Source organism: Adiantum capillus-veneris, chromosome 27, assembly GCF_014529385.1.
Source record: "Adiantum capillus-veneris isolate H3 chromosome 27, ASM1452938v2, whole genome shotgun sequence".
Taxonomy (NCBI): domain Eukaryota; kingdom Viridiplantae; phylum Streptophyta; class Polypodiopsida; order Polypodiales; family Pteridaceae; genus Adiantum; species Adiantum capillus-veneris.
Window position 1 is genome coordinate 22,249,058 of NC_140957.1, and position 72,089 is coordinate 22,321,146.

Consider the following 72,089-nt stretch of genomic DNA (forward strand, 5'->3'; position numbering starts at 1 on the left):
GGTCTTTGGATTCTCTATTATTGTTACTGGAGTTTGATTGGTTAAACTGTAGGGGATAGTTTTTATTGAAGAGTTATTAGTGTTTGAAACCTCAGTTACTGTTACTGTTATTGTTACTGGAGATTGATCTGTTTAAACAGTTATTGGTGTTTGAAACCTCAGTTACTAAAGATAGCGTTGTAGAGTCTATATCCCGTATCTCCGAAATACCCAATAGATCATGATGTCCCTGTATCTCTTCAAATGAATCCTCGCTTAATGACATAGCTTCATTATAGAAATTGGTGCATTCTCCCTAAGACATTTTCTATATTATATGCTTGATGAAAGGAATCTTCAGTTTGGGTAGATATTGAATCTCCAGTTTGGGTTGATATTGAATTTTCAGTTTGAGTTGATATTGAATTTGTAGTAGATATATTTGAATTAAACAAAAGTGTCCTTTCATTAGAAAGAACTGAATTTACATTAGGTGTTAAATTGTGATTAAATATCCATTTTAAACTAATAAGGTAAACTATACCTTTCATTAAAACTATTATCCTATCAATATTATTATGCACTTGGTTGTAGTTAGGTTCAATACCTATTTTTTCTAGTTGTACCCGGGCTGCATTTCCTACTGTTGCAATATCAGATAGCATTTCATCTGAAGTTCTACCGTAAAACTTCTAATTGCATTTGACCTGTTGCAATATTAAATAGTACTTTTGTAGAATTTCTACCTAATTGTTCTAATTGTATTCGGGCTACATCTCCTGTAGCTACAATATCAGATAATATTTCCTCTGACGTTCTATTTATTATTTCTAATTGAAATTCATTAGAATTTACCCTTTCCGATATTATTTCACCTAATGATACTTGTGAAGAGTTAACATTTTCAAGAACTTGAGATTCTGTGTAACTTGAAATATCTTGAGATACTGTTGAACTGGGATCAATTCCATTAAAATAGTAAACAACTGCTACTACAGCTACTGCTAGTACTATTCCTAACAAAACAATAACTTTTGGGTTTTTATACCATACTGATGATTCGTCTAGCTTTATTGTAGAAGTTTCAGGCTCATCTATACGATACGGTATTGATTCAATCTTATTAAAAAAGTTTATATTGTAGTAATCAAAAACAAAATATACAAAAACAAAAGTTATTAACACTTGAAGTAAAAATTTTAATAGTAACTTCTTATTTGCCATTGTTTTATAATTTAATATGTATGATACTATTAATGCTATTACTATACTACAAATAATAGGTATATTAATTGTAATTAAATCACTATTAAAATTGTTAATTAAACTAAGTTCATTTATTGAACTTAAATAACTATTTAGTATATGAAATATTAATGAAAATAAACTTACTACTTTTAATAACAATAGTTTTAGGCTTGATAAATTAGTACTTATTACGTCATTTACTATAGGAGGAGTACTTTGTATACTCAACGAAGAAGCTGTAGAAGAAAAACAAGAAGCAATTGGCAAAGAAGCAATTGGTTTCGATGCTTGGGGCTTTGACGAAGAAGCAATTGGTTTCGATGCGTGGGGTAAAGATGAAGAAAATTGAAATGTATTTGTTTTTAGGGCTGAGGATTTCTCTTTTGATCGATCCTCAGCTGCAAATAAAGAATTGGCTGATGATAATGGTTTAGGTACAGGCAATAAACTATCTAACGTAGACGATATAGGATCGGATACGTTAGATATAGGAATGGAAACGTTAGATACAGAATCCGGCACAAGTGATACAGGATTAGGGTTACCACAGGATTTGATCATGCCGTGTTGATCGACACCGCGGCGATCGATAGTAATTGGTTTGACTACACCTTGTAAATGGAACTAATAGATAACTTCACATATCACCGTGTCTGGTTCAGGAACCAGTTTCTTCAAACCCGTACTTACCATAATACTACTACTACCTGCACTGGAGCCTCCGTCACCTTCATCTTTGTCTTTTTTTCTTCTTTTTTGTGTGTATTGTATTATCTATCTGCCTCTCCGGACACAGTATCTTGAGTACCGATGATGACGACCAAATCTACTGGCATGTGATTTTTGAACATAAAATCGAGTCCTTGTAAATGAGCAAAGCTGGATGCATGCCATAGGTAGAGAGAATGTAGATATTATGTTTCATGGTACTCAATATAAGGGGAGCCCTTTGATGTGCAGATGAGAATGTATGCTCGGTAGATATACTTCATGGTACTCAATATAAGGGGAAGCCTTAGATGTGCACATCATAATGTATGTTAGGTAGATATACTTCATGGTAGTCAATATGTGTGTGTGTGTGTGTGTGGGTGTTTGTCTTAACATGAGGATATATATACTAATATATATATTTATATATAAATGTTACATGTATACACATTTATGTTTTCATCGTTTTCATTTACACATAGGTTGAATGGAAATATCTAACTGCTTTACATTTCTCAAATTGATCCTTTTTCTATTGCCAAGCATAAGAGCTCATAGAATCAAGAGACAAAAAATAGATCCAGAGTGTTCATTTGGGCACCAGTATGCAACGGCCTCTTCCCCGTAGTTGTTAAAAGGTTCAATGAAGACTTCACTGAGCCTTTGGAGATTCTTGGTATGGTAGCAAAGGAGCTCGCCATGAGCTCAGGTGTGGATGTTGAAGAGGAAAAGTCAAAACCTTTTGCAACTCAGGAGGATACTGCACCCCCCAAGGTTCATGTGCTCAACTCACAAAAGAGGAATGTGGATTTTTCAATTGTTGCCTATGGTCCACCTACAAAGAGCAGCACAAAAGAGTAGAGGAAGAAAGAGACAGTTATTGTAGAAGACCCTGCATTCATTAATGAAAGGATTTTCAATTTTTTAGTACCTTCAGGAATTGCTGATAAATTTAAGGGATGTGGCATCTTTAATGCCATCTTTAGTCTTGATGTTCATACAAAAAATACCAGCAATTGCCACTATCATGCAGACCCTGTGGTGCTCTATGCACAAAAAGGAGTGCAAGCTAGTGCAAGAATCATTTGGCTTTCTTTTATATCTAAATTTCTTATTTTCTAGTCTTATGAAGAACCCAGAGAAAATAATGGAGGAACAAGATCTACCATCAAATGAAAAAGAGGATGAGGAGAATGACTACAATGAAGTGGATGAGAGGAGTCTATTAACCTTGAGGAAGAAGCAAAGGAGGTTGAACAATACAAAATGTTGTTTGTGAAAACATTAAAAATCAAGATACCATTGGATGTGTCTAGATTCAATGAGAAACAAGCTAAATTGATGCTTCTTGGTGTGCCATAATTTAGACTTGGCAACATGACATGCATTTTCCTCCATGACATTCAGAGTATTTTCTATCTGAGGGAAGACTTTGCACTAGGCACCATCTCAAAATTTCATGAGGAGAGGAGTGGCTTTGTTTGAAGATAGCAGTGATGACAAGGCAATGGAAACCTCCAGTAACCCACTAGAGTGCCTTAAACTCTATTTTCAGAAGGCATAAAAGTATAAGGAGACACTCCCTGATGAGGTCATTTTTCATGAGGTCATTTTTCAAGTAATTAACAATAACTTGAAGCCCTCAATGAGCAATCAAGAAGTATAGAATTGGTATAAGCACCCAACATAGGGATCAAGCGAGTCGGTGGACCTATGGAAGGATGAACTTTGGATGCAAGATGAGAGTTTCATGGTAAGAAACCCCCCCCCCCCTACCCCCTACCCCCTTTCTTCTATGTCTCTCTCTTACAGTTCTTTCTATCTGCAATCTTGGATTGTTGAAAAGGGTGAATTTCTCCATCATCAGACTAGAGAGTATTGTGAAAGGGATGCAACTCTTCCACAATATCTTGGCATACTCTATGAGGCACCATTTTTGGTCTTTCACAACGGAATGTTGCAAGAGGGGACTATGGAAACGTTTGCCTTGAAAACAATCTCATGCTTCCTGAGTGGAGCAATACTGCAACAGAACGCGGACAAAGTCATTCTTGTCAATAATTTTTTTGTGAGAGGGTGTTACAGAGATAGGCCTGGGTATAAAGGTGGCCGTGCCACAAATTACTACACATACACAACAATGGTGCTATCCTTAAGAAAAAAAATCCAAATGAACTCCTAGAGTATGGAAAACACTTGTTCATGATGATATACAATGGCAATGTACCAAAAAATATATTTAAATTCTCAACAAGTTGAAACACAACTTGTGGCTTGTACATGTTGTTTCAAACACAATACCATTTGTCTAATTTTTTGAAAATATATCCAAATCCTCAACAAGTAGAATAGAACTTGTGACTATTAAATATTGTGTTAAATGCTCACAGTCTCTTGGTCCACCTATGGTTCACATATTCCATTGTCTCTCTCCACTTTCTTTGTTCTTCATGAGAAATGGAGTTGTCAAAATCCTTTGAGCTTTTTTTTTTTTTTTTTTTGTAAATGCGTGATTGACTATGCTATTGCTGAAGACACTTATACTTGCTTTTGCTGCATGCGGTAAGGATTCTATAATGGAATCATTGGAATAACTCGTTTAAACTATTTTCCTTGTCTTGAGAGCCATCATGCTGAGTGTGCTCACAGTCTCTTGGTCCACCTATGGTTCACATATTCCATTGTCTCTCTCCACTTTCTTTGTTCTTCATGAGAAATGGAGTTGTCGAAATCCTTTGAGCTTTTTTTTTTTTTTTGTAATTGCGTGATTGACTATGCTATTGCTGAAGACACTTATACTTGCTTTTGCTGCATGCGGTAAGGATTCTATAATGGAATCATTGGAATAGCTCGTTTAAACTATTTGCCTTGTCTTGAGAGCCATCATGCTGAGTGTGTCTAAAGTAGGCATTCCTTGCCATCATTTAATGAGACTTTTCTAAGCCCTGGGTATTCCATATGCCTAGGTTTTCGTACTTTTGAATAAAGTATAGTAAATGGTTGAAAATGATGTGTTGCAAATGAAGCAAAGTTGTTAAGCAAACATAACACCGACATAGTTATAAGAATGGTTTTGATAGTACCCTGTTATGAGTAATCTGAGTGTTGGTCCATGCTATTTTGAATGATTTCTTTTGTAGTTGAAGGTTCTCCTTAAACTTGTCGAGATCCTCTTGTGACAAATCATCTTTGTCATACATCAAAAATAGCACATCTATGGAAATCCGGCCATCAACCTTGGCATTGTGAGTAGCTGGCTCCTGATCCTTCACAGCCATTTGTAGTTTTTTCCATTGGAGATACTCAACTTTTCTAACATAGGTGGAGTGATATATCCTCCCATGCTTTATTAGCTTCACATCTTTTATGCCTACTGGTTTAGATAACTTTTGTCATGGATTATATCTTAAGGGCTTGAACTACTTCCCTACATTAGCTGCGGGATTAATGTTTTTATTGTTCAGATAGATAGCATGTCTACAAAGAAAGCAATACATATATCAAAGAAACCAACTAGTCTAGTTAAAATAGTTAAGAAAAAATTGAACTCATGTACAAATTCAAGCACAAAGCCATGTAAAAATCCAAACCATCAATTTCATAGCTATTCACAAAACCATGTACCGCAAGAACAATGGCAAGATGGTTTAAGTTTACAACAATAGTATAGAACGGTACTACCTACCACTAGGTAGATCATTTATCAAGGATTACACATTGAGAGACATATTGAAGGGGATAGAAGATTTTTTAAATGTGGGTCTCAAGATGATCCTTGAGTGGCCCCAAAATGTAAATACAACAACTTTCATACAAAATATTTGCACAAAGCACACATTATCACCTTTTTTTTCCTCTATAAGCACATAGGCAATATTCTGGACTCCATAGCCTCAAGACTAAGTACAAGTACATTTATTAAAGGGGGTGAAGGTATCCACGACTCAAAAGTCCACACAGAAAATCCGGGGCAACCATAGCCGCTGAAAACTAAACTTGAACACTAATTAAACCCCAAAAGCTCGAGTAGTGCATGGTGGCTCACAATATAGTATTATAAAAATAGGGAAGGGTACATGATGTGCACGTGGGTGAGGTGGTTAGCCCATGTGACACAAAACCTAGGGCACGAGGTCCGGGTTCAAATCTGGTCATGAAGGGGTGGTGAAGTCTCCGTATTGCCTTTTTTTTTTGGGATGCTCGAGTTAACTGTTTGCCTCAGATACTGCTCATCAACTTGGACCGTTGATCCCTTCACTCCCCCTCATCAAATTGCACAGTGTCGAGGACCCCATAGGAACATTTTGATATTAGAGATTATTAGGCACAAGAATCGGTAGGAAGAGAATTGTGGCACAATTTACACCCTTTATACAATAAGGGAGGAGTATAGCTTATCTCTTGTAATAGCAATGTAACAGAAATGGACTATGAACATTGAGAAAAGAGGAATTAAGAAAATTGTAGTGAGCATTTTTATGAGGATACTTTAAGAAAATAGAGAGAGAACTTGATTAGAGGTAGCAACGTAGCCATTGTACCTAATTAACTTGGCACAAATAATACTTTTCAAGAGAGATAATTAGAAACTTGACAACAGTTGAGGACCAGATTTATGTGGAGCGGGACCCCCCTCCAAAAGGATTTTGTATTATAGCTTCTTCCATAAAGAGAGACTTAATACAATACAAGCTTTGTGTTCCTTGAGACCTTGATGGTGCAATGAAGAAAGAAAGCTTCATGCATCAAAATTATGTCCGTAACTTAGCTAAATGAAAGCACTAACTTGTCCCCGGCCTCAGTCCCAAGACCTCAAACACCTTCGAAGGTGAAGAGACCTAGTAGGGAATGAAGGTAGGGAAGAGGAATAAGAAGTATTCTTACGAGAAAGAAGTAGTGTCCTCTCATACCATTACGCCTAGCATAGCAATGGAGATGAAAAAAATGGCTATCATAGCATTGAAGCATGGCTCTTGGTTGGATTTGCATTCCATAGCCAAGAGTTGTTGGTGTAGGCTCTCAACTTCTCAAGCTTGGAGAAGGAGATGGAGTTCTTGCATCTACACAAAAGTGAGAATGAGAGCATGTGTGTGTGTGTGTGTGTGTGTGTGTGTGTGTGTGTGTGTGTGTGTGTGTGTGTGTGTGTGAGTATACCCTAGGCACACCCCCAGCTTTCTTTGGTCAACCCCTCCTTGAATTTGATTGGACCCCTGCAAGCCTAGCCAATCACATGCTTAGTGCATATCAAGCAACGTGGGTAGTCTTGGACAAGTGTCCTCCTTACCCCTTTGAGAGAGAGGGCTTGATAATGCCTAGATAATTATTTAATTAAACTAAATGCTCATTGGACCTCTCTCAAAGTCCACCAATAGGCTTTAGGCACACTAGGGGCAACCTAGCTAGGAGCTTGACATGTGTCCCATATGCCTCTTTGAGCAAGGGGTGTCCCTTGAGAGAGGGGGAGGTCATTCTCTCTCATCTCCTACTTGCATGACTTGCCCCCCTCATTGTAGGCCTTGGTTTAACTGCAAGTTTCTCAAGCACCTTGTCCCATAAGCATGACAAGCACCTCAAGCACCTTAGTCAGCTCAAGCACGACAAGCACCTCAAGCACAGGCTTAGCTTGTCTAAGGTCTAACATACTCTAAGGTATTGGGTCTAAGGACTTTTAACACTAGCCTTTGGTGGAGGTCTTTAATGAAGATAACCCTAAGGTCTTTGAAGCTTCATTAGTTGGCATTACTCTTTGCTAGACCATCTCCCATTTGGACCCATTGACTTTGGCCCCCTCTGCTGAGATAGATCCGTAAGCACATGTCTATATTTTAACTCCTGTTCCCATTTATTCTCCCACATTAAATTATCAATTTAATATGAGAAAATCATTTGGGTTAGTTAGATATTAGATTTTATGACATTACCTCTCTTGAAATCATAGTCGTCCTCGACTATGAGGTAGAGGAGATAAGGCCTTAGTTTTTAGTCTATGTTTCTTAGCGGGGTAGAGGATCCCTTTTTACCCTACGACATCATTCCAAGATGGATGACTAATCCATTTGGGGATTAAGGACTTAGATGTCACAAGCATGTATGCTCTTGAGTCCATATCATTCTCTCAAAGTAAAGTGACAAATTCTACTTTATGTTTGAGAGACGTGGTCATCACAAACATGATTCTAAGCATGCATACTACTTAAATTTTTGCACCAAAGAGAACTAGTATTATAAGGCAAAAAACATTTTTCATTTAAAAAGTATTTACATTTGCTTACGTTAATGTAGCATTGTAAGCATTGACAAGGTTCATACTATCCTTAAGCTGTGTTCCTTGCATCCATCTATCATCTTCAAAAGGATAATTTTAGAACTTAATAAGATACCATCGGATAATCTTACCATGTCTTAGTACCTTGTCTTCATGTCAAAGAATTGATTAGCATTGTAAGCATTGACAAAGTTCATACTATCCTTAAGCTGTGTTCCTCCATCCATCTATCATCTTCAAAAGGATAATTTTAGAACTTAATAAGATACCGTTGGATAATCTTACCATGTCTTAGTACCTTGTCTTCATGTCAAAGAATCGATTCAGGCTGAAGCACCTCTTCTTGATCTTCGATCTCAGGCGGGTCCTCAATGATTGGTTCTTGTGGTGGCTCTCCTTTGTAAGACTTAAGTAGGCTCACATAAAAAGCATTGTGAATGAGCCAATGGTTGGGGAACTTGAGTTGATAGGCCATTTCATTGATTGTTTTTAGGATTTTAAAGGACCGTAGTATCTTTTTGCTAGTTTAGCATAATACTTTTGGTGGCCCGTAGGATTTTTTCCCTAGTTTGCCTCAATAGAGCCTTGGGAAATTTGAGTAGGCTTGAAAGATAAGGCCCTTTTGTGCTTGTTAGAAGCAGCCTTTTGCCTTTGTCGTGAAATGGATATAGCCTTCTTAATCTTTTGGAAATATTCTTATAGGTGTCAGCTATACTCATTGACAACGAAGATCTTCCTATGTACCTTAAGTAGCAAGGGAATTTTGGGTCTTCCTTCAATGATTTTGAAAGGTGCCTTCCCCGTAGTAGTATGGATAACGTTATTATACACATACTCCACAAGAAGTAGGTACTTTTCCCATTGGTAACATTGATCTACTTTGGTAACATAGGTCTTAAGTAGATCTAGAATCATAAGGTTGGCTATTTCACTTGGCTATCTGTTTGTAGGTATTAGGCCGAAGAGAAATTAAGCCTAGTACCTAGATTTTCAAAGAGACTTTTCCAGAAATTACTGGTCATTTGGGGATCTCTATTCGACACTATTGATGTTGGCAAGCCATGGTGTTTAAAAATTTGGGATACGAAGAGGGTTGCCATTTGGTGTGCCTTAATAGTATTTGTGATAGGTATAAAGTGTGCTTGTTTACTAAACCTGTCTACTATTGTCCATATTCTCGTATTCCCATGGATGGACTTGGGAAGTTCAAAGATAAAATCCATGAATTTGTCTTCCATGGTGAATTAGGGATTGGTAAAGGCTGGAGCAATCTAGGTTGCTTCCCTCTATCATACTTTGTCTTTTGGCATACCACACATTTTGACACATAGTCTTGTATGTCCATCTTCATGGTAGGTCAATAGAAATATGTCTCTACTCCGCAAAGGGTAGGTTGAATCCCTAGATTCCCCGCATAGGGAGGAGCATGGAATTTATACATCACTTTCTCACAAAGAGAGTGAGTAACACATAGCTTATTGCCATAGAGAAGATAATCATCCTGCAAGGTGAATGGTTCTTCTTTCTTTCCTAAGACAAGGGCTGAAATTACATCTTTAAAATTGGGTTCAGTGGCATACTCACATATCCTAGAAGATAGATCATTGTGAGTTGATATGGACACCGCATTGGCTCTTGGACGTCGTGATAGTGCATCAGCTACTTGATTGTTCTTGCCAGCAATGTGAGCAGTATGAAAATTGAATTGCAAAAGAAACTTTTCCCACCTCATTTGTTTGTCGAAGAGCTTGATTTGCATCATGAAGCACTTAAGAATTTTTTTATCCGTGCGTAGGATGAATGCAATCCCCAAAAGATAGTGCTTAGGATGAATGCAATCCCCAAAAGATAGTGCTTCCATGTGTCGAGGGTATGTAGGACAGCTAGTAGCTCCTTCTCGTAGATGCCTAATACTCGCTCATCGAAATTGAGTCTTTGACTGTCATATGCTATGGCATGCCCTTCTTGAAGAAAAACTGCTCCAAGACAATCTCCACAAGCATCACATTGGACCTCAAATGGTTTTGAGAGATCTGGTAGTGTAAGCACGGGTTGAGAGGTAAACTTTTCTTTAAGCTTGTCAAAAGCACTTTGCTCTTGAGCAGTCCATATGTACTTAACATTTTCCTTTGTCAAATCATGTAATGGTCCTGCTATTTGGGAGAATTTAGCTATGAAGCATCTATAGTATATACACACATACCAATAAAGCTTTGTAGCTTATGTAGATTCCTTGGATTATGCCATCCTTTTATTACCTCAAGCTTGGCTAGATCTATACGGATACCATCTTAAGAGATTATATGACCTAACTATTGAATCTCTTGGAGGAAAAATTCACTCTTCTTTTGGTTAATGAAAAGTTTATTCTCCCTCATAGCTTGAAAAACTACCTAAAGGTGTTGCTTATGCTCCTTAAAGATTTGGAGTAGATGATAATGTCATCAAAAAACACTGCAGCAAACTTTCGGTAGGGTCTAAAGATTTTCTCCAATAGGCGATTGAACATGGGTGGAGCATTTTTCAAACCAAAAGGCATGACAAGAGACGCATAAAGACCAAATGTTGTACAGAATGTGGTCTTTAGCATCATTTAGAGACTCTTTGACAAAAATCATGTACGAGGAAACCACCAATGGAGCATAAGACCTTAGGGTTAGATTCATTGAAGACCTCCATAGTTAGTGTAAAAGTCCTTTGACCTTAGGTAAGATAGGGCTGAGCTTGAGGTGGGAACCCGGCCCAAGCTTAAGGTGCTTGGGGTGCTTGAGATGATTGAGGTGCTTGATGATTGAGATGCTTGAGGTGCTTGAGATGCTAGACTGTACTTGAGGTGAGAACCCAGTCCAAGCTTGAAGTGCTTAAGGGCTAAGCTTGTGGTGGGAATTGAACCTATGCATGAGGGGCTTAAGGTGTCAAAAGGTCAAATCCAATTCCTACAAGGAGGGGGCGAGTTCTACAAGAGGGGGGATGAGAGAGAACACCCACACATACACACAAGCCATGCTTGGTACAAAGAAAGCAAAGGGGACAGTTGTCAAGTTGCTCCTCATGTTGCCCTCATGGTGTGCCTGAAGCTTACTGGCTGGCCACCCAAGGGGTCCAATGATAATTTAGGAGAATTAATTAATTGTCTTTGCATTTATCAAGTCCTCTCTCTCAAAGGGGAAAGGGGGGCACTTGTCCCAAGGCTACCCTTGTTGCTTGTAATGCCTCTTGCTTGTGATTGGCTAGGCCTAGAGGGGTCCAATGAGCTTCAAGCATGAAGGGGGGGTCGACCAAAGCAAGCTAGGGGGTTTCTTAGGGGGTATACTCTCCCACACACACTCACACACACTCTCATTATGCAATGTGAAAAGTGCAAGAGCTCCCTCTCCTTCTCCAAGCAAGTAGAGGTTGAGAGCCTACACCAACACTCTTGGCTATGGAGTGCAAATCCAACCAAGAGCCATGCTTCAATGCTTAAGCTTGCCATTTTCTCCATCTTCATTACTATGCTATTATGTATGCTAGCAAGAAGAGTATGATAAGTGAGGAACTAATTCTTTCTCTTATGAAATGTTTCTTCTTCCTCTTCCTTACCCTTATTCCCTGCTAGCTCTCTCCACCTTCGAAGGTGTTTTAAGGTCTTGGGAATGAGGCTTGGGATAGTTAAAGCTTTCTTCAAAGTTTATGTTATGCTTGTGATGCATGAAGCTTTCCATCTTCATCGCATCACCTAGGTCACAAGGAGCACAAAAATTGTATTGTAATAAGTCTCTCTTAATGGGAGAAATCATAATACAAATGCCTATTGGAGGGGGGACCCCGGGGAGGTCACCTAATAAAAATGTAACCTATCACGTGAGTTCAACAAAAGGGTATTTAGAGTTCTTGAAACTTACAAAAATTTATAAACAGAAGGGAATTATTTTTTTAAATTTGAAAAAAAATTACACATTTTAAAAGAAAAGGGTACATTATATTCTTAACAAAATTCACAAATAAGGGGTTTTACAAACATATCTTGAACGCACGTGATATGGTAGTTTTACACATAGTGAACTCCCCGAGGGGGGGACCGGCTCCACATAAATCCGGTCCTCAACTGTTGTCATGTTCACTAAATTCTCTCTCTTGCAAAAGTATTGTTCATGCCAAGTTAACTAATTGCTATGCCTATGTTGTTATCTTCAATTATGTTCACCTGCTATGCTCACAAAGTAATTTTCCAAAACTACTCTCATTAATTTCCGCTACTCTCAAGTTAATAGGCCAATCCCATCACAAGGCCTCTTGTTGAGACTTCCAAAAGAAGACTCTCTCCGATAAGACAAGAGGAGGAATCCAATAAACAAGAAAGAAGTGAATCTCCGAATTCATCTAAAGATGTGGCTCCACGAAGACGGCAGTCTCAACGATCTCCAACTCCTCTTAAGAGGAAAAGATCATCCTACAGTCCTTCTCCTCATCACTCCAAAAGGGAAGAGAGGAAACAAACGAAGAAAAAGGCAAGGAAGAAATCACCCTCTTGTCCTTCTTCTTTACCTTCCTCCTTCGACGAAAGCAGCGGTTATTCTCCTAGAGAATACAAGAGGAGAGGACATCGCAAATCCTATCCTGCTTGAAAAAGGTCCCACAAGCTTAAGAATCTCAAAGAGTGAGGAAAAAGTATCTCTTTTGTCACCTATGATGGCACCTTTGGTGCTACTGACAAAGTATTGGCCTTCATCCAACAATTTGATGAGGCCTTTGGAGACAAGGGCTTCACTAAATCCTCCAAGCTACATCATGTAACTATGCACTTTTAGAAATATGCTCCTCAATGGTGGGCTAGCCTTTGTGGATGAGGAGGCTCCAAAGACATGGAAAACTCTACGTGTTTCCATCAGGAAGAAATTCCTTGCAAGCGATGCCAAGGATAAAGTGCTCACCAAATGGCAGAGTTTGAAGTTACTTTCCAACGAGTCTATCCACAAATATGTAGACAATTTTTGGGACTTACATCTCAAAGCTACAGTCTTTTAGAAGATAGATTTCACCGAGCAAAAGCAACAATTTTGTGTAGGATTACCTGAAGAAATGGCCGAGTATGTCAACTCCCAAGGACCTGGTTTTATCACCAACTTGTCATCCACCACACTATGGTTGCATCTCGTTTCGATTTCCAACAAGGGGCTAAAAGGAATGCCAAGCACATGGAAAACAAAGATCGTAATGATGCAAAGGGGAAGAACAATGCTCAAAATTCTTCCCAAGGAAATTCCAACAACAACAACAATAACAACAAGACCAAGGAGAAAGGAGTTTACAAAGGTAAAAACAAACTTGCTACTGAAGAGCTAGAGGTTTTTCGTAAAGATCACAAATGGTTTAAGTGTGGGGAGCAAGGACATGGTTATCGTTATTGCCCCAAAAGAAATGCTTGCAATGAGGTTCTATAGCTTCCACGGTCGAAGCTCGAAAAGAGGATGCTCATTGCAAAGGATAATCTCTTTCATATGCTTGGGGGAAGGTGAGGAAATCATGATTCCTTCATCCTATTTGATCTTGGCTCTACTCACAACGTCATATTGACGGAGTTGGCCACAAAGCTGGGCATATAAGCTTTTGAGATGGGAGATACTGTAACTGCCAATGGTGCTTTCAAGGGATAGCAAGCCTCTGTTACTCTCTTGATTGGGAAGTTGAGGCTTCATGTCCAAAGCTACGTCAACAAAGAAGACTTTTTCATCTCTCCTCTCCAACATGAGGATGTTATCCTAGGGGCACCATGGTTCAACTGCATGGCTTCCAACATGAAGTTCCCTGAAAGGAAAATCTACTTTCACCTACACGGAAAAAAGCATGTATATAGATGCTACTGATTATGATCGTACTATACCACTTGTAAATTCACCTGCTTTTGATAGTCGATGAAAAGCTCTTGCTCTTTGATAGACCATCTCTCATTTTGGCCCCTTTACCGTTGGCCCCGTGTTGAGATAGATCTATAAGCACATGTCTATATCTTAACCTTGTTCTTGTTTATTCTCTCCCACATTTAGTGATCACTTTAATATGAGAAAATCATTTGGGTTGGTTAGATATTAGATTTTATGACATTACCTCTCTTGAAATCATAATCGTCATTGACTATGAGGTAGAAGAGATAAAGCCTTAGTCATTAGTCAATCTTACTTAGCGGGTAGATGATCCCTTTTTACCCTACGACATCTTTCCAAGATGGATGACTAATCCATTTGGTGCTTGGATACATAGCTGCCGCAAGCATGTCTGCTCTTTAGTCCATTTCATTCTCCCAAAGTAGAGTGACTAATTCTACTTGGTGTTTGAGAGACGTCGTCATCATAAACATGATTCTAAGCATGCATACTATTTAAATTTGTGCACAATTAAAAAGAGAACTAGTCTTATAAGACAAAAACATGGGTCATTTAAAAGAAATTTGTACATTTGCTTACTCTGATGTAGCATTGTAAGCATTGACAAGGTTCATACTATCCTTAAGCTGTCTTCCTTGCATCCATCTAGCATCTTCAAAAAGGATAATTTTTGAACTTAATAAGATTCTGTCGGATAATTTTGCCATGTCGTAATACCTTGTCTTCATGTAGAAGGATAGCTTCTGGTTGTAGCACCTCTTCTTGGTCTTCAACTTCAGGAGGGTCTTCAATAATTGGTTCACTTGGTGGCTCTCCTTTGTAGGGCTTAAGTAGGCTCACATGAAAGGAATTGTGTAAGAGCCAATGGTTGGGCAACTTGAGTTGGTAAGCCATCTCATTGATGGGCTTCAAGATTTGGAAAGGACCATATTATCTTTTTGCTAGCTTAGCATAATACTTTTGATGGTCCGTAGGATTTTTTCCCGTGGTTTGCCTTAATCGAGCTTAGGAAACTTAAGCAAGACCCAATCATTTTCTTTGAATGTTAAGGCCCTTTTGTGTTTATCAGCAAAAACAGATTTTTGCCTTTGTTGAGATATAGCTATAGACTCCTTAATCTTTTGAAAGATTCTTGTAGGTCATGGCTATACTCATCGGCGGCGAAGATCTTCGCATGTACTTTCAATAGCAAGGGACTTTAGGTCTTCTCTCAATGATCTCAAAAGGTGCTTTTCTTGTAGAAGTATGTACAAGCATACTCTACAAGAGATAAGTACGTTTCCCATTGTGAACGTTGATCTACTTCGGTAACATAATTCTTGAGTAGATCAAGTATTGTAAGATGGGCTATCTCACTTTGGCCATCCGTTTGTGGGTGATAGGCCAAAGAGAAATTCAATCTTGTTCCTAGATTTTCAAAGAGACCTTTCCAAAAATTATTGGTCATTCTAGGATCTCTATCTGACACGATAGATGCTGGTAATCCATGGTGTTTGAAAATCTGTGATATGAAGAGAGTTTCCATTTGGTGTGCCTTAATAGTTTTTTTGACAGGAATAAAGTGTGCTTGCTTGCTAAACCTGTCAACTATTGTCCATATTCCCGTATTCCCATGGATAGACTTGGGTAATCCAAAGATGAAATCCATGGATATACTCTCCCATGGTGAATTTGGGATAGGCAATGACAGGAGTAAGCCAGGTTGCTTCCCTCTATCATACTTGGTCTTTTGACATACTACACATTTGGAAACATACTCTTGTATGTCCACTTTCATGGTAGGCCAATAGAAATACGTCTTACTCCTCAAAGAGTAGGTTGAACACCTCTATGCCCCGCGTAGGGAGGAGCATGGGATTCATACATAACTTTCTCACGAAGGGAGTGGATAACGCATAGCCTATTGTCGTGGAGAAGATAACCATCCTGCAAGGTGAATGGTTCCTCTTTCTTCCCCAAAGCAAGGGCTGACATTATGTCTCTAAAGTCAAGGTCAGTAGCAAACTCATCTATCATAGAGGATAGATCATTGTGAGTAGCTATAGACACCGCATTGACTTTTGGTGGTCGTGAAAGTGCATCAGCCACTTGATTGTGCTTACCAGCTATGTGAGCAATATGGAAATTAAATTGCAAAAGAAAATTTGCCCACCTCATTTGTTTGTCAGAAAGCTTGGTTTGCGTCATGAAATACTTAAGACTTTGGTGGTCGGTTCGTAGAATAAATGGAGTCCCCAATAGGTAGTGCTTCCATGTGTCTAGGGAATGTAGAACATCTAAAAGCTCTTTCTCATAAATGCCCAAGACTCGTTCATCCATATTGAGCCTTCGGCTTTCATATGCTATGGCATGCCATTCTTGAAGCAAAACTGCTCCAAGGCAATCACCACAAGCATCACATTGGACCTCAAATGGCTTTGAAAGATCCGGAATCATGAGGACTGGTTGGGAGGCAATATTCTCTTTGAGCTTATCAAAAGCATTTTGCTCCTTAGCAGTCCATACATACTTAACGTTCTTCTTAGCTAAGTCATGTAGTGGTCCTGCTATTTGAGAGAATTTTGCTATGAAGCGTCTATAGTATGCGCACATACCAATAAAGCTTCTTAGCTCATGTAGATTCCTTGGATTACGCCATGCTTTTATTACCTCTAACTTCAATGGATCCATATGGATGCCATCTTGAGAGATAATATGACCTAAGTATTGAATCTCTTGAAGAAAAAATTCACTTTTCTTTTGGTTGAGAAAAAGCTTATTCTCCCTCAATGCTTGAAAAATCACTTGGAGATATTGCTTATGTTCCTCCAAAGACTTGGAATAGATGATGACACATCAAAGAACACTCCAGTGAATTTCCAATAAGGTCTAAAAATTTTCTCCATTAGATAATTGAACATAGCTGGTGCGTTAGTCAAGCCAAAAGGCATGACTAGATATTCATAAAGACCAAACATTGTGCAAAACGTGGTCTTTAGGATATCTTCATCCACTATCCTTATTTGATGATAGCCACTTTTAAGGTCAATCCTACTGAAATAGGTAGAGCCTTATAGCTTATGAAACAGATCTTCTACCCGAGGCACGGGAAATCTGTTTTTGATAGTGATATGGTTACACATACGGTATATATCATCTTTATTTTGCACTAAAAGGACTGGAGAACAAAAGAGAGAAGAACTAGGCCTCACCATCCCTTTGTCTACCAATTCCTATACTTGCCCCATGATCTCCTCTTTTTGAGCTTGTGAGACTCGATAAGGAGGCTTGTTAGGAGGTGAGCTTCCTGGAAGGAGCTGCGATGGTCATCATCCCCTCATTTTGGAGGTAAGTCCATAGGGATATCATTGATGAACACATCTTGGAATTATTTTAGAAAGTTAGACAAGTCTAACTCTTCTTGATTCCTACTATTTATGTTTGATGAAACATTAGGATCTTTTAGAGGCTCTTTGACAAAAATCATGTACGCAGAAACCGAGCTCTTCATTGACTTATCAAAAGCAAGAGGATTTACAAGTGGAATAGTGTGATCACGCTCACTAGCATCTATATACATGTTCTTTCCCCTGTAGGTGAAGTAGATTCTCCTTTCAAGGAACTTCAAACTGGCAGCCATGCGATCAAACCATGGCACCCCTAGGATAGCATCGTCATGTTAAAGAGGAGAGATGAAGAAGTCTTCTTTGTCGACATAGCTTTGGACATGAAGCCTCAACTTCCCAATCAAGGGAGTAACATAGGCTTGTTGTCCCTTGAAAGCTGTGTAAGCTGTTACAATATCTCCCATCTCAAAATCTTGAATGCCCAACTTGGTGGCCAACTCCGTTGATATGAAGTTGTGAGTAGAGCCAGGGTCAAACAAGATGAAGGCATCATGCTCTTACCTTTCCCCAAGCATAGGAAAGTGATGATCCTTTGAAATGAGCATCCTCTTTTGGAGCTTCGATGGTGGAAGCCCTAGGAGTCTCATTGCGAGCATTCTTTTTTGGGGCAGGAACGATAGCCATGTCCTTGCTCCCCACACTTGAAGCACTTATGGTCCTTGTGAAAAGCTTCAAGCTCTTTAGGAACTCCCTTCTTCTTGGACCGATTGTTGTTGTTGTTGTTGGAAGTGCCTTGGAAAGAATTTTGAACATTGGTTTTCCCCTTTGCATCATTTTTCTCTTTGTTTTCCATGGGCTTGACATTACGTCTAGTCCCTTGATGGATTACTTCGCTAATAGTACCAGGCCGTTGAGAGTTGATGTATTCAGCCATCTCTTCAGGTAATCCCGCACAGAGTTGTTGCCTTTGCTCGGCAAAGTCTATCTTTTGAAAGACAGTGGCCTTGAGATGTAAATCCCAAAACTTGTCTACATACTTGTGGATAGACTCATGAGAGAGAAGCTTCAAGTTGCGCCATTCGATAAGCACTTTGTCCTTTGCATCACTTGTAAGGAATTTCTTCATAATGCAAACTCGTAGAGTTTTCCATGTCTTTGGGGCTTCGTCATTGCCATGAAGGCTATCCCACTATTGACGAGCTGATTTTTGGAAGTGCATAGCTACATGGCGTAGCTTGGAGGACTCCGTGAAGCCCTCGTCTCCAAAGGCCGCATCAAATTGCTGGATGAAGGCCAGCACTTTGTCGGTAGCACCAAAGGTGCCATCATAGGTGAGAAAAGAGATACTCTTTCCTCCCTCCTTGAACTTCTTTAGCTTTTGGGACCTTCGCCATGCAGGGTATGATTTGTGATGTCCTCCCCTCCTGTATTCTCTGGGAGAATAGCCATAGCTTTCATCGGAAGAGAAGGAAGGTGAAGAAGAAGGATAGGAGGGTGACCTCTTCCTAGCCTTTTTCTTCCTTTGTTTCCTCTCTTCCTTTTTGGAATGATGAGGAGAAGGACTGTGTATTGATCTTTTCCTTTTGGGGGAGTGGGTGATCGTCTAGACCGCCGTCTTCGTGGAGCCACATCTTCAGAGGAACTTAAGGTTTCATCACTTTCTTGCTCTTTGGAGTCCTCCTCTCAAATGGGAGAGAGTCTTCTTTTGGGGGTCTCTTCAAGAGGCCTCCTAACCTCTCTCTCCTCTTGGAGGGGAAGGGAAATCCCATAAGCACGAAGTTGTTGAGTAACTTCGGCTTGCAAAGCAAGGTTGCCCATAGCTTGCTGCAACCTAGTGACAAGATAATTCACAAACATGGGGGCATCATCATTAGCACCTTCATGTGCAAAATCAAAGCTATCAATGTTTATTCTACTCTCTTGATTATTGTCAGCCATGTTAACAAAATTTATGTACGTACTTAGTGTATGCTTTGGCAATTCAAAACCTTAGTTGCCACTCCTCTTAGCCTTTGCAAATTGGCTCTTAAGTATCTACACCCACGGCTCTAAGTGGCTAATTATAGAGAGTAGTGGAGTAGGTCTAACATATCAGAGTTGCTGAGGGCTAGCTCCTTTCGGACTTCTTATGGCTCAATAATGGTAAAGCCGTAGACAAGTCTAAAAAGACTCCATTATTAAGTCCAAAGCTCCCGAGGTGTGCACCATATCCCACATAGTCTGCTCAATAAAACTGATAATAGATGCAAGTTCCACTTACCCTAATATAAATAACATCAACCATTTATAGGCTACTTAAGGACCTCCTTCTTAAGCAAGAAAAGAGAAACCAAATGCTCTGATACCAATGTGATGGAATTGGCCTATTAACTTGAGACTGGTGGAAATTAATGAGAGTACTTTTGGGAAATTACTTTGTGAGCATAGTGAGTGAATATAATTGAAGATAACAACATAGGCATAGCAATCAGTTAACTTGGCATGAACAGTACTTTGTGAGTATAGTGAGTGAATATAATTGAAGATAACAACAGTCATAGCAATTAGTTAACTTGGCATGAACAGTACTTTTTCAAGAGAGAGAATGTAGAGAACATGACAACAGTTGAGGACCAGATTTATGTGGACCCCCTCCACATAAATCTGGACCAGTACTTTTGCAAGAGAGAGAATGTAGAGAACATGACAACAGTTGAGGACCAGATTTATGTGGACCCCCTCCAATAGGCATTTGTATTATGATTTCTCCCATTAAGAGAGACTTGTTACAATACAATCTTTGTGTTCCTTATGACCTAGGTCATGCGATGAAGATGGAAAGCTTCATGCATCACAAGCATAACATAAACTTTGAAGAAAGCTTTAAATATCACAATCCTCAGTCCCAAGACCTCAAACACCTTCGAAGGTTCAGAGAGCTAGCCTCGAATGAGGGTAGGGAAGAGGAAGAAGAAACATTTCATAAGAGAAAGAATTAGTTTCTCACTTATCATACTCTTCTTGCTAGCATACATAATAGCATAGTTGTCATAAAATAGAATATCTAACTATACCAAATGATTTTCTCATATTAAACTGATCATTTAATGTGGGAGAATAAACGGGAACAAGAGTTAGAATAGAAATATGTGCTTCTAGACCTATCTCAATACGAGACCAAAAGGAGAGATGGTTGCATCTCAATAGGGGTCCAAAAGGAGACGGTCTATCAAAGAGCAATGTGCAATAAGTGCTTCTAGACTTACCTCAATAGGGGACCAAGACGAGAGATGGTTACATCTCAATAGGGGTCCAAAAGGAGGTAATCTATCAAAGATCAACGTGCATCTAATGGAGCTTAAAAGACATTAGGGTTAGCTTCATTAAAGACCTCAAATGGTTAGTGTTAAAAGTCCTTTGACCTTAGGCAAGCTAGGGTTGAGCTTGAGGTGGGAACCCGACCTAAGCTTGAGGTGCTTGTCGTGCTTGATGACTAAGGTCCGTTCTTGATGACTAAGGTGCTTGAAGTTCTTATCTTGCTTGATGACGAAGGTGCGTGCGTGATGAATAAGGTGCTTGAGGTTCTTGTCATGCTTGATGACTAAGGTACTTGAGGTTCTTGTCATACTTAATGAGGAAGGTGCATGAGAAGCTTCCTATGCATGGGGGGTAAGGTGCTTGAGTCAAAAAGAGACCGTACAAACTTAATGAGGAAGGTGCTTGAGAAGCTTCATTTGCATGGGGGGTAAGGTGCTTGAGTCAAAAAAAGACTCTACAAACTTAATGAGGAAGGTGCTTGAGTCAAAAAGAGACCCTACAAACTTAATGAGGAAGGTGCTTGAGAAGCTTCCCATGCATGAAAGCCTCAAAGTTAGGGGAATCTTTGACTTAACCTCCCACTCACCCAAAGGGCACCCCTTTTCTCAAAGGGAACATGGGACACGTGTCAGACTCTCCCTATGCTTAGCCACATGGTGTGCTTGAATGCTATTGGTTGGGCTAAAGAGAGGTCCAATGAGCTACTAGTTCCATCCAACAAATATCTAGATAGTTTCAAGCTCTCTCTCTCTAAGGGGTAAGGAGGACACTTGTCATGTACTTGAATGGATGCTGCATGTGATTGGCTAGGGGGGAAGAGGGGTCCAATGAGCTTGAAATATGTATAAAATCTACAACTTGCCCCAAGCAACCAAGGGGGGTGCTGGGGGGATATACACCACATAAACACACACACACACTCATTTTGTGGATTGATTCTGACTTGGTGAAAGTTGAGGAACTCCACCTCCTTCTCCAAGCTTGTGAGAAGTGAGAGCCTACACCAACCCTCTTGGCTATGGAATGCAAATCCAACCAAGAGCCATGCTTCAATGCTTAATCTTGTCGTCTTCTCCATCTTCATTACTATGCTATTATATATGCTAGCAAGAAGAGTGATGATAAGTGAGGAACTATTTCTTTCTCCTATGGAATGTTTCTTCTTCCTCTTCCCTACCCTCATTCCCAGCTAGCTCTCTCCACCTTCGAAGGTGTTTGAGGCCTTGGGACTGAGGCTTGGGATAGTTAATGCTTTCTACAAAGTTTATGTTATGATTGTGATGCATGAAGCTTTCCATCTTCATTGCATCACCTAGGTCACAAGGAACACAAAGATTGTATTGTACCAAGTCTCTCTTGATGGGAGAAACTATAATACAAATGCCTATTAGAGGGGGGACCGGCTCCGTATGAATCCGGTCCTCAACTATTTTCATGTTCTCTAAACTCTCTCTCTCTCTCTTGCAAAAGTATTGTTCATGCCAAGTTAACTAAGTACCATGTTTATGTTGCTACCATCAATTAAGTTCACCCGCCATGCTCACAAAGTAATCTCATAAAAGTGCTTCACCGAAATTTCCTAATTTCACTAATCTCAAAGTTCATAGGCCATTTCCATTACAATAGTAATGAAGATGGAGAAGATGGCAAGCTTAAGTATTGAAGCATGGCTCTTGGTTGGATTTGTACTCCATATCCAAGAGTGTTGGTGTAGGCTCTCAACCTCTACTTGCTTGGAGAAGGAGAGGGAGCTCTTGCACTTTGCACATTGCATAATGAGAGTGTGTGTGAGTGTGTGTGGGAGAGTATACCCCCTAAGCAACCCCCTAGCTTGCTTTGGTCGACCCCCCCTTGTAGCTCATGCTTGAAGCTCATTGGATCCCTCCAAGCCTAGCCAATCACAAGCAGGAGGCATTACAGGCAACAAGGGTAGCCTTGGAACAAGTGTCCCCCTTTCCCCTTTGAGAGAGAGGACTTGATAAATGAAAATATAATTAATTAGTTCTCCTAAATTATCATTGGATCCCTTGGGTGGCCAACCAATAGGCTTGAGGCACACCATGAGGGCAACATGAGGAGGAACTTGACAAATGTCCCCTTTGCTTTCTTTGTACCAAGCATGACTTGTGTGTGTGTGTGTGTGTGTGTGCGGGTGTTATCTCTCATCCCCCCTCTTGTAGAGCTCGCCCCCTCCTTGTAGGGATTGGATTTGACCTTTTGACACCTCAAGACCCTCATGTATAGGTTCAGTTCCCACCACAAGCTTGGCCCTTAAGCACTTCAAGCTTGGAGTGGGTTCTCACCTCAAGTACAGTCCTAGCATCTCAAGCATGTCAAGCACCTCAAGCATCTCAAGCACCTCAGTCATCAAGCACCTCAAGCACCTTAAGCTTGGGCCGGGTTCCCACCTCAAGCACGTCAAGCTTGGGTTGGGTTCCCACCTCAAGCTCAACCCTAGCTTACCTAAGGTAAAAACACTTTTACACTAACTATTGGAGGTCTTCAATGAAGCTAACCCTAAGGTCTTATGCTCCATTGGTTAGCCTTGCTCTTTGATAGACCATCTCTCATTTTGGCCCCTTTACCATTGGCCACATGTTGAGATAGATCTATAAGCACATGTCTATATCTTAACCCTTGTTCCCATTTATTCTCCCACATTAAGTGATCAGTTTAATATGAGAAAATCATTTGGGTTGGTTAGATATTAGATTTTATGACAGGATTCTTAAGCTCTCTCTCTCTCTCTTCTTAGAGAGGTAGGAAAATCCCATAAGTTTGAAGTTGTTGGGTAACTTCTGCTTGCAAGGCAGGGTTGCCCATAGCTTGTTGCAACCTAGTAACAAAGATAGTTCACAAACATTGGGGCATCATCACTAGCACCTTCATGTGAAAAATCAAAATTGTCAATATTCATTCTACTCTCTTTATTAGTGTCAGCCATGCTAACTAAACTTATGTATATGCTACTTTGTGCTTTGGTACCCTCAAAAACCTCAGTTGCTACTCTTCTTTACCTTTGAAAATTAGCTCTCAAGCAGCCACACCCGTGGTTTAGAGACTGGTGATTGCAAAGAGTAGTGGAGAGGGTTTAACATTTCTTGGTTGATTATGGTTCTTGTTGAGCTTGCTAGTATCTCAATAATGGTTAAGCCAAAGGGAAGCCCATAAAGACTCCATTATTAAGTCTATAGTTCCCAAGGGTGTACCTCGAAATAAGTCCTTTTCAACCAAGTTAATAGATCCCTATCCCATTTACCCTCTTGGAATGAACATGTCCAACCTTTCATAGACAACTTAAGGACCTCTCTTCTTAAGCAAGAAAAGAGAAACCAATAGCTCTAATACCAATGTAACGGAAATGGACTATGAACATTGAGAATAGTGAAATCAAGAAAATTGCAGTGAGCATTTTTATGAGGATAGTTTGAGAAAATAGAGAGAGAACTTGATTAGAGGTAGCAACATAACCATTATACCTAATTAACTTGGCATGAACAATACTTTGCAAGAGAGAGAATTAGAGAACTTGACAATAGTTGATGACCGGATTTATGTGGAGCCGCACCTCCCTCCAAAAGGATTTTGTATTATAGCTTCTTCCATAAAGAGAGACTTAATACAATACAAGCTTTGTGTTCCTTGAGACCTTGATGGTGCAATGAAGATAGAGAGCTTCATGCATCACAATTATGTCCGTAACTTAGCTAAATGAAAGCATTAACTTGTCCCCAGCCTCAATCCCAAGACCTCAAACACCTTCGAAGGTGAAGAGAGCTAGCAGGGAATGAGGGTAGGGAAGAGGAATAAGAAGTATTCTTACGAGAAAGAAGTAGTGTCCTCTCATACCATTACTCATAGAGCTTAGCATAGCATAATAGCATAGCAATGGAGATGAAGAAGATGGCTAGCATAGCATTGAAGCATGGCTCTTGGTTGGATTTGCATTCCATAGCCAAGAGTTGTTGGTGTAGGCTCTCAATTTCTCAAGCTTGGAGAAGGAGATGGAGTTCTCACAAAGTGATAATGAGAGCATGTGATTGTGTGTGTGCGAGAGAGCATCCTTGAATTTGATTGGACCCCTACAAACCTAGCCAATCACATGCTTAGGTGCATATCAAGCAACATAGGTAGTCTTTGGACAAGTGTCCTCCTTACCCTTTTGAGAGAGAGGGCTTGATAATGCCTAGATAATTATTTAATTAAACTAAATGCTCATTGGACCTCTCTCAAAGTCAACCAATAGGCTTTAGGCACGCTATGGGGGCAACCTAGCTAGGAGCTCGACATATGTCCCATATGCCTCTTTGAGCAAAGGGTGTCCCTTGAGAGAGGAGAAGGTCAATCTCTCTCATACCCTACTTGCAAGGCTCGCCCCCCTCATTGTAGGCCTTGGTTTGACTTGAAGCTCTCTCATTGACGCATTTGGCTCCTCTGCACGCTTTACAAAACGTAAGCAATAACGTAGTGGTAAGAGATCGTGAGGTCAAATCCCACCCAGCACATACTTAATGGATCGAATGGCCCACATAGGTCCCGTCCAAAAAAGGAGGTGTCAAATAACAAGCCGAGAAGTGAAGCCAAACTTCAGAAGGGCCTGCCATGTGCCAGTGGCAAGATAATGTAAGTGATGGAATGATCAGATCAATAACAATAGTTTGTCCCGCATGAGAATTCGTTTGCTCTTTAGTTGATCCAAATGTGATCCAACGTTGAGTAATTTATTGTTGTTGGTTCTTTGATTATTTGTGTGAATCCATACAGTGCCATGTAATGTTGTAGAGAGATATAGCAACTATTGCTATTGTTTGCATCTATATTGAAATCTCCTGCAATAATGGTTTTTGTGGTCATATTCAATGCGTGCAAAATTTTATCCAGTGCTTGCCAAAGGGACGAGAGTTTCGATGAAGGATGTCTGTATAATGAAACGATGTTTAATTTCTTATTGCTTACAATAAACATGGTCAATGAAACAATTTTGATTCCGTCTAATGTTAATATATTTGTGTCAACAAAGCGATACTTATTCTTGTGCAGCACAAGAACACCTAATGGTCCTTCAGAGGATACACAATCAAATTCGGGAAATGTGTTTCTTGGTTTTTCTGTGTGTGTTTCTTGGATGCACAGAATGTTTGATGACATAAGGCTCGTGTCTTTTATAATGTCACTGTAGTGCGCAGACATGGACACTGTGTTTATAGATTAAATAATGATATTGTTCTCTGCGTGGTCTCTTAAGTTTCTGTTTACGGTTTTCCATGTTGCTTCTTGTTTCTGGCGTTCTATTTCTTGAAACACTATCTTATCTGTTTTTATTTTCTTCAAAGTCAATTCTGGAGAGGAGAAACAAGTTTTGAGGATTTTTAATGCGTGACAACGCTGTGTATATCAGTCCATGGCTTTTTATTTTTGAAGGGTCGAAGACCAATGTGTGAAGTGTTAATCCTTGAGATCTATGAATAGTTCGAGCTGATGCATGTTGAACACGATACTGTGTTCTTGATACGACATTCAACATATTTTTTCCAACTTGGAACTCTTGTGATTTTTCTTATCAGAGTCCATTTTCTCGATATAAGATGTTGGTTCTCAAATCTTGTAAGTTGACCTACTCTAACGTTGTAAAACTCAATCCAAATTATTTTTTCGTTTGATGCCTGTGAATGGCTCTTGTAAAGTCCATCAGCTCCATTTACAAGCCCATATGTAATGTTTAAGTTTCCGGCGCATAGTTCCACGACTAAGTTTGGTTTCAAATGCAAGGTTTTTTGCAACCCTCCACATTGTTTTGAATCTTCTGGAATCTTTACATATTTTTGGCAACTTTTCGACTTTTTGTCAGTAGCTTCAAATATATCTGGTGTTCCTGGTGTGGCTTCAAATATGTACTTGTTATGCGCGTCTTTGCTTTTATTGTCGTAAAACAAATAAAAATAATTATTCAGTGGAGGTGGTTCACGGCAGAAAGAATCGTTTAAGTGTTTAATATCTTCCTCTGTGTGTTCACTTTTGCGTATACGATTTAAAATTTCAATGAATCTTATATTTTCTTGTCGCATTGGTTGTGTTAGTTCGTATTGCTTGATATGTGAGTTCCAAAATGAAATGAGCAATGTGTCGAGTATGTTTTTGTGGTATGAGAAGATCCAGCTTTCACGAACAGGACTTGCTTGACAAAGATCTCCACAAAGGATAATGTCTATGCCTGCAAATGGTTTATCATGTATTCTTTTTATAGCGCGGAGTCGTGCATCAGCTTGTTTGAACAGATTTCGTCCAACGAGGGAGATCTCATCAATAACCATTAACTATAAATTCGCATACTGTGAAGAGAGTTCATCTAATTTTTCCGCGCTCAACGAGGTTTGGTCACTCGCTATCAGTGGTAGACGAAGAGCAGAATGTATTGTGGTTCCACCAATATTAAATGCTGCTTTTCCAATGTATGCCATCAATAAAATTTTAGTAGATTCAATGTTTGTAGGCAATTTAAAATTGTAGTGCCGCAGCAAGCCTTGAACCAATAGCAACAGTAAAAAAGTTTTACCAGTTCCAGCACCTCCGGTAAGAAACAGGTATATTGTTTTGTTTGGATCTGTTCGTTTTCTCAGCATGATATCATCGAATAAAAGACGTTATCGGGTATTTAGCATTTGTAAGCCTTCGTTTAATTGTTTATTTGAAATTGCTATCAGCTTTGTTATTGCTAGTTTTCTGTTGTTGGTAGTGTTCAAGTCTGGAAGATTTGAAGTGATATTGTCGTGCATATTTTTTAGTGAAGAAGCAAAGGAGCATGATGTCGATGTTGTTGCAACTTGTGAGATATTATTTTTGTCTATAATATCTTTGTTAAATTTTTTCTCGTTGTAGGATACAAGATCTAGATGACGTTTATATATATCTGTCCATGTTTCAGAGCAATGAAGGTGTTGATTCTCGTCAGTGTTCCAAGGTAAATACAACAAGCATTGTTCTTGATAAAAGTTATTGGGATCTTTATGCTTGTCATATCGAACATAACAAATGATTCGGTTATCTTTCAACGAAAAAATTTTGTGTCCATAATTCTTGTAGCACGAGCAAAATTCTGCCAAGCAGATATTATGCAAGTACGTTGGTCTTTTGTTGTATTTATCGATGATGTTTCAAAAAATATTTCCTAGCTATCTGGATCCAATTATTTTAGTGTTTCTTTTCGTTTTAAAATAAGCGAACGTTGGTCTGGAGGATTTGTGTTGATGAAAACAAATTCTCTAGTAGAACTATGCAAAGGTGAAGACAAAACAATATAAGCAGCTTATTGTGCACTCAATTGTTGCATATTTAAAATCGTATTTTTAATGCGCCGTAATCTTTCAATAGTGTTGGCATTATTTGTGATACAAATATCGATTTCAGCTTTAATAGCTGTTATCAATGTACTATCCATTTTTGTTATGTATGATGAGCAGTATGCAGCAGCACCATACGCATTCACTATGTATTGGATGTTGGTGTTAGCGTTCCATAATTCTGAAATTTTTGGATTGAAATTATTTGTAAAAATGTCTCTTGTTCTTCGTCTCATTAGCACGGTCGGTGTCACAATTTTTGATCGAATTGCTAATACGTAATCGTGGAAAGAAAGATCTAATTTTTCGAGCCAATTCTTGAAATCAGCTAGTAATTCATCGACTTTGGTTGTTTCGAGGATTTCTTTGATTCTCTTAAGATTTTTTTTGTGCTGTTTGTTATGTTTTTCTTCTTCTTGCAATGGTTTAAGTACACAAGTGTAAGGCATTGGGTATCGGGGGAAATCAAAACGACATCTTTTCTTTTTCAAGAAAGTTTTTCGATGTGCGTGTTGTTGAACGTCTCTCAAATTTTCCTGAAGAAGGTTCTTGTCAGTGCTAATGCATTTTTCAATGAATGTCGTTACACTATTTGTATTTGTATCAGTTAGCTGAGGTGCATTTTCAATCCATATTAGACCATGATCGTGTTGACTGCCACGACTTTGGAATTCGGTCACAAAAAAGTAATCTTTCACTTTTCCTCCTAGTATGTTGTTGTCTTTGTTGAGTAGTTTTTTCAAACTTCAAAATCTGTGTAAATAATATCTAGAACATGTAATCAGGTCCGATTGCACGAGACGTCTAATGTAAGAATTTTCTGTTTCGTTTTCATCTTTGGTTATGGGAGAGAGTTTTTCTAAACAATTAATTAGTTCTTTCCAGCGTCTCTCTGCATTCGAGAAAGTGACAAAAAAGGTAGGAGGACCTAGCTGTCTTATCGTCGCGAAGATATTTTTTTAATCTTTTGTTTATAATCTGGAGAAGTTCTCAAAACTTCATAATCTCTGTAACCTATCCTCGATCAAATAATTCTATCGACATTTGTATCGTGCAACACATCTCGGGCGTAAAGAACGGTCCCTTCGAGTTTAACCTTTCTTAGACGGACCCATATAGACGAAATAATTTGTTGTCGTTATTTTCACTACTTTAAAGAACAAGTTTTCTATATTCAATGCAAATCGTCTGTCCCCATGAAGTAATTCCCATTTTGCAATTTTATGATAGTTTTTAACTGCTACGTCGTGATACTTACGTGGTTCACCGAAGAATATCTTTGGAAAACCTAGTTCTTCACAAAATGTGTCTTTTAGTAAACCAAGTGAATGATTTCCTTCACTAGGTGCAACGTGTAGAATCTTATCGATCAATGATTTGTTGTGCCGATGTGAACTGATCAATGAGAATAGTGATAATTCTCATCGTCCTCGTCGTCATCATTGCGCCTTGCAAGACAAAATGAATGCGTCTTTTGCAAGAGGGTAATATGTCGTAACTAATTCTCATTCAAGCTTATGTTCTCTTTCACGTAAAGATCGGAATGTAGAAGCTCTTTTAGCGCTTCAAGAGTGAGAAGTGGACGCACTAGTCCGCTCAAATAACAATGATTGTATTCTAGTTTTCTCTTTAAATCTACGAGAATCGAGTTTTCTTCATTAATGAATCGAGGCAAGCTTACTTGTGTTTCGGTAATGTTTTGCTAGCACATTCACAATACTTCCATGTAAACCGTATTGTCCGTCGTACGTTAACTCTCGTATTTTCGAGAGCAGTATTCGAGGTGCGATCAGTCTTTCTTCCAACTTATTTAGTTTTTGTACAATTTTGTTATTGTCGTTCAACCCGATTTCTTGTAAAGATTTATAAGTTATTGCTGGTTTTCTTCTCTTTCTTTTGCAAGCTTCACAAATTCGTGTGAAGGTGTCGCTAGCTTTCTTCTTTTTCGTCAACATTATCTGGTAACAAAAAAGCATTCTATTGCAATGCTCGCATAAGGTTGAAGGGGTATCCTGTATTTCTTTTAAATACATTTCCAAAGGTGTATCACTGAAACGCAATCTCTTTTTCGAGCAGGGTTTGTGTTCCTTGGGAGAAATATTTTGATGTGACTTTCTTAAGCATTTTACCTTTGTTATTATCGCTGTTTTTGTACAAAGTGTGTTGGTCTCTTGAGACAAATACGCTTCGGCGACACATTTGTTATTGTCGTTAGGATATAAAACCAATAACGTACGAAGTTTTGAAACTTCAGAAGATGTCCAAATTTCAGATCTTTTCGACCCTGATACAGATTCGCGCATAGGATACACGTACAAAGTCCCATCGATGTCTGTGACCAATATTCGATGTTTCATACCGTTATGGTTGCATGCACCGACAATAAATTTCTTTCGCTTCTTATGCTCTCCACTTTGTAAAACCACCTCAATGCACAAGTGATTGGCTTCATTGAAAAGCTCGATTATCTGAATAGTTAGTGCCAAGGAATTACGAGAGGTTTTTAGCAACCTGTAGACTCTATCGTAAGTTATTTTGGTTATGCTATTGTTGTTTCCCACCATGAGAGAGTTTATTACATTTGTCGATGCGGTTTGTAGTTCTATTTGAAAGAGGGCATAAGCAGCTAAGTTTCTCAGAAGATCTGTCGGTGCAATTGTTGTTTTTGTAATATACTGGAAAATAGTGAATATATCAACATTCTAATTGTATGTACGCAAGAAATATTCATCGACGCCAAGTTCTTTTATATCGCGAATAGTGGAGATAGGAAATTTTGAGTGAACTGAATGAGGAAAGAGAGAGAGAGAGAGAGGGGGGGGGGGGGTTTCTTATCCAGTTGTAGATAGAGAAAAGGGAAACGAGAGAAATCTGCAAACGACTGGAAGTAGTGAACCTCTATCTGCAATACTGTAACTAACAAACACAAGCAAGGGAGTCTTTATGAATAATACTGAAATAGAGAGAGAGAGAGAGAGAGAGAGAGAGAGAGAGAGAGAGAGAGAGAGAGAGAACAAAAATCAAAACCAATTCGAAGGCTTTGATCTATGATTGCTACTGAGAGAGAGAGAGAGAGAGAGAGAGAGAGAGAGAGAGAGAGAGAGAGAGAGAGAGAGAGAGAGAGAGAGAGAAGCCAAGGCTGTTGGCTATTGGAGATAACCGGACTCTTTACATGTTCATATTTGTGTGTGTGTGTGTGTGTGTGAGAGAGAGAGAGAGAGAGAGAGAGAGAGAGAGAGAGAGAGAAAAGACAACTGGGTCACTAACGACACGAGAAGCCTATGCACAATACTTAGAGAGAGAGAGACACTCGAGAAGGGAATCTTGAAAACGGTATGCAGGCACAATTGCAAGTCTTTTTACAAAGGTTTTTTTTTTTTACAAAGGTTTTTGTACAAGGCTTTTTTGGTGCATTCAAGACCATGAAAAGGAAAACTAAATCGAAACTCTCCAAGAGCTTTACCAGTATTATTTATATACAATGGTAATTTCTATTCTGTTTCCAAGACCTTTACCCTGGATAAAAAGCAGTCAGATTTCTTGCAAGGCTGATTTTGAACGTGCCAATGTGTGTTGTTGATGCCAAGATCTCCCTTGCAACTATTGAACTTTTAGAATACAAGCTTTGAAAAGTCTTGCCCAAAGCCAAGACCTCATCAACAATGAGTCCAACCAGTTGTGCATGACAGGACCTTCGCTTGGCTTGATCTTCACTTGAAGCTTGGGAATCTCGTAGCTTGTGGTGATCTTTTGGCAAGTGACACAGAAAAGACCTTCCGTCGTTTTATGAACCTTGTTCGATTTGCAAATGGCACATAGTGTCTCTAGAAGAACACCATTTATATTAGAGAAACGCAAGACACCGAATACCTGCAGGTCAAAAGTGAGAACAAAGAATTACAAAGGAAGTCAACACAGTTTCTAGGCAATCCAAGTTATCCAACATTACCTGTTTTTCGTAGCCGAGACTCTCAACCTGTGTCTTGTAAGTCTGTAAGAGATCAGATTGCAGACGCTTGCTATGAACAGGCACCAAGATCGTGAGATCCAAAACAGACAGCGTATTCTCACGGCCTAAGAAAGCTCCGACATTCCTTGCAACAAAAGTTTTCACTTCTCCATTGTCAGTATCCCTCTTGATAGACTTATACTTTTCTTTGCGGTCATTGACAAAAGTCAGTTGAAACAAGTACACGTTAAAAATCACGAAATCTTATGTACCCAAAGAAGTGCAAAGGATTTTAATGTAGGAGACTTACAGTTGCTCGATCTTTGGGTGTAGAACCATCAGCCACCAGTAGTTCTCCACGAGTGGAGTTGGCGTACATTTCAAAACTCTCTTAATAACAACAAAAGCAAGTGTACCCAAATAACTTTTTGCACCGCTTAGACCCGCACTTGCCGCCTCATCTAAGAAAAATCTTATCTTCGTTTTTGGATAAAAGCTCAAGCGAATTGGAAACGAAGCAATGCAAGTGACGATCGAGGTAGCATCCAAGTAAAGAGAGAGAGGTGACGTCCCACCGTCTGCCTTGTTCTTTGTTTTGATTGCAAAACCCTCTATCCGCACAAAGCTACCAACACTCAAAAAGGAAGCAAATTGACTTATCAAAGATGAACCGACGACGACAGTATTGTGTTGGAGTTGTGCGAATCCACAAGATCAGCCTTGAAGAACTTCACAATCTTTGGATCGAAAAGCTTGAAAGTACCATGATTGTTTAGCACACACCCCTCAATTGCAAATCTAGGAGTGATGTCGGAGAGGTCAGTTATATGTAAAAAAGGCACATTATGCTCTTCAATAGAAGGTTCTTGTTGTGGAAAAGGGTTGGCTTTCACTTCATCTTCTTCAGTGTCAATTAAAGCATCTACAAAACAATACAGGAGAACATGATAAACGATTTATATTAAAAACAAGTATATGGTCAATTTTTTTTGGTTTTATATATACCATGTCTCTCGATCTTAACGAGAGCCATCTTTGCTTTTGGCACTTTCGAGCATCCAACTTGTGCACCTATTGAAAAAGAAAGGGACACTATAAAATGCAAAAGATAATCGAATCTCGTATACACTTTCTTCAGAAAAAAGTAGAAATCAATGCACTGCAAGCTTGCACTTTGCCTCTCAAAAGAGATGGTTGGATAGCAAAGTTTGGTTCATTGTATACACTACGCTTGCGAGAAGTTGTCGGAGTGCTTGCAGATGACTCACTTGCATCAATGCATACACATTCACGTTTGGAAGTTCCACTTTTTGGATGTACAATACGTGCAAGAGCAACAATTTTTTTCGGCTCTACAAAACGAATATGTTCAAGTAAGAAGACCAAAAGCACAAAGAACACCGCAAGACCTATACTCCATACCGTCAATCTCCATGCTTTGCACGCCACCACGGCTATAGGCTATATTTCAACGCACTTACTTTATCTACATGACACAAGCAAATAAAAAAGATTGAGAACACTTCTGAACTATGATTCCAAACTAAACCTACAAAGAAGAGGGAGTCAGAAAAGGGGGGGAGAGGGGATTGCATCTTTCTGATACCACGTATCCCAAATAAACCATTGTCTTTTAAAGGGGCACAAGAAAGAGGGAAGGTGACATCCACACCCAATAAACAGAAGTGAAGAGAGTAGTGAAAAGGAGGAATGGCATTTTGAAGCAACAAGAAACTTTATTACATCGATTCAATATAGAATAGTGCCACTCGAGACAATAATGGAGAGAGCAGAAAAAGTGAATGTCATTTGTCTTTAGTAATGACAAGACATATTGTACCACCAACCCATCGTAAAGCACGACTAAGTAAGAAAAACCAACGGCGCACAAATTGCATTTTTTCAAGCTCGAACGGAGTCAACAAGGGCAAAGAGAGAGAGAGAGAGAGAGAGAGTTGGGGAGAAGTGGGTAGAAGAGAGAGGGGGTAGAACAAGAGACGGCCAGTGCAAGATGCAAGGTTGCGAGGCTGAGGGGGGGGGAGAGAGAGAGAGAGAGAGAGAGAGAGAGAGAGAGAGAGGGGGGGGGGGGGGGGAGAAAAAGGGAGAGGATAGGAAAGACCTAGCCGAGAGAAGATTTCACTTGCCATACATATATATATAGACAGAGAGGGGAGAGAGAGAGAGAGAGAGAGAGAGAGAGAGAGAGAGGGGGGGGGGGGGGGGGGGGGGGGGGATCGACACCAAGGTTGCGTCAGTAGGCTCGTGACTCGAGAGGAGCCCACATTTTGAATCTCGCAATTTTCTTTTGACAGAGGAGAAAAGAAGAGGGACAAGTAGGGAGAAAAAGGGGGAAGGGAATGCTTGACGTGACCTCAACGCGTTCACACGTAGCATACATTATGAAACGCCACCTTCAAAATCCCTTACAGCAAATACGGAGCATTACACATGTAAATGATCACACACAACTGAAAAGACGCAGAACAAGGAAACACACACGGTAGACAGCATCCGGTAAAATAAAAAAACTAATCAGAAGGCCTTCAATCCATGGTTGCTGCATATCTTGACTGCCCTGCCTTTAGATCCCTTTCCCTCTCAACTGTCAATGATCACAAGCAATACAGGCAAGTCATAACGCGAGCGACAAGAAACCATTCCAAACAGTTCCATGCATTTACACAAACAAATGCACCCAATTGCCAGCAAACGAAAACGTTCCCACCATCTAGAAATCTGTAAACATACTCGGAAAAAAAGACATCGGAACGTGGTCAACAAGACGATTGAAAACACAGTCAACAACATGAAATCACATCAAAGCCTTCAGAAACCTTTTGCCGTGCGATGCACCTACCACCAGCAAAAGTAATCTTTACACATGCTTGAGAAAAAATACCAGAAAACAGCGAACAACACTATCCAGAACACAGCTTCATGATCTGAAAAACAGAGATTGCGGTGAAGAAAAGAAAGCCGAGTCCCACCCTGACGTTGCCTGGCTTTTCTTTTGTATCAGCTTTTCTAAATGAGCATGGACTTCATTATTAACTCACCCATACACAGAGGTTTTCCCCTTTCCACACCTTGGCTGATGAGAGGCCATGCACCAACCAATTAAAGTAACACCAGCCAAAACTCGAAAAGGACAACACTAAACATCCCCGACAAAGCACAGGCCAGATCCAGCCATTTCATACTTGCAAGAGTCATGTAACGATTCTTTAATGGTCCATTACTGTGAACCATACACTGCACACACTATCCCAAGAACCCATTCTCAATCTAACTGAACCAGCATTTAGCCTCTTCTTGGCTTCAAGAAGATATCTCAAACCCAAAAAGCCAGCTGTGACACCCAGAATCGAGCAAGTCAACCACACAAACAACCAACCACATTACAAACAGTCCCCCAATACCTGTGTCCAACAACTTGCAACACAAGAGATTGTTATTACTTCGAAGAGCAGCCTAATTAACGAAATTACCCACCTGTATAAGGTATGCATGCAAGACCTGAACATGATCTATAAAATGATCTTGTGTATGCAAATGAGCTCATGCTCTGCTCACAAGCACTCGCGTCCCAAGAACAAACATTACTTTTTGAACACCTGAAAATCCTACTGAAATTGACGCTTGAAGAGCATGCCTTGAGCGCAGCACAAGCTGATCCACCGCCTCAGAAAGAGCCACATAACCCCTGCACTCTTTCCCCTTTCTGCCAACACTCATCGAGCAACTCCAATCGCGGTGGCTTCATCTGTCGCGTAGGATTATGAGAAACTATCAAACTCAAATAACAAGCACAAAGCAAAAGAAGTAACCTATCAGCAACCCTACGCGGGTGTGTTGATGTTCACACCCAGAACCCTACAATGCATCAAGCCCTAATTTTATACACAGCCAGTTTTCTCATCGTCCTTGTTCTTAGAAGCTGTGGCTCAACGATCGGGGCATCTTTCTTAGAGCAGAAACGGTAAGTGGCGAGAGGTTTGTGAATTCATAAGCTTGTGAGCAGATCTAGGTTACACACAAGAAGGAAAAACCCCCTGATGCTGGTTGAGAACAAAATTTCTTTCTGTACTCTTTAGCTTCTTCTTCTAGAAGCTGTGTGTGAGCGTGCCTGCGACCCTTAACTCAACAATTTGATGTTGCACACTAGGTTAGTCCGCAAAGAACGTCATGTGTCTGAAAGAAAAACGAGATGAATTGTGCTTGCAAGGACTCCACAAACTCTTTTTTGGCAAGGCAGTATGATGAGGTAATTTCTCCTCACATATTCTGCTTAATTTCCTTTAAATAAATCGAATCACCTACTCTCTCAACTGATTATGAACAAAAGTAAACCCACCTTGAGACAGAAAGCAAAAGGAAAATAAATTGAGGCTATGAACAAAAGTAAAGGCACCTTTAGACAGAAAGTAAAAGGAAAATAAATTGAGGCTATGATCTTCAACCCTTCATTCCCTACACACAGGGCAATGGACTTCAACACAATGATATTTCTATGATGTGCCTTCAATTACTACATAGACGAGACAACAACCATGAATCAGTTTCGCATGACAGTGCATGGAAGGATCAAAACACAACAGAAGACATGCTCAAGAAAGAGAGCAACACCTTACACGCAGGCCTCGAAAACAGTCGACAATTACAACCTTAGAAATGGTGAATTTAAAGCCCTTGCAGTCCATAGCCAGATTTGGGAATCACATGCAACTGCATCACGCAATGATGAGCCAACTCCACCGAAGCAATCTGGGGAGAATTGGCACAGCATGGCGTCGTCACACAGGCTGTAGAGACCGAACCTTCCATCGCAATCAGCGTCGACTTCATTCCCTGCACCACCGCCAGCAAGGAGCCTCCACGAGCGAGAGACGGCAGAAGACCAGGTCCACAGCCCCTTGAATCGGGACGCGGACACGCGCGAAATAGAAGAACACAGAAGGGGCCTCTGCCTTCATGCATCTCACGCGCCAGAGAAAGAGCCCGTAACCACGTGGATTCCCAAATAAGGATAAAAGCAGGCCTAAACTTCAACCAATAGGAAACCGACACGTGTGTGCCCCAAGTTCAAGGCAAACGCTAAGGCTGCCAGTATGGCAGGCCAATAACCCTGCCACGGGGGCGTCGAGGCTCGAACCCATGACGTAATTGAAGTGGGGTTTAAGACCAAAACCCCAGAGCGGGCATGCCTGACACCTACAGCCGAGATGGACGTTGAGCATGAGACGCCCCATTCTTCAGCCTGCGAAGAGCTCGCCACTGTCAGTTTCTAGCCAAGCTCTTTGCTGGCCTTGCAAGGGCTTTTCTTCAGTTTCAGGTTTGTTTCTCCCTGAGTGTTCATGCGGGTTCCCTCTCATGCTGTTGATTCCAGTAGTTTTGAACAGGAAGAGCGCCTCTTTCATGGCAGGATTACTTTCCTGACGCTATTGAATTTTGGGATTGCGGCTTGACCCAGGTTAGTGTACCGAGCAACACACACACACACACACACATTAGTCTGCTTTCACTAAACGGTAACATGTAGCTTCTTTTTCGAAGGGTATGTTAACCTTCCGTGACTAAACTTGTTTCGGGCTACTAAACTTGTGCTTATCCAACTGTGTGATGGTTGATCACCTCACAGTCGTCTTCGAATGCGGAACATCAGCTGATCAAGGAGTCTTTGGGAATCACTCGTGGATGTCATGCGGTGCATGGAATCAAAGTTGCATTAGAAGGAACATTTTTCGAGCGAAAAGATGGTGGGAATCCTCTCAGGCAAGGACAACTTTTTACCTCTGACGTCTCTCACCTATGCAAAACAAGGTCAAAGGATGTGATCAAGCCTCAGCTTCTCAGGGAAATCAGCTCGCATCTTTTGAATAAGGCTCAGCTTCTTGGACACAACAGCAGGGAAGAGGGGGCAATTTTTAGCAGTGATTTGAGTGCACTTGATGATAAGAAAACATCATATTCAACAGATGATTTTATATGCATTTTACAGAAGTGCAAAGTTCGCAGAGACCTCTTGCTTGCAAAATGCGTGCACACTCACATACGCCACGCTGGGTTAGAAACTCATCGAGCTGTTGGAAACCATCTTGTGCCTGTGTTTGTGGAATGTGGTAGTCTGCCTGATGCCCAAGCTGTTTTTGACAAGTTGGAATACAGAAATGTGTATTCCTGGACTTCCCTCCTCGTGGGATATATACAACATGGAGAGCTGGTGCATGCTATGGAACTCTATGAGAAGATGCAAGAGGAAGGTGTTTCTCCAAGCAGCTTTACGCTCGTGGCTTTAGTGAAAGTTTGTACAGCATTGAGGGAGATGGAAAGGGGTCAAAAAATACACACACATATTGTTCAAAGAGGATTTGAGAGTGATGTAATAGTCGGTAGCACGCTCATCGACATGTATTCAAAATTCTGCTCGGTGCAGGAGGCGCAAAAAGTATTTGACAGGTTATTGACTAGAAATGTGGTGGCCTGGAGCGCCTTGACAGCAGCGTATGCTGAATTTGGAGATGGGCAGGCGGCACTGAAATGCTTTGAGCAGATGCTTTCTGATGGTGTCATTCCTAATGCCGTCACATTCTTAAGTGTTCTCAAAGCTTGTAACAGTGCAGGTCTAATCAAAAGGGGCCAAGACATACACTCACAAATTGTAGACAAGGGACTTGAGAAAGAACTGTACGTGGGAAACACTCTGATTGACATGTATTCCAAAGGTGGCTCCCTGTCAGATGCAAGGGATGTTTTCGACAAGCTTTTGCTTCGGGACGTCTCATCTTGGAATGTAATGATACAAGGCTACAGCATGAACCATGACAATGAATCAGCTCTGCAGCTCTTTGAAAGTATGCGGACATTGGGAGTTCAACCGGATGCGGTCACATTTTCATGCGTTTTGAGTGCATGCAGCCGTGCAAATTTGTTAGTTAAGGGTCAAGAACTGTTCAAGGTGATGAGGGAAATTTATGGTATTGTTCCGTCAGCAGATCATATCAATTGCATGGTGGATCTACTTGCTCGAGCAGGACATGTGGCCGAGGCAGAGAAGCTAGTTAACTCCAGTCCAAACCCAGCTTTAGACACATGCAGAGCTTTGCTTAGTGCATGTAAAAAGTTTGTAAGAGTAGAGGTAGGGGAAAGATGTTTTTATGGTGGTTTGAGTAAATGTATCTTGGATGGGTGCAATGCAACACTCAAACACCAGATTGCGTTTATCTAATCTTGAGATACAGCATTGCAATTTGCGCCTCCTTCAAAAGGCAAGGTTGGGGCGTCATCGATGTGGATTCAGGGCTTGCAGTGGAAAACAAGTCCTTGAAGAGCTTCTTGTTCATGGTAGCCTTCAGATGAGTCACATATGTTGGGAACTTGCTAGGGTCGAGCTGAAAACTCAAACAGAGTTTGTCGAAAGATGTATTCATGAGTCGTGACATGATGTATTCATGCTCTGAGCAGAGTGGCATCCCTCCTCTTTTGGCAACCATGTGCCATAATTTCTGCTTTGGATAGGGAGAGAAGATTTCACGTCTGCTGCTATTTTCTTCATCACGGTCACACCAAAAATGGTGCCCACGGGGCCACGACCAAGGAGAGTCTGCAATGAAATACTCCAATGTGCTCGAGGACTATTAATTCGAGGACTTAGTCATGCTGCACGTGCTTATTCCAGGCCATGCCCAAGAATGGGCATTGGCAGGATGTGTGCTTTTACAGATATATATGTGGTTTTTTGATTGTGTGTTTTCTGCAAGTGTTTTTGCCCGGATTATAGTTTATTAGTACGGACCCATTTCAACCTTACGAATGTGTATATGACGTATAACTGCGTGCAGTGTGGACAGGTAGTTTCTGAATTTTGATGGCACTATTGTTTCTCAGGAACTGTTAGAAATACCTCGGTTTCCATAGCTTGTAGACCTTCAAAGCTATCAAGAGATGGAGGGTTCTCGAAGCTTTTCAGCAGTATTTGGGCCGGGACGTATCTGTGGATGTAGCCAAAATTGCTGGACACAAGCTCTTCTGATTAGAAATGACTTACTCTCTTCTTTTACAATACGTTCTCTCATTATGGGTCCCTTAAATCATAATATAAGAACTTAGTGGTTCGTTGCGCTGCTGATTTGGTTTTCGCAAGTCTTTAATTCACCAAGATATGGCAGGTGATGTCTTCAACAGGTGAGGTAATCAAAATGAAGGACAGTCATGAACAGTGGATAGCACGTGTGTGTGCTGCATCTATACACACCATTTTCTTGTCTGACCATATATATTTGCGTCATTTTTTGCTGCCATTGCCATCTCCATTGTTGATAGAGTCATCAGTCATCACTCGTGAGAATCAAGAGAGAAACTGGAATGATGCCATTGACATCTGTATGTGTGGAAGCGTTTACAGTTAGAATCTTCCCTTCCATGAGCATGTTGTCTGACAACGAGGGTTGTGCATGGACACCTCAAAGCAAACACACCACAATCCTCTCAAGGAATTGCTATGGATGTTGGCATGCGACGGATGAAAATGAAGAGAAATTGTCTGTTAGAGTCGCAACTTGTGATTGCAAAACACAAAAATGCTCTAGTTTAGGGCAGTACTAAAACCTACAACTCTTCTTTGTGCAGATGATGGCCCAATTTTCCATCTTCTCTCACAACGACATGAACTACAGCCTCGTGAGGAACTTACTTCAAATTACTTCCTCCAGCAAATTCCATTCCATTAAATTTGTTACATGTCGAGAGTGGTCCAATCCCAACCCACCTTTCATCAGACATGCTTGGCAGAGGTCTTGTTTATTCTATCCATGAGAGCACAAGACTACTTAGGTCTTCATGTTTGTGATGTGTAAAATAGTGAAGTATTCGGATTAACGATATGAACAAGTGCCTCTATGTCCACCCACTAGGGTTCATTCATGATGTTTTGCATAAATTGTCTTGCATCGGGCACACAAGCATGCTCGTGATTGCATCTATTTTCCCCCTTGGAAAGTGCAATTGTTGTTGTATTTGTTCAAGTTCCAATTGTTTTCCCATCAAGCTACTCAAGTAAGGGTAGAAGCATGGTAAGGTGGGCCACTTTTTTCCAAGAGAAGAATTATTTTAACATTTTAAAACTATTTTAGTAGCACATTGTATGTAGCCAATATAGGGGCTTCTTTGATATTTATGTTTTCTTGGTAGTAGGTTGGCTGGATGCACATGGGTAACAAGGGTGAAAGGTGATACTTCCCTCGCTTTCTGAACACTTCCTCTTTCCTAGACATTCCATTTGAAATGTGAGCTTCGGGATGTTGTTGGACACTTGGGCATTGCTATCCCTTGTTTTGGGCTTGAGACAATGCCCAAGTGTTGGATTTTGCATTTGCAGGTCTCAAGCAGCGTATTTGTTACCATGAGGAGACGACCCTACCATCACAGAGGACTGGATCGAGGACTTTCATTGCTATGGACACAAATTTCCCATCTTGACCACCCCCTAGCCTTAAGCCTTTCAATTGGACTAAAGGGAAACCCAATAGCAGTCAAGTGCTTATGAATTTTCTCATACCATGCATGGTGCTTGCTTAAGGCTAGGTTTGGTGCATCCAAAAACCTCTCTCCTTGCAGACTCGATGCCCAATCATCATCTTTACCACCGCATCGTCTGAACCAAGCCTAAGTCCATACAAAGCCTTCCCCAATCAACATACCGTATGTTGTTCACCTTTAATGGAAAAACCAGGTGATTGTTTGACATAAACCTTCTAATGTAAGTCACCCATAAACTTGTGTGTCTTGCTTGCTCTATAAAATTAAACAAGAAAGTTAAAACGTTCATTTCATCCAACAACACATCTAGTGGAGGGAGGGAATAATAATGATTCTTCTTAGTGCCATGTGATAAATGCCTCACGGTCTTAATATGGTCATGAGAGGCTAATCTAGAAAGTGAGCAATTGGCCATGATTTTCCAATTGAATTACTACCTACATGTCATTCTACTGAAAATTGGTGTCAAGCCATTAATTTAGGAGCCTTGATCCCAAAAAGACTTCTTTTTTTCCATCAAGGCGAGAGAAATTTAAATTAGAAGAAAAGAGACTTTTTTGGTGCCAGTGGTGTGAAGCCTTTAGTCAATAGCAATAGATTTAGATAACCTTAACCAAATAGTTCAATTTCCAAGTCTAGTGGACATAGCTACCATTCGTAAATCTTTAAGACAACCAAAAGATTTAAAGATCTAGCAATCTATATCTATACTATACTTATGCAGCTTAAAAATTTCAAGCAAGAAGGAGACATCCACGTGTTATGCATTGGTTCACTTCACAAAAGTTTAGACCAAACATCTAATGTAAAATGCAAAAGTGAAGGGTCAAATTTGACATGCATAGGGAAATGAAAAGTCTTTTAAAATGTACAATGTAAAGATGAAAGACTTTCAACTATACATAGAATAAATGTATAAATTTAGTTTCACTCCACCTAAGCAAGTAAACATAAATTTGGTGGAGATTTTGTTATTTAATAAAAAATTGATTTTTAATGATATATTTGGCTTTGTTTTATCAAGGGGTTTTTTTCAATACCAATATTGATACCTTTTATAAATTTGTGTAAGTTTTTATTTTTAAAAGCGATTGAAAAAAAGGAGAACGCTCGCATGTCCGCGCATCAATTTAGGTCGGTCTCGCTTTGAGGGCATGCATTCAAAGGTAGGGGTTGTCATCTACATTATTGAGAGAGAGAGAGAGAGAGAGAGAGAGAAATTTTACGATTGAGCTCATGGAGACTCCTACTCACTAGGGACACCCTTGCCCTTAAGACATTGTTATTTTCTTAATATTATCATGTATTTTCAAAAGAATAGCTAATATTTTTTCCATATAAAACAAAAAAAATGTCTTGAAATGGGTAAAATGTTTGAAAAAAAACAACCCTAACATTGGCATCTCAAATGAGGAGAGATATTTCCCAATTGGGGGCCCTTTTATCAAGTCAGAGTTATTAAATCCTTTTTATTTTTGAGAGTTAAACCATGTGCCACCCTAAAAAATCTATAAAATTTCTATATTATGATGGACACACACACACACACACACACACACACACACACACACATATACACACACTAACTAATGTCAAACATCTATCCCTAGGAAAAAAGGAGAAGGTTTGACTGTTTGTGAGTCCACTTCATTTTGTATCGCTTTGGGGACATGCATGCAAATGATAGGTTGTTTTACATGTCATTGGCCGAGAGAGAGAGAGAGAGAGAGAGAGAGAGAGAGAGAGAGAGAGAGAGAGAGATTGTTCCATCAAGTTCATGGGGACTCCTGCTCACCAAGGGGACCCTTGCCAATTTCCAAGAAATTATTATTTTCTTGGAATTATAGTGTATTTTTGAGAGAGTGGCTAACATTTTCTCCCATAGAAAACAAAAAAATACCTTAAAAGGGGTAAAATGTACGTAAAAAATCAGCCGTGACACTAGCATCCCAAATGAGAAGAGAGATTGCCCAGCTGATAGGCCTTTTACCTGTTCAAATATATTTTATCCCCTTCTATTTTTAGGAGTTAAACTATGGGTCCCCTTGGCAAGTAGGAGTCCCCATAAACTTGATGGAATAATCTCTCTCTCTCTCTCTCTCTCTCTCTCTCTCTCTCTCTCTCTCTCATGACCAATGACATGTGTAACAACCCTTGGTGAAATTGACAAGGGTCCCCTTGGTGAGTAGGAGTCCCCATGAACTTGATGGAACAATCTCTCTCTCTCTCTCTCTCTCTCTCTCTCTCTCTCTCTCTCTCTCTCTCTCTCATGACCAATGACATGTGTAACAACCCCATCATTTGCATGCATGTCCCCATGAACTTGATGGAACAATCTCTCTCTCTCTCTCTCTCTCTCTCTCTCTCTCATGACCAATGACATGTGTAACAACCCTATCATTTGCATGCATGAGTCGACTTCATTTTGTATCGCTTTGGGGACATGCATGCAAATGATGAGGTTGTTACACATGTCATTGGTCATGAGAGAGAGAGAGAGAGAGAGATTGTTCCATCAAGTTCATGGGGACTCCTACTCACCAAGGGGACCCTTGCCAATTTCCAAGAAATTATTATTTTCTTGGAATTATAATGTATTTTTGAGAGAGTGGCTAACATTTTCTCCCATAGAAAACAAAAAAATACCTTAAAATGGGTAAAATGTACGTAAAAAATCAACCGCGACACTAGCATCCCAAATGAGAAGAGAGATTGCCCAACTGACAGGCCTTTTACCTGTTCAAATATATTTTATCCCCTTCTATTTTTAGGAGTTAAACTATGTGCCACCCTTTAAAATTCATAAATTCTCTCAATTATGACGAGCCTAAGTATGTATATATATATATATATATATATATATATATATATATATATATATATATATATATATATATATATATATATATATATATATATATACGAGAGAGAGAGAGAGAGAGAGAGAGAGAATAAGAGGTTGATTCCAAGACGAGGGGTGGAGGAAAGCGTTGAAGGCGAGAAAAATCAAAGTGGAAGACAAGCGAACCCAAGGTGGGGTGTGCCAATTCGAAGAATCCAAAGGGAGGGAATAGGTGGGAAAAAGGCAAGCAAACCCACGTCGGTGTGTGCACAAATCCAAAGTGGAACAAGAAAATCCAAGGTAGCAAAGGCAAAACGAGGAGAAAAATCTTGATGATATTTGAAGGTTTTTACCTCGAATTTCTCTAGGATTTGTGCTAAGCTTGGGTTTTTTTCTCGCCTTCCAGGTATAATTTATGGCTAAGTTTCAAAATTGATTGGTAGGATTACACTAAACCTAAGTTTACTTTGAGCATTTGCATACAATACAATGCTTTTTTCACAAAAGTTTAAAAACCGACATATAGGAAAATTTGCAGCAAATCAGATGAGCAAAATCAATGTGAAAGACAAGTGTTTTTGCTAGAGAACCCAAGGCGGCATGCACGAATCCGATATGACGAGAAAATTTGAGATGGCAAAAAGGGGGAGCGAACCCAAGGCAGCATGCACGAATCCGAAGTGGCACGAGCAAAACTGAGGTGTCAAAGGCAAGAGGCAGAGAAAATTTACACTAAATTTCTTTAGGCTTTGTGTTAAACTTGGTTTTTTTTCTTGCCTTCAAGTTAGAATTTTGTTGTTAAATCTATATTAGCTTCAAAAGAATACAATCCCGTCACGTTAATATAAATTCTCTCACTCACAATTGTGAGCATAGCCAAAAAAAAAAGAATTTATGGCTAAACCTCAAAATTTATAGGTAAACCTAAGTTTACTTTGAGCATTTGCACACAATACAATGTTTTTTCAACAAAGTTTAAAAACCGACTTATTGAAAATTAAAGGCAATTTTGCTATGTTTCATCAATGATTTTTCCCTAAAATTTGTAGGTTTTCTCATCTTCAAAACTAGAATTTAGAGGTGGATTTCAAATTTTCATATGTGAGAATACACAAAACTTGTGTTTTTCTTTCAAGCAATCTGATAGCCACTTATATACACAATGCTTTTGCTGAGACACTTGGTAAACATGCATATGAAAAATTTTAGACGCAATCTACTTCTACTATATGAGCATTGGAAGCTTTGTATTTGAAAACAAATCCGAGGTTTAACGTTGACTCACAAGCAAAACCGAGGCAGAAGGTGAACTTGAACCCAAGGCGGCGTGACCGAATCCAAAGCAGCACGAGGAATCTGAGGTGGGAGGGCAGATTTAGATGTGAATCTCAAAATTTATATGTGGAATTCTGGTAAAATCAGGGTTTCTTCTCACCTTCAATTAGCATTTAGAGGTAAATCTCAAAATTTGTACGTAGGATTACACTAAATCTAGATTTTCTTTGAGCATTCATATACAACTTCCATACTATATATAGTGGAGCTTAAAATTTTTGAGGAAGGCCCAGAGCATCCACATAAACTATTAGGTGACTTTATTTTTCTTTCATTTCTATAACATTTGAAGGTGCGGATGGTGCATAAGTGTACATGAACAAATAGTGTACACGTACTAACTTACTTATGCATTGTTATGATCTGATGAACACTATTACCATACTTGTACACAAAACATAGATAGAGATGCAAGCAAATGTGGCATCAATAGAGAAACATAGACGGAAGGGCCAATCACATTCTTGATATTAAAAGAAAGTTAACTCATCTCTTTGAAACTTGAAGCTCTCTTGCTACATTGGAAACTATGAGCCCTAATAAATTTTTCACAAATCCACTCTTAGACATGAAAAGTTTTATGATTACATATTGTACCAGTTATGGGAACTCATATTTAAAAACTTGATTACTTACTCAGTTTGTACTTTTGCATTTGGTAGCACTTCTATCAACCCTAGGTGGACCAAAGGGGAAAACATCCTTCCTACTATATAGTAGGTTATGATGTGTACTATTGCCATGCCTTGCTCTCACAAGAAAGAAGCAAGGATAGAAGCAAGTAAGAGAGTGGAGTCAAACATTGAATCCAATTGTGTTCCCGGTGTTGAAACCAATTCTATTGAACCCACTCCATTGTTGAAACCAATTTTGTTTCCATTGTTGAAACCAATTCTATAGAATCCAATCCATTTTCAAACAAAGTTTTATGAACATTCAATTCTCTTAGCTTTCAAATATCGCTAACTTATTTGCTATATAATCAAGCTTCGTAGCATTGCTAGACCCAGACACACAAAAAGGAGGACTCTCTCTCTCTCTCTCTCTCTCTCTCTCTCTCTCCAACCTAATAGAAGTTTATTGAACAAGGGCTAACAACTCACAAAAAATAATTTCTTTGAGCCTAGCTCCCAAGCTTGGTATTAAAAAATGATTTGCAACTACATATTCATATTTGTTAGAATTTGTCAAGAGGTCACTTTTAAAAATACAATAGACTATACATGTAGAATAGAGTATTGATGGTGTTCCACAGGGAGGAAAAAACAACCCTATGAGAATAGTGGCCATGTTTCTTTGGTCGCAGCAACGCGCGGGTCACATACTAGTTATGACTTACCTCGACAACCAAATACTAGGCAATACCTGCTTCTTCAATTTTGTTGTAGTCCTAGATCTCCATCAAGAGTAGCCAATAGATTTTTCGCCTTCGTCATAACATCATTATGGACTTGTTTATAATTACTACCACACGAAGAGTTAGAAATATTTTTCATGTAGGAAAACGGAGTCTTTTTCAATGTTTTTCATACAATGCATAACATCATGAGCTTCTACTCGAGAGGCACCACATACCTAGCTAGGTACGATTGGGGGCAGGGGATCACCGACCCCCCCCATCGGAGCTAGTAGTCCCCTGTCCCCAATCGTACCTAGTTAGGTATGTGGTGCCTCCCTCACACAAACTCATGATGTTGAGGTAAGTCACAATGTGGGAAGTATTGTGAGAATTTGTCCAAAACTTCTTGTGATATATACCTTGTTCACCACAAGAGAAAAGAAAAGCTATAGTCTTTCTCATAGCTCAAAGCTACGAGCGATCTTAGTAAGGTTATTTGGTAGATGACTCTCCATTTGCTTAAAGTCTTGGGCTCCATACATGTCATTGTACACAAAAGATTTTGCCGAGTGTGTGCACCTTTGTGTGTTATTTTTTTTTCTTTGTGCAACCGGAAAGAATTCTTAAAACCCATAAAAAGATCTTTGGAAGAACAATACGAAAATCTCTAAATCATGGCAATGGGCAAAATGGGAATCCGTCGCTTGACTAGTGGACCAAGGCGGTCTCGAAATCCTTAACCCAATAACTCATGCTGAGGCACTTTGCGCCAAATTTATTGTCTCAATGGCTAAACAGGACCAAGCTTGGGCTATCATGTCCAAGGACATGTTAGATGGAGCAACATTGGGATCGAATGGTGGAAAGTGGAAAGGGGTTCTGATGCATGACAAACTTTTAGCCCCGAAGTGGTCCTACATAAGGCTGGGTGGCCTATCACGTGAACTAATGAAGAAGTGCAAAAGAGCAGCTCAGGTATTGGAATGGGGGGAAGCTACCAGATACTTCAAAAATTCCTCCCTACAGTGGTCCCCCAAAGTTTTGGGGCCACCTCAAAGCCCCTTCTGGATAGAAATGGCCAGGAAAGTGAATAATAAGGGTCTAATTCGGCTTGAGCACTTTTGGGATGGAAACAGTAAGTGCTGGAAAACCATTAACTCTCTAGCAATTCAGTATCAATTGAATGGCTTTGAGATATTGCTTGTCAATAGAGTGATAAAGGAACTTGATAATGTGGTTATGCCAATCTGTGAATCCAAGCTTGAGTGGAATGCTTGGAGATGGCCCGGTAGTAGCCTGTTTTGGAAACCCCAAACTAAAGGCATCTACCATGCACTTACTTACGGGGAAAATTGATTTAGCCCTCTGAATAAAGTATGGAAGAGGCAATGGTCGGAAGATCGGTGGAAGGTAATTATAGAGAACATTTGGAAGCCAAAATGGCCCCTGTTCATGAAGATCTTCTTGTGGAAGGTATTGTGGGGTGCGTTGCCGAGACAGGCGTAAAGATTAGAGAAAGAGGAATCGGATTTGATCGCTGCTCAGGTTGTAGGATAGCTAGTGAAGATCTGATCCACCTATTCACGGAATGCCAGGCAATCAAAGGATTATTAGGAAAAATCTGCGAGTGGATTTAAAGGACATGGCAAATTAGGTTTTGCAAGTCTGATTTGGTCCTGCTCTTCTTGTATGCACTCAATAGTCAGGTAGTACTACTTCTTCCATCAGTTATGGCAGGCGAGGAACCATCGGGTGTTTGAAGGAGAAATGGCTGTAGCAAGCTTCTTGGAGATTATACAAGAGAGCAGAGTAACGATGTGCATAACTGAATGCAAACAAGACTTGAGTGATTGGTCTAGGACTATCAAAGCCGTGTTGGCACCCATAAGGTAAAACATAGATGGTTAGCTCAAATATGTTATAAAGGCGTCCAGTTTGTTATCTTCCGAACCTCAAGGCTCGGTTTGAGCTTGAGGCCATTCTGTATTTCTTTCGATGGTTATAATACAATTCACTCACGATTGTGAGTTTTGCAAAAAAAAAAGGACTTAATTTTTTTGTAGATTCATAGAAAATATACATACATAAGGTGATTTTTATTTGATACATAAGGGATACTTTTATTATAAATATTGTTACATTTTGTTTTAGGGGAGGGGTCGTGGTTCAAAAAAAAAAGATATATAGGCAGAGATTTTAAAAATATCCTTTGAATGCACGTGATATAGAAGTTTTACATACAGTGAGACCCCTGCACCCCTAAAACCCCCATATATTATTCTACTTTGACAAAAATGTTGCCCTCTATATTGACATAATAAGGAAGATCATCACTAAATTCATATAGGATCAGCAGAATATTGCTAACATTTTTTGTGTTTGGCATCATAATGATTGATGGCTTATATTTTGTTGGAAGTATGACAAATACTACAGGTCAAATAAGAAGTTTTAGGTTTAGTGTGATCTTTGCTACACAAAAGAGTTAGAAGGGGAAGACCTGACCAAGTAGGTAGCCAAAACTAGTTTTTTGCCAAAACTAGTTTTTTGCAAACCATTAATTAATTAGTAAGTAGGAATAAAGATGCTAAGCATTGCATTTCTTTGACAACTTTGGCCCATGTTCAAAATACAAAAGTGACTTTTTAATTAAATTATAAATATCATAAGTGAAAATCTATTTGTGCTCCTGCATTTAGTATCAAAACATGATTTTGTCCTGATTTTTATGGCACGCAATATCCTAAACACATCTCAATACGATGCGATAGTTATGGGCGATGATCGTAGAGGTTTATCAAAATTAGCACATACAGAGATTGTCACAATTGTTTGGTTAATGCAACATGTCACTGCCTTGCTTGTGGGACAAGAGTAATGAAAATTGTGTTTTATATGCATTCTTAGGTTTATGTAATAAAATAGTTAGACAAACAAGCAAGAGTAGTAGAGAGAAAGAGAAAAGAGAAAAGATACAAGGAAAAGTGCTGGGTCACGAGGGGTATTTTAACTCCATTTCAAGCATTTCGTGAATCGAGTGCAATTTGTGCATGGTTTGCCTTTGTTGCTAAAAAAACAGATTTTTCCTGACCAAAGAAAGTAAGGGCAAACTTGAAATTCTACCGGTCTATAGGGTGGTACGCACATCTTTTTAACGCGAATGTAAAGAGATTCCTTCATTTTGAAAGGGAACTCAAAGTAATGTTCAAACAGGAAACAGGAAAGAGAAAGGGCAGATCTGAGGTTAGTGATTTTTTTCCAATTTTCTATGATACATTGCAATCCGGAGCTGAGGAAGGCCACGACCTGAGCTTGCGAGCATATGAGCGTTGAGGAATCCCAAAATTCGAGCAAACAAATTCGAGCAAACAAATTCGAGCAAACCATAATCCGAGCAAAACCTGCGATGTTTTGTGACCTCCTTGTGCAATATATTTTTTATGTACATATTTGTTTTTTGCTAGTTAGAAACAATCCCTTCATAGTTTCTTTACCTTAGAAAAATCTTTTTTAGTTGTTCAATCACTCCCACATGCCAAAAACCTTTAATTAACAATGAAATCGACAAAAAATATGTATTGTACCTACAATTTAGAAAAGTGTACAATGTACAACAATACTTTCGATCAAGAATACTTGGTAAAAAATTTAACACCTATATCCATATATCACCAAAAAAGTTTGTGTTAGGGAGAAAGATACCTTCAGCATCTTGCGATATACAAATCTTTCCCCCCAATGAGGGACTCATACGTCCCACCAAGCCAACCAAGTCTCCAATGAAGGAACCTCCTCTTCAATGGCCGTCCCTGTTTTCCATAATCTCCTAAGCTCTCCATTACAATTCTCAGTCTCATTCTCTGTTGGTGCAATTCTCCTTTTGCGGCACAAAATCTTGTGCTCCTGTGGAAATTTTGGACGGATGCACTTGATAGTATGTCAAACCATACTTCTCTCCCAATAGAACAAACATGATCTCTCTTTGTTTGAAATAAATTTCTTTGCTCCTCAAATAAATCATACGCACAGCAATATAATTGGCACTTGCTTCATCTGCCATGAATCCTCTGAACTCTGGTTTATCAAAGCCTTGTTCCTTAACCACATTATTTAGCATCTTCCAAAATTCAATCTAAGCATATTAAATTTATTTTCCACAATAAACTCATCAGTTGCAATGGTGAGCAGCTCTCGTACGTAAGGTCATAGACATGTGCTGACATAGTCAGCCATCCTTGAACACGGTGGACATGATCAAAGTGCACCCACTTTTGCTCTAAATTACCTCCAAGGTGCAACCAATTCACTAAATCAACTCCACTGCCAGGTCCTTTAACTAACATCTTATATACATGAGGATGCACCTTATCAACCAATTGACATGGGAAGAGGATACTATGAATAAAAGGATATCTGAAATTGCTTTTAAGGTGAGGCACTACCTCAAGACCCTTTGTAGTGATATTCTTTGATCTTTTTGCACACTCCAAAATTTGCTCTACTCTCCTTTCATTTGAAAGGGGAGTCAAACTGTCCAAGAATTCAACAAACTCCAAATCTTCAATCACACCTCTTCCCGTTGAGCCTGCTTCAATAAGCTTGTCTATGATAATATCATGAGTAGTGGCTCGCTCCAACTGTTTGGCATTCACCAAAGGATCTCGACTTGCATGATTAAGCAACATTTCATCTATGTGACTCAATTGTCCTACTCCTTCCCTCTGCACATGGATGATTATGCTCTCCAAGATGCAAAGCACACCTAGTACAATGGTGCTTATTTCTTGGCAAACAATAGTAAGTAACCGAAAGAACATATTCTGGCATTTTTCCACAGTGAGTGCATGTCATTGTGCCTTACTAAGAGGAGACAGATCCTTTAGGACATGATTTAACAAGCCGACCTTGCCATTGAGACTCATTAGACATGTTCGAGCGCAAATAAAATGGACAATCAATGTTAATGTAGTGCAAATACCCAGAACATCTACTAAATCTAACAACACAATTACAATTATCACTACTACAAGTGACGTACTCTGTCTACATGTGACTATCATGTCTTTGCTCCATACCACTCATATCTGAAGAATCACTAGCTGGTGGCAATTCGAATGCAATGTAGCCATCATATTTAGCTGGGAGTTCATCAGTTTAGGCCACCTTCTTGGCCCGATGGAGAGAAATACATAAATTGCTTTGCAGTGGCGTGCACTTAATCATGTCAATCACACTTGCATTGATTTGAGTGATCTACGTTGTGTAGATCATCATTTAAATGATCTCCATTGTTGTCTTTCTTGTCTTGAGGAACTCTGCCGATGCCTGCACCAATTTGATCCTCACTTCTAACGTCTACCTTGTAGAATTGGTGCAGATCACGATCAAGCATGCAAGTTTGCTCACCATCATTTGATATTGTAGCCTCGAACTTTACTTAATCTTGCGGTCCAGATAATGTTAGCGGTCAAAGATAGAAATTGGCATCACGAAGCTCAAATGTTCTTGCACAGAAGCAACTGCTAGCAAATAAAATCTACTTTCAAACATTAGCACTAGCTTATGTCCACGTCGTGGCCCAAAAATTGTAATGCATCTCCACATGGGTTAATAGTGTGACAAGCAGAATTTTAGCAGTGGTAGTGTACAGATTGCTACAACGGGTTGAATCAAAGTTTTAAATTTCTTCCAAACTTTTTAACTTGAAATTCTAGTCATAACTATAAGCCGCCTGAGGAAGTTTGCATGTTCACGTGCCCATACTCATCAATCATGGCTTTCTTTAATATAAAATTTTCACTATATATGATTTTTACAAAGTGAGATCAAATATTTTTTAAAAAAATTCTCGAATTGTCCAAACAAAAACGTGCCCTATCATTACTGTACAATAATGGCAAATTTCACCTACCCTTCTGAAACCAAAACCCAACCATTTGCCTTGCATTTCTTATGTGCAAATCTCTAAAAGAAACTTTCAATTTACCCAATTCGTGGAACATCTTGCTTCTCAGCCCTGTGTTTGTTCTTTGACGATTGCATTGGTGCAACCCTTCTATGCTTGCCTTGTCTCAAACTCACAGGCTCCTGCGGTTTGCAGTCCACCAAGAGCTCGACTGTCTCTAACGGCATCGTTTAAGCTTCTTCATGTGAAGGCATAACATTATCTGTGGGGAAACCTCCTCCCAGGTACCTTTGAAAACTACCTGTAGTCATCCACGCCGACGTGGATGGCTACAGGCACTTTGTTTTACATAGCTTTAAGGTTACTATGCACGGCTATGTTCCTATTGCAGCTTCAACTATTCAATAAGGTGGGTTTAATTGAAATGTGTTGTAGTAGTTGTAGGTCATTCAAAAGTCGTTGTAGGCTCTCGCGGAGCCACGAGTTTATGAGCTAAGATATCTTGGTGGCGGTCCCAACAGAGGTAGCGATGGCGGTGTCAGCTCGTCAAAGATTTCATCCAGTCCTTCACTTCATTCGCCCACCTGGCACACATTTTATGCATGTTTTGAACCTGATCTGGTGACGAGCAAGAGACGGCTGCTTCAATACTAAATAGAATGGCTGTATGAGTGCCGAAGGGCAGGCCTCTTGGTGGATGGGATCTAGGTACTATACTTGCAGGGTGGGTGAAGTCAGCCCGGCCTGGATACTGAGGGCGGCGTGATATTGATAGATTTGCAAACTACATGTACCAGTCCACGCCAGCGTGGATGGCTACAGGTATTTATTTTCCCTAAGGGTGCAAGCCACCAGCTCATTACGTTGGCCAGCAGCTGCAGTTCCATGATCGCATGCACTAGCTTATGGTAACGTTTCGGCTATGGGTTGCGTGCTTGGCAGAGCAGTCGGAGCCATATGCAACCGGCTAGAAGCAGTCCACTAAAAAGTCAACACATCTTCAAGACACGCTCTACGAACTCGCGACCTCTCGCTCATCACAAGCTGCCCTCGTACCACTGCACTACTGCGCATGCTCCTGCAATAGTACTCTTTCCATACATGCACTGTACTCTTTCGATGCTCAAAATCCAAGTACTCTGCACAAAAAGCGTTAGTCACTAGGATCAGCTTGTGTCGCTGATGATTGTGGAAACGAAACCCAGCAATCTGTTTCAGACTTGTAAACTCAAAGCTCGTGTACAAAAAATTCCTGCTTCATCTTGGTGCAATACCATGCTGTCCCTATTGCACGTGCTTACAGGCAATGATTGGCTTTCTTCTACCCCATAGAAAAGCGCGATGGCCGACTCTTCCTATCAACTACTAATATGCTTGACTCTTTACAGTGTTCGGGAAAATGTGTCTCAGCTTAATATCATTTCAAAAATGCCGGTTGAGGGCAAGCTCACAAGAAGATTTAGAAATTTTCTCGTGTAGGAAACTGGATTCTTTCTCAGTGTTTTTCATACAATGCATAACATCATGAGCTTCTGCTCGAGAGGCACCGCATACCTAGCTAGGTACGATTGGGGACAGAGGACCGCCAGCCCCCCCACCGGGCCGGCGGTCCCTGCCCTCAATTGTACCTAGCTAGGTATGCAGCACCTCCCTCACAGAAGCTCATGATGTTGAGGTAAGTCACAATGTGGGAAATATTGTGAGAATTTGTCCAAAACTTCTTGTGAAGGAGAAAACAAGAAATTCCGCCCCAAAATAGAGAAAAATAGTGTAAAATCCCGAAAAAATGACCTTATTTTCTAAAATTTCCTTTTGAGAAAATCTAGTAAAGGAATTTTGTATGTTTGGAAAAATGGTTTTTCCTGAACAGTTACCTTGATTACCGTCCAATTTTGGGCTACACCAGGGGACCATGGGTTTGGGCTGAAAAGGCATCGAGGGATGCCAGTAGGCACATGCTTTGTGGGTGCAGAGGATATTCCAGTCTAGACAAGTACCATGATTGGTAGACCATAATCTGCTTTTAGTTCTCTTAGCCAACCAAGCTTATCATTACAAGTACCCTTTGCCCCTTAGTATAAGCTTGCATTTGTCATGACAAATAGCCAGCTTTCAATTTACATGAAGCAAGCCAAAACACGACAACACATATGAATGCCTGCTCCATAGTGCCACACACGAGCCTCTACCTGCTCCTTAATCCTATGAGGAGAAGTCAAAGGAATGAACTAGACCAAACATCCCATTTGCAAAATGCTAAGAAGGCTGGGACTCTGGATGAGTCGGATCATCTCTTTTAGGTATTCTGAACTCCTCAATGGCACCCTTTGCAAGTCAAGCTGGAAATAGCTTTAGTGGCTTTCTTTCACATGTTTGCAAGATTCTGAAGTGCTAAAATTGAGCAACACTTACCTTGATAGCTTGCTACAAATTGCTGCATGAACAACATGGCGATAATGGTGCTAATCTTTGCGGCTAGTAGTGCTCTAGTTCGCGCAGCTGCTGCAATGGGGGTCGATCTCATGATAGTTTTGCAATAGTACATGGCGGGTTGTGACTCATCAAGGATGGCCGAGCTACTTCTGCTACTTTCATATTAAGCTGAGTATGATAATGTAGCTAAGTTGGTACTTTCTTGGCCGAAACATGAGAAGAGGCACCATTATCGTGAGAGCGGTATTCCTGCCATATCATCAGGTTACCTTCGCAAACTATCTATAGCCATCCACGCCGGCGTGGCCGGCTACAGGAGGTTTTTTTCTCTTGAGTTTTTAAGAATTACAAAATCAATGAAATGAAAGCTACTGGTGGGCCATAATTCTCAAAAGTTTTTGAATCATTGTTGAAAATCAAAACGGACAGCTCTGATAACACACGAGCTTGCATATTCGATTTTATTAGACTCTGGGTGGTTGTTGATCATGGTTTCTAATGGCACGTTTGTGCTACCATCATATTTTCTATACAATACTTTTTTATTTTCTGGTTGTGTGTTTTTTATTTTAGTTTTGAGAATCCCTTGCAGGGGATACCATTGGCTGGGTTGAGAGATTTTGTTGTACATCAGAGATGGTTATTCATCATCACATTGCGGTCCTCCATCATGGAGCTTACGGGTATGGCAATAGCTTTGGTGGTCGGATTGAGGTAATGCTCTTCTATATACTAACATGTTTTTTTCTCATTTGGTGTGTTAAGTGTTATTGTTCTTATTGTCTATGTTGTAGTGTAGTGTCATTGTTCTCTCCTACGTATGGTGCATAGGGTTGGCATGCAACCACCTTGCTTTGTGGTGGAGAGCACCCCACTAGCATGAATCCTTTGAACTCTTACATGATGTACCACCTTCCAGAGTCCTCTTAGGCAAGATCATCATCAGGGGAGCCATGGCGCAGTGGCCTTCAACTAAATCATTCTTTTGTTGCATGTTTTGTGGAGCTTCTTTGTAGGCGTGGAGGTTTTTGTTTAGAGTTGGAATGTGGTACAACTCCAGTATTGGCAGCATGCTTAGGTACAGGGTGGGTGTGTGTAGCTATTGACAATAATGATGCTTTGATTTCAGATTATGTGCAACCATTACCTCGTCGTAAAAAGCTAAGCAGAGACGGGGCTTCCATCTCTCTTGATGTTGATGATGTGGGTGACATGCCTTCACATGTCAACCCCTTTGATGACTAGTCAAACTCCACTTTACTCTTTCTTTTGCTCTCTAATTTATGTTCACATCGTACTTGTATGCTATTTAATTACTTTTTTGTTATCATTGTTCATTAGCTAGGAATTATGGATAATGATTCAAACAACAATTTCAATTTTAGATTTCTTGTTTCTATGATGTAGGTTCTATATTGCTTACATGTGGATTGTGAGTTATATATATATATATATATTTGGTATGGAAGTGTGTTGCCAGTTTATACCGAGGGGATTTCAAAAACCATGGTGACTGATGTATGAAATATTGACAACCATGAGAAGTGTTAGAGGCGCAGCAGTGTCTTTATTGATGATGAATGTGATTCTTCATAGTCACTAGAGAAAACTATAACATTTTTTGTTGTTGTTCTTGAAAAGGCACAACATGCTACTCTCTATTTTGCATCAATATTCCACTTTTTATCTTACAATTCTTTAAAAATCTCTCTTCGTTGGATATAGAACTTAGAAACTTTGTAGGTGTATGAGCATTGTTGGATTGCATAAGATTGATCGTTAAAATTCAAAGTCAAAATTATAGTAATGGTTGTTGTTGTGGATCATGACATGCTTTGAATACTTCTAAAATAACTTTGCTACTCGCTCAGGTTTCTCATTGCTTGACAAATCTTGCGTTAAAATTGTAGTGTTGATTGTTGTTCTGGATCATGACATGGTTTTCATACTTGTATAATAACTTTGCTACTTGCTCAAGTTTCTCATTGCTTGACAAATCTTGCTCGTGTTACGGTAAGACTCATGAGCGCTGAGTTGAGGGTGCAGGGTGTAGGCCGGGATATGAAGAAGTCTCTCTCTCTCTCTCTCTCTCTCTCTCTCTCTCTCTCTCTCTCTCTCTCTCTCTCTCTGGGCATGAGCTTTGTGATCTGCGATTTGTGTGCAGGCGCAGGGTTCATCTATGGAATTCTCGTTGTGAAGAGGCCGTAGGAACGCTGCGCAAGTACAGACAGGGATGGAGGCCAGTAGCACTCTACAACTTTTAAATGGAAATTGGGAAAAACGGGGAATGTGCGAGGGTAATGAGCTAGAGTCAGAAGCTTGTACATGCAGAGGTCTTGAGCTTTTCCTTCTTCGTTAGGGTGTGTACTGCGTATAAGCTTCTGTAGGGTAGGCATCCCTGAGCAAAACTTGCACTAGCTTGGCTGCCTTTTGGCTCTGCTCAACCTCAAGCAGGACCGGCTGCAGGACACGAAGGCGAGGGAAAGAGGGTTCCCTTACTCTTTGATGGAGTGTTTCGTCTACAATAATAATGGAATCTGCTGGAGATTCCATGTAATGAGAGACGGACCCAGTAGTAGGGTAGGACCCTTAGATTAGGTCATAAGGTATTTACACTAAAACTTGTGTAAATTTGCCGTTTTTCTTCAAGGAAAGCTCAAAATCTACCCGGGATTCTATGATTTTAGCTCGTTAAAATACATTCTACCCCGGGTTTTTTCAACACTGCAAGTTGAAATTAAAACATCTTTGAAATTGTACCCATTAATTTCTTTGCGCGCGTGCGCACACACACACACACACACACACACACATCATTAAGTAGACGTGCACACACATGCTAAAATGTGCATTGAGTGTGTGCCCACACACATCTTTCTAGTGAGTGCCCACACAACACTAGAAAGATTGGCCAACTAATTGAAAAGTAATGTGCTTGCATGCAATCTCTCTTTAAGGTCTCTTGGGATAGTTTCCTACGACGTTAAAATTCTCCTCTTCTTCTCTCTCTCTCTCTCTCTCTCTCTCTCTCTCTCTCTCTCTCATATCGAGCCATTACTAGGATAATAGAATGGTATGCTATACATGTAATATTTTAAACAGTTCTATTCTCCTAAATTCTAGAAAATGGAAAATGGCCATATACACCAATTTTTGTTTTAAAAGAGACAGTAAAAAGATCACAACACAAGGATATGCATGTATGCACAACAGATTGGTGTGTGTGTTTTTTTTGCCCTTATTTAATTTTACTAAAAAGAACTATTTCAAATGACAACTGACAAAGATAATAACAAACTTGTGCCGAATGTAATTAGCCTTTAGATTTTGTACAAGAGTGATGGGATGAGCTTCATTCAAAAGAAAATGTGTTTGTCTATAAGTTGAAGATCCTAGATCTTCTACGAGCAACAACCAACCTAGAAACCGAGAAAGAGCGATCCTCACCTGCGTCCTTACAAAGGAAGGCGACTATTCATTAGCCCTTTATGCATTTTAAAGGCATAAAAAAATTCCCTACATGTTAATGATGTCACCCAAAATTTGAGATTTACTATCCTTTTAGTTGTTTTTATGTCAATTTTTAGTTAATGTTATATCGAAGAGAATTTTAACCCCTGTTTCCTTACTTCCAAAGCATTTAAAAAATGATGCTTTTCCTTTCCTACAAAGTTCGTATGAAATCCACTTAAAAGAGGTTCTCTTACTGTATTAGATAGTCGGTTTTAAGGTAAACAAGTGAAAGGGTCATAGTGGCTTTCTAAAAACAATAAGAAAGTGATACAATCATTAGGTTCAATTTAACTAGAATTATAAAAGGTGAAGCATTGTTCGAGAATGTCTCTTTTATTAAGCAACCGAGATCTCTCCTCATAAAGAGGCAAACCGAAAATACTAGCAAAATTTTTGAAATTTTAGGATTTTTGTTCTCACACATTTCACCAGTTTTTCTTCCCTTTACCATGGCTTGCTCATAAATATAAATTAATAAATTAATAAAATCATCATATATATACATATATGTGTGTGTGTGTGTATATATATATATATATATAAGTAAATAATATAATGAAAAGAGCTCATTAATATATATATATATATATATATGTGTGTGTGTGTGTGTATAAATATAATAAATAAATAAATATATGTATAAAATTTACTAGAATTATGCAAGGTGAAGCTTCATCTTAGTATTCTAAAAGAATAGAATGCAAGAGAAGTCAAGCCATGTGAAAAGAAAGGTGAAATAAAACGATCCATTTAATATTTTAAAACTAAAATAGCATTTAAGATAAGTATGAATCATCACTAAAAACATTGACACTATGCCTAACTTAACTCTCCTCTAAGGCTTCTTTTGGAAAACCAAAAAATAAGAAAGCAGTAAAGCCATTAGGTGAGTTTAACTGGAATCAGTGTTCGAAAAAGGATTGTCTCAGCTTAGCCTTGAGCCGGTTGAAAATCGAGATTAGTTGGTTGCAAACCATGGTAAAGAGAAGAAAAAGGCTGAAATATGTGAGAAAATAGTTCAAAAATCTTGCAAATTTATGCTAGTATTTTTGGTTCGCTTCTTGTGAGGAGAAAATTTAGCCGATGGCCGCTTAATAAAGAGACTTTCTTGAATTTTGACTAGAATTAATTTATAGAATGCCAAAAAAGTCAAGCCATGTGAGCTGTGAAATGAAATGTGAAATAAAAAGAACTCATTTACATGTGTGTGTGTATTACTATAGAATTTACTAGAATAATGCAAGGTGAAGCTTCACTTTAATATTCTAAAACAATAGAATGCAAGAAAAGTCCAAACATGTCAGGATGTGAAATGAAAGGTGAAATAAAAAGATCCATTTACTATTTCAAAACCTAAATAACATTTAAGGTAAGCCCAATCATCACTAAAAACATTGAAGTATGCCTAACCCAACTCTCCTCTAAGGCTTCTTTTAGAAAGCCCAAAAAGTATTGGTATCAATCAAAATTCCATTGTTGTTCTGTCAACAAGGATAGATGAGATAGGTACCCAACCTATTCTGAAGCATACCAAAGTCAGACATACTATCTTCCAATGCCAAAATGGGTTTAAGAGGCATGGGATGGTTCATTCCTAACTATTTCTTTTTCATAGCCATAGTGGTACAACTAAAGGCCTCATACCCACGCCTCCCTCACATAGTCAAATTAGTCTAGGCATCCCACCACATGCTACGTATCAGCCCAAAGGGCAAGGTTTTCCATCAAAGGCTAGTATCCCATCAAATCCATTAATTTAACTTTAGTCTCTTAAGAAATTATGTTTTCAGTCAAGAACCACATCACAAACCATATCTGCATCAAAACTAATTACCTGAAAACACTGCCAAAATATCAGCTACCACACCCTACCAAAATCACCCAAACACTGTGGTTATCCCTACCTTTTCATTGTACATAAGCATGTGTGAGTTAGGGGCACATTTCTCATATCTCCTTAAAAATCCCCTGCTAACTAATCACTAGGTTAGTTGAGCCAAAATAAATAAATAAAAGTAAAAAAATAAAATATACTATGGTCCATTTGCATGTAAATATTTCATTGTATAGATGAATTTTTTATTTTAATTATTTTGATATTTATTTAAATATTTTTACCTAAGTATGTGTTATTTGTCTAAGTATGCTAAGTACATTGAGTCACCCTTACCATAATTTTTCTTACCATTGTGAATACTCTTTATTATATTAATACATCTTTTCATCAAAGCATCTCCAAGTCTTGGTGTGAACCCATTATGAGAAAAAATCACAAAAATGCCTTTCATCTAGTCATTCCCTTTTACTAAATTACCATTTTTTCTACATGCATTCTTCGTTACTTCTTGTAAATAGTCATAAATCAATATAAAAAAAAAGGGCCCCCTCATTTGATTCCCCCTTTTTTATATTTCTTTTTTTTGTTTTATATTTATATACAACTGACACTATTTTAGATTCTACAAATTGTTTATATACTAACATATTTTTTTTCATCATATTCATATATCATATTTGTAAAAAATCCTAATTCATGTATATTTTCAAACCCTCAAGAATCTATTAGGTCATGCTCTCATGCAAGAGGGGCTCACTCTTGGAAGATTATGCAAATTCAACAAAAGGGAGGCCGGTGAAGACTTTTGTAGGAGGAAAAAAAACATCCACCTCTACATTGAATTTGAGGACATGATCAAAATAAAAACTTTAGCTCACAAGCTAAATAATCACCTCAAAATGTTTCATAATTTTTGGAGCTACCACCGGTGAGATATGATTTTTTTGGTGGAGCCCATTCTGCCCACTTTTTTTCACAAGTCACCATAGTCTTTTCTCACCTTCCTTCACACTTCCACACACACACACACATTCATTTCTCTCTATCCCTCCCTCAAACCTGCACCTTCCATGGTTTCTCTCACCCCCTTCACCATTAACCTTTCCTCTCACCTCCAAAGCTCTCATATGAACTCTACATGTGCATACACCATCTCTATTTTGTATTACCTCCAAATTACATTTCTTTCTTACATCTTCTCTATATACATAAAATTCAGCATATAAAAACATGTTTAATCTCTACTAATTAGAGATTCTCATCAACCAACATCGGCATTTTTATCGTGTTGATTCAACCTTGGACGACAACGCAAGAAGAGAAGAAGAAATAGAGGATCGGTAGTCATTTTTGAGAACCTACACAAGTAAGTTCAAAACTATTTCAAAGCTTCACCATTACAAATATTCCCTCACTTCTTCAACCATCTTACTTTAACCATTCGCCTCATTCTATCCATTGTAAATATATTATTAACTTTCTAATGATTACTAACATTAACCACTAACATACTAACACAAAATATCCATTGACATAACCATAAAAGACACCTCCACCTTAATACATGTACATAGTAAAAACACACACTCTCTCTCCTTTCTTAACTCTCTAGTCTCACTATATCTACCATCAATAATGCCTTTCTCTTGAGCCCACATGCATGACTCAAGTAGACGAAGAAGGCCCGCAATGTTTTGATATTCAAAAGAAATCCTAATCTTGATTTGATTAGAGTGTAAATAAGGTTATCAATAACCTTAATGAGGGGTCTCTGACCTAGAAATAGACCCCTCTTCTTCTTGTAAATCATCCCCAAGCTCTCACATAGCACCCCCACACTATAGGCATGAGGAGAGATTTAGATGCAGTCATTACCTTGTGAGCTTCACACTTGGTGTGAGAAAAGCTTTGATGCTACAAATTGCAAAGTGAGAGAGTGTGAGTTCCCTATCTAAAACCACTATTGTATATGCTCTTCTATTTTCAAAAATTTGCGGTTTTGGTGCTTCAAAGGTGTGTCTTGGTTCTAGATCGTCGTCCTTTCACTTGTGGCGTGTGGTTTGGTGAATGCAAGGTGATTCATATCTTTTAAGTTCCATCATTGAGCTTGTTTAAGAAAGTGGTTAGTGTGTTTTCATTGCCAAGTTTCTTGTTCATTGTAAGAGGGTTTTGTGGTGAGAGGTTTCCCACACCCTAAGACAATGTGTGTGTGCTAGCAATGTTTACCATTCACTAATTTTTGGTTTATTTTATGCAAGCTCCGTGATAGTGTGATAGTATACTGCCTTACTTTGCATGTTGTCAATCAGGTATTTGCACAAACTCCATCTTTCTTCCCTCTAATCTGACTCTTTCTTGCACCATTTGGTGTGCATCTTGGTGTGAGACTATTTTTGTGTGTGTTTTGTTGCACCTCCTCTTGGTCGTGACAGAATCTCTCTTGCATCCTAGTTTACATCCCATAACTAGGTGGTGCCTCTTCACTTTCTTGGATGTGGGTATGTTGTTTCTTTTTCTTGCTTGTGGTTGCCCCAGTCCCAATTGAGCAGCACGGGAGCCTTGAGGGGTGTTTAGAGGTCGCCTCTCTTGTTGCCCACCCTGGACTGCCTCACCAGCCAAGTCTAGGCTTGTTCGGCCAAAGGTTATAGTGATGACAAGGTCCTATTTAAACCCCAATTTTTACACTCTAATTTGGAGTTTTTTTAAAAGAGAGTTCCCATGGTAAGGTTTCGACCCTAATGGTGTAGAGTTGAGGTTATAGCTAGGAAGGAATAGGGATCACATACATGTACATGTGGGTGTGTGTGTGTGCCCACCCTTTTGTAGGCACAAAAGCTTGATTGAGGCAGTAAACCCAAAGAGTAGGGGCATATTGCCTCATCAAAGAGATGAGAATTTCTAGAAAGAGATGGCTGACTTTTGGCTAGCTCTTTTCAGAGAGGGTTGTGATGATGGTTTTGTTAACCTCCAATCTTTTGAATCCATTTAAAAAATCATATTCTTGAGTTTGGAAATTTCTTTAAAAGCAATGAAGGAAGATGATTAAGAGTACACAATAAGGTGGAGTAAAACCATGCAAGTATTGAGAGATTTGGTGAAGAGCACGTTACTTTTCCCTTTACCAAAATTGGCCAGGTCTCCCAGTGTGCACATTTGTGAAGGTAGATTAATGAAGACTTTTGAGGTTTTCATGATCATCCAAATGTTTTTGATAGAGATATTAAGAAATCTATTGATGTATGCTTGCTTCTTTTCTAAGATGAAACGAAATTTGTCTGCTACAAGGTTAAGACATGAAGTTATGTCGTGAGTGATATTTGTGAAGATGCAATCGGATGCATCTAAAATCCACCTGAACTTGTGTTTGTGGCTTTTGTAGATGGGGAGGAGAATACATAATATCATTAATGGGTTGGGATACCCAAGGTATGTGAGCTAAAATTCTACTTGTTCAACTAAGGATATAATTGGATGGTTGAGAAGATGAAACTCATGGCCATTGAGTCTGTATGGCAGAGAGCCAAACTAGACTTTGGTAAAGAAAAGAGGAAATTTTGGGTGCTTTGTCGATCCTTGAGATGTAGAATTTCCTCATACATTTTTGAATTGATAGCATAGAAGCTTGTGTTAACCAGTGAGGCGGTCCGGGGCGGGCAACAAGAAGAGTGGCCTCTAGACACCCTTCAAAGCTCCCGTGCTGCTCAATGGGGCTGGGGCACAACACAACACAAACCAAAACAACAAACCCACCGCCAAATCCCAACTACATAAGGGGCACCACCTAGTTTAAGAGCGAACTAGGACGCAAAAGAGGAGAATCGTTAGAGCAACCCACAAACAAGCAAGGAATTTACACTAACCCTAACACCAATGGAGTACTCTCACACACTAAAACACGAGAGAGAGAGAGAGAGAGAGAGAGAGAGAGAGAGAGAGAGAGAGAGAGAGAGAGAGAGAGAGAGAGAGATAGTGCTCGGGCTTCTTTGAAACGTATCGGCAATGATCAAGCAAACACAACTATATATTTAAGAAAGAGAGAGAAAGGGGGAGGGGGTGCTTGTTGCATTAATACCTTCTTACAAATCTGTCATGACAAATCAAAGTGAGATTAGTACTTGTTCAACATAGCTTGCGTAAATTTCACCACAACACATCACAAGAAAAGCCACCCCAATCACTGTCTTAAGGCCAGGGGAGTCCTCTCCACCCTGTCGCCCTCTTACAGTATGTGGGATTTATGGCTAGATTGATGACAACACCAGAGACAAGCTATCAAGAACTTAACAAAAAAAAAACACCAAGACACTTACACATCATTGTTGTCCATTACTTCACGTTGGAAGGGAGACAAAGTATCCAAGCTTAGTCCAAATCCACCCTCCTTGATTCAGCGAATGTTGGGCTTACACTAGTAGGAGAAATGATAGATTTCCTACTCTCAATTGAATGATCACTCTCTCTCTTACAATGGCATAGATTTCCCTTGCTAATCCCCTATTACAACACATGCACATGCATAAGACAATGAGCTTCCACTCAAGAGCTCCTTCTAGAGAGGTTGAGCTTGGCTTCTCAAGCTATAGCATAGTGCTCTTGCTTATGGCTCCCCCCTTTTTATGCTAGCTACACCCTCCTTTTATAGCAATTTTGAAGTCTAGGGTTACTCCTCTAACCATGGTTGGGTTAGATTTTCAGCAATTTATCTAATTTCTTTTGCTTGGAATTATCAAGAAGTTGGTGGGGAAAGAGAGAGGAGAGAAATGGAGGTGATAGGACTTTTCATAGTGGGTTAGTGTTAGTAGAGTTAGTATTAATTTACAAATGGAATTGGATATTTACAATGGGAGTATCCATGTAGGATACAAATAAGGAAGAAAAACTCTTAAGAGGTAAGAAAATGTGGATTTCTTACAAGGTTGATGCTCCAAGTGTCTTGAGTAGGGCCAATTTTGACGCTTGTTGACGGTCCACTAGCTTTGACGGTACATTTTTTCTCCACTCTTGACCTTCCTTGAGAGACAAGGTAATTGAAGCTGAGTAATCAACCACCATGATGTTGTCTTTTAAGAGAAGAGGCTGAATTTTGTGGTTTTTTGATAGATATGGGTAATTTGGAGGAGGAAAAATGAGACTAGGTGGTCAATTTTGGAATGGAATTGTGTGTGGGAGGTATGAGTTCACCATGGTTTCTCTTATTCTTCAAGGTTGAGGAGAAGGTGAGTAGTGTGCAGAGAGGAGTGGTGAGAGAGATGGGGATGATGAGTGGAGAAGTGTGTGTGAAAGAGGAAAATGATAAAGTGGAAGAGAGAGTGTGGCTGCATAGCATGGGAAAACTGGGGTCCACTAAAAAAATCATAGCTCACAGCTGGTAGCTCCAAAAATCATGAATAAATTTGGGGTGATTATTCAGAGCGTGGGCTACATTTTCTCTTTTGACCACCGCTCCAAATTCGGAGTGGAGATAGGTGCCAAAATTCTCACCAAAAAGCCTGTTTTTTGTGCCTGCAAAAGTCTTTTAGTGGTCCCCTCCTTTGTTGAATTTGTACAATGCATCCAAGAGTGAGCCCCTCCTTTGTCATATTATAATACAAAGCATTCAAGTTGCCCTTGACCCATGCATGGAGGAGGATTATTGGTGAAATAAGAAATATATACATGGTGGGACTAGTGTATGGACTATTCATGGACTTTAGCTCAATGAGCACATGGTGTTAGAATAATGAGTAAAAATAATAATAAAAATATGGAGGAGTTATGGATATGGAAAGATATTGGAATCATATGATATGGTCCCTCCTTGAATTATTTTGGGTAAAAGAGGAAAATGTATGCAAGTAAATAATATAATAAAAGTAACCAATGAGTAGAAATCAATTTTTTGTTTTCACGAGGGTGAGGGTGAAAATGTGGGAGTGATTTGTATAAAGGAAAAATATGAGGTTAGAGTATGTACATATTGGCAAAATAAATAAATAAATAAATAAAATAAAATAATTATGGTGTAAGAGGATGAAAGAAGGTGTACATAGGTTTAATAAAACACACACCTAAGTAGAAATATTTAAATAAAATACCAAAATAATTATAAAAAATCCCTATATTTAGGCCATATATACAATGAAATATTTACACACAAAGAGGCCATAATATACTTTTATTTTTTTATTTTTTTTATTTTTTTATATTTTTGGCTCACCTAGCCCAGTGACTAGCTAGCTGAGGGTTTTTAAGAAGATATGGGAAAAGTCCCGTGACTCACGCACGCCTATGTACAGTGAAATGGTAGGGATAGCCACAGTGTTTGGGTGATTTTGGTAGGGTGAGGTAACTCACTGTGGCAATTACAAAGAGCCGAAAAAACGGCTATCACCAGCTAATATTGTTGACAAGCCAATAGTGTGGGATTTTGCTCATCCTATGCGACAAAATTTCACCAATAATGAGAGCTATGTCATGTTTTACATTTTCCTTTAGTTGGAGTATTTTTTCTAAATCAGATAGGCAGTTTAGTAAAGTGTCCACGGCTAGGTGAGGATTAAGGGATCTTTAAGCATATTATTAGGCCCAAGAGAAACTAGATTCCTAAAAATTTATTGTGAGACTCAATGCTACCAAAGTGTTCACAAAATTCCATATGATCCCGCAAAAACAAGGTGGTAGACAATCAAGCTTCAGAAGATGTATTCTAGAGAAGACCTTAATTGGTTTCAAATACTTCCAACTATTGGAATTAGGGTTACAGAGAAACGCACACAGCTTGGAGAAGACGAAGGAAGCTCAAGGCACACAATAGAGAGTGTGTTACTTAGTGTGCAATGGAAATGATGGGCGTATATACAATGCACACGGGAAAAAACCTCCTAAAGAGGGGAAAAATGCCCCGGCGGTCCTAGTGTATTCACACACATCACTACCACATGTATATGGTAACAAATCCCCCCTGGAGTGATGCGGTGAACAAGAGCTGGCCCATGAGTAAAGGGAAGTACCATGCCCTGAGGACATGATCGGTCCACAAAGGGGAGTAAGCCCAAATCTTGTGGAAATCTTTGAGCTTCTCACGAGATAATGCCTTTGTGAAAAGATCTGCAAGGTTGTTCTGTGTTGGCACATAAGCCAAGCTAATCTCTCGTGCTAAGAGCCTCTCCCTGACATAGTGGTAACGCTAATCTCTCGTGCTAAGAGCCTCTCCATGACATAGTGGTAACGCACCTCAATGTACTTTGTGCGATCATGAAAAAATGGGTTCCTCGCAACTGCCAATGCGCTCTGACTGTCATTGTACATAGTGTTGGCAGTGTCCTATCCAACACCCAAATCAGCCATAAGGCGTCTGAGCCATACACACTCAACCGCAATTGTGAGGACTGCCCTACACTCAGTCTCAAAACTTGAAGTGGACACAGTAGGTTGCTTCTTGCTCAACCATGATATACATGAACTGCCAAGCATGAAACAAAAACCACTTGCGGACACTCGTGTGTCAAAACAACCAGCCCAATTTGGGTCCAAAAAAGCATGTAAGTCTGGCGGCAATGATCCCCCTTTGGGATAAAACAAGCCAAGATGTAAAGTGCCACTAAGGTAGCAAAAAATCCTCTTGATAGCCTGCCAATGCTTAGAACCTGGGCTATGCATAAATCTGATGACCTGTGAGACTGTAACTAAATATTCTGCCTCGTGTTGCATACATAGATGAGGCATCCAGCAGAAGTATGGTAAAGAGTGAGATCAGGATTGCCGGCATCATGTAGACTCAACTTCAAACTTGTTTCCATAGGAGTGGCAACAGGTTTGCAATCCTCAAGTCCAAACTTACATACAATGTCTCTATGTAACTTTTCTGGCACAAGGAAATACCACCATCACACTACTTAAACTGTATACCCAAGTAATGATGCAACAATCCCAAATCTTTCATCTTGAAAGTAGCATTCAAATCAGCCTTGAATTTAGCAATATGTCTATCATTTGGTCCAATGATCAACAAATCATCTACATAAAGAACCACAATGAGAAGTACATCACCCTCACACTTTACATACAATGTGCTTTCTGTTGGACTATTACGAAAGCTTTTTTTGACCAAATGAGTCTCAGCTTTCTCATAGTAAGCATGAGGAGATTGCTTTAACCCATACAAAGCCTTCTTACATCTGCACACTTTTTCCTCTTGTCCTTTCTTGAAAAAATCGCAAGGCTACGTTACATAAACTTCCTCAAATATGTCACCATTCAAGAAAGCAGTAACAATGTCTGATTGATGTACATCCCAACCAAAATGAGTTGGTAATGCACATAGAAAACGCACAGTAGTCATACGACAAGTGGGAGCAAAAGTCTCTTCATAATCTATGCCTTTTTCTGTGCATAACCCTTTGCAACAAGTCGAGCCTTATGGCGATCGATCTCATCATCTGGCTTGCATTTCAACTTGTAAGCCCACTTTGTACCACTGGCCTTTTTGCCAGGAGGCAAATCACATAAAGTCCATGTGTCATTTTCTATAAGTGCATCATATTTTGATTGCATGGCAGTCATCCAATTTTCCAAATTCTGTGCTTCATCAAAAGAAAAGGTTCCTCAACATCATGCAAGCTAGATATAGCCAAAGCATAACAATCTGATGCATAAGATGCATGGAAAGAGCCTGAACAAGTACGACTAGACAAAGGTGCATCCAATTTACACCTCGCAATGTATGCACCAGCCATTTTGGCATACCTTTAGCTTGCTCATTTTCAGCCCTTTCCTCATCAAGTACATAATGTACATCTGCATCAGTAATAGGCTGATCTGTAACATTTTTAGAAACCCCCATAGGCTGTACATTTGCCTCATTGGAATTTATATTTGTATTTCCACCACTGAAAAGAGAAAACAAAGTGTGTGTCTCTAGTACATGACAACAAGGGCTGAACATAATCTTCCATAAACACCACATCCCGTGAAACCAGAATATGCTTTGCTTGTGGATGATACAACCTGCAACCTTTTCTTTCAGCACTATAACCAACAAAAATACATTTGACAGCCTTATCCTCCAATTTTTTGCGTTGTGTTTGTGGCACCAAAGCATATGCCAAACAGCCAAAAACACGCATGTGCTCAATAGAAGGCTTTCTATCATGCCATGCTTCATATGGATTAATAGACTGTAAAGCTTTCGTAGGACACCTGTTTAGTACATAAGTGGCACACATGATGGCCCCAAGCCAAAAAGAATGCAGCAAAGCTTGACTTTTGACCATACATCGTGCCATTTTTGTAAGTGGCTTGTTTTTTCTCTCAGCAATACCATTTTTTTGAGGTGTATAAGGCACTGTACATTGGTGTTTTATCCCACGACTAGCCAGAAATTCATTAAATTCATGAGACATATACTCCCCCCCTCGATCTAAACGGAGGGTGCCCATAGTACATTTCGAGGCATTTTCAGCCATAGCCAGAAATTGTTTGCAGCACGTAAAAACTTCGGACTTCTCTTTAAGCGGAAATACCCATGCATGCCTGGAGTAATCATCAATGAAAGTCACGAAGTAAAGGTAATTGCCCAAGGAAGGAGTTTGCATGGGTCCACAAACATCACTATGCACAACCTGCAACCTGCATGTGGCCCTAAGTGAACCATCTTTTGGAAACTTCGAACGCTGCATCTTACCCAAAATACAGCCTTCACAAACATGTTTGACAAGTGCTTCAAGAGGCAACAAAGAAGCAACCATATCAGATTTTTGCAAACGCAGCAAATTGAAAAAATTCAGATGACCAAAACGTGCATGCCAAAGTTTTGCATCTGAAATAGCCCTTGAATCTGCAACTGCATTTGAAAATTTTTTTCCACACTTGTCATACAAAGTGAGCTTATACAGCCCATAGCACAAAAGCCCAGATGCAACAATTTCATCACCAAAACTGAGATCATGAACTGTACATCTGTCATCCACAAATTTGACTACAAGTCCAAGCCTAGCAAGTGCAGATACAGACAAAAGATTCTTCTTGATCCCAGGTACATAAAGTGCATCAACAAGTGTGAAAGAACTGCCATTTGTAGCAGTAAGCACAATCTTTCCAACTCCCTGAAATGGATAAGAGGCATTGTTGGCACAAGTGACTGAATTCCCATGAGGGACAGACTTGAGAGAGGTGAACAATTCACGATGTGAGGTAATGTGCTTTGTAGCACCACTGTCAAAATACCACACATGAATCTACATCAACTGACATGCATGCATCATGGACAACAGGACTGTAAGTGCACTCTACACTAAAAGCCCATTCTGCATCAACATTAGCATCACAGTCTCCTTTCACAGAAGACTCAACAATGGTTGCATTTGTAGTGGAACCAGCATTTGTAGTGGAACCACCCTCTTTCTTCTTAGCCTCTTTGGCCTTCAACTTAGGACACTGCTTGATCAAGTGATCATTAGCTTTACAATAATGACAACGCATCTTCTTTTTGTCCTTATTACCAGAATTGCCAGACGAAGTGTTGCCAACAGAAGCATTGAGAACAAAATTTTTTCCACTCGCAGCAGAACCATAAGAAGTGGATGCATTGCTGTTACCACCCTTTCTTTGAGAAGCAATAAAAGCTTGTTCAACCACGCTGTCTAGTCCTGCTTTTTTTGGAAAGTGACTCTTGCAACAGCAATGTGCATAATGCATCAAACTTGACAACTTCAGCATTAGGAGATTTCGGAGGTCTTTTGGAGGGCCTTTTGGAAGAGAGAGGAAAATAAGCTCCTCCAATGAGAGAAGAGCCTACGTTACGTAGAAAAATAGATTGATATTAACAAAAATATAAAAGGTGTCCCTCTCCTCATTTAATAATCTAGTGGTCCTTGAAGACGATCACTCTCTTTCATTTAATGCGAGCACCTTTTTTCAGAAGGTAGATGCGGTGCATTTGATATGGCTTACGTCATCACTAGAATTCAAAAAGTTACAAAACTATCAAGTGGTGGAAGATTTTGAAACTTTTGATACTGTCAATGCGTCCGGAACGCCCAAATATCCTAGAAATGAATGTCCAATTGCCTAGCTCCGACATCCAAAGAGGCAAAGAATGTCAAAAACCCCTAAAATAACATTTTACTAACGGCGCGCGAGGGGGCATTCCAAAATTTTGGAATGCCTCATCGCGCGCCGTTAGTAAAAAGCCCATTTTTTCCTCTTTTAGAAAGCTTTTTGAGAGAAAAATGTCAAAAAATCTCTAAAAAGGCTTCCATCTATCACATAGGTTTTTTCTTCATCATCTTAGCCTTAGAGATCATAATTTCAGGTCTATAAGAGTGAGCACACACACCCATTGTTACAATTCTACAAAGTGCATTTTGATCACACACAGAGACAGACAAATATAACAT

The 72,089-nt window shown here is 39.5% G+C and overlaps 1 protein-coding gene and 1 pseudogene across 2 annotated transcripts; one reads left to right on the forward strand and one right to left on the reverse strand.

The window, feature by feature from the left end:
• Positions 1–31,369: 31,369 nt before the first annotated feature.
• On the reverse strand, positions 31,370–33,781 carry LOC147421625 (uncharacterized; annotated as a pseudogene). The gene is made up of 5 exons (XR_015186867.1): positions 33,399–33,781; positions 33,245–33,328; positions 32,982–33,047; positions 32,287–32,898; positions 31,370–31,897 (listed from the first exon to the last, which is right to left on the reverse strand). The product of XR_015186867.1 is annotated as an uncharacterized LOC147421625 (transcript).
• A 3,146-nt stretch (positions 33,782–36,927) lies between these two features.
• Positions 36,928–40,808, forward strand: LOC147421626 (pentatricopeptide repeat-containing protein At2g33680-like). The gene is made up of 3 exons (XM_086503750.1): positions 36,928–37,308; positions 37,376–37,446; positions 37,615–40,808. Exons 1-3 carry the CDS (start codon positions 37,212–37,214, stop codon positions 39,199–39,201), a joined length of 1,755 nt encoding a protein of 584 aa, XP_086359876.1. The 5' UTR covers positions 36,928–37,211; the 3' UTR covers positions 39,202–40,808.
• Positions 40,809–72,089: the final 31,281 nt, after the last annotated feature.

Excerpts from the sequence above, each read along its gene's own strand:
- LOC147421626 (XM_086503750.1), top strand. The coding sequence starts at position 37,212 with ATGAGACGCCCCATTCTTCAGCCTGCGAAGAGCTCGCCACTGTCAGTT. Across the intron at positions 37,309-37,375 it reads GGGCTTTTCTTCAGTTTCAG|GAAGAGCGCCTCTTTCATGG; the intron begins GTTTGTTTCTCC and ends AGTTTTGAACAG. Across the intron at positions 37,447-37,614 it reads GGGATTGCGGCTTGACCCAG|TCGTCTTCGAATGCGGAACA; the intron begins GTTAGTGTACCG and ends ATCACCTCACAG.